General features: G+C 35.0%; 5 protein-coding genes, 2 long non-coding RNA genes and 4 other non-coding genes across 12 annotated transcripts; 2 read left to right on the forward strand and 9 right to left on the reverse strand.

The window, feature by feature from the left end:
* Window positions 1–5,669: 5,669 nt before the first annotated feature.
* Window positions 5,670–7,642, reverse strand: LOC148194901 (uncharacterized). The gene has a single exon (XM_088094880.1). The coding sequence runs from the start codon at window positions 7,368–7,370 to the stop codon at window positions 5,676–5,678; it is 1,695 nt and encodes a 564-aa protein (XP_087951006.1). The 5' UTR covers window positions 7,371–7,642; the 3' UTR covers window positions 5,670–5,675.
* A 1,478-nt stretch (window positions 7,643–9,120) lies between these two features.
* On the forward strand, window positions 9,121–12,194 carry LOC148194902 (uncharacterized). Its single transcript, XR_015781058.1, has 4 exons — window positions 9,121–10,080; window positions 10,642–10,746; window positions 10,832–10,940; window positions 11,973–12,194. It is a non-coding gene; the product is annotated as an uncharacterized LOC148194902 (long non-coding RNA).
* Window positions 12,195–32,144: 19,950 nt separating this feature from the next.
* Window positions 32,145–35,364, forward strand: LOC124819981 (U-box domain-containing protein 11-like). 2 transcript variants are annotated; one of them, XM_088094233.1, is made up of 5 exons: window positions 32,145–32,595; window positions 33,362–33,478; window positions 33,562–33,996; window positions 34,095–35,145; window positions 35,234–35,364. In XM_088094233.1, the coding sequence occupies exons 1-5, from the start codon at window positions 32,263–32,265 to the stop codon at window positions 35,314–35,316; spliced, it is 2,019 nt and encodes a 672-aa protein (XP_087950359.1). In that variant the 5' UTR covers window positions 32,145–32,262; the 3' UTR covers window positions 35,317–35,364. The 2 variants fall into 2 exon arrangements, with proteins under 2 accessions (XP_087950359.1, XP_047147553.1); XM_047291597.2 differs by having other exon boundaries at window positions 32,151–32,595; window positions 34,095–35,364.
* Window positions 35,365–38,127: 2,763 nt separating this feature from the next.
* Window positions 38,128–43,231, reverse strand: LOC148194903 (uncharacterized). The gene is made up of 2 exons (XR_015780740.1): window positions 43,136–43,231; window positions 38,128–38,890 (listed from the first exon to the last, which is right to left on the reverse strand). It is a non-coding gene; the product is annotated as an uncharacterized LOC148194903 (long non-coding RNA).
* LOC124819986 (small nucleolar RNA snoR136) lies at window positions 41,389–41,531 on the reverse strand. Its single transcript, XR_007027308.2, has one exon. It is a non-coding gene; the product is annotated as a small nucleolar RNA snoR136 (small nucleolar RNA).
* On the reverse strand, window positions 41,614–41,698 carry LOC124819984 (small nucleolar RNA SNORD25). The gene has a single exon (XR_007027306.2). It is a non-coding gene; the product is annotated as a small nucleolar RNA SNORD25 (small nucleolar RNA).
* LOC124819985 (small nucleolar RNA snoR31/Z110/Z27) lies at window positions 41,824–41,919 on the reverse strand. Its single transcript, XR_007027307.2, has one exon. It is a non-coding gene; the product is annotated as a small nucleolar RNA snoR31/Z110/Z27 (small nucleolar RNA).
* Window positions 42,855–42,938, reverse strand: LOC148194904 (small nucleolar RNA SNORD25). The gene has a single exon (XR_015781274.1). It is a non-coding gene; the product is annotated as a small nucleolar RNA SNORD25 (small nucleolar RNA).
* A 16,970-nt stretch (window positions 43,232–60,201) lies between the features above and the next one.
* Window positions 60,202–60,690, reverse strand: LOC148194905 (uncharacterized). Its single transcript, XM_088094383.1, has one exon. The coding sequence runs from the start codon at window positions 60,688–60,690 to the stop codon at window positions 60,202–60,204; it is 489 nt and encodes a 162-aa protein (XP_087950509.1).
* Window positions 60,691–61,641: 951 nt separating this feature from the next.
* Window positions 61,642–62,334, reverse strand: LOC148194906 (uncharacterized). Its single transcript, XM_088094384.1, has one exon. It carries the CDS (start codon window positions 62,332–62,334, stop codon window positions 61,642–61,644), a length of 693 nt encoding a protein of 230 aa, XP_087950510.1.
* A 489-nt stretch (window positions 62,335–62,823) lies between these two features.
* Window positions 62,824–65,123, reverse strand: LOC148194907 (uncharacterized). The gene is made up of 3 exons (XM_088094385.1): window positions 64,198–65,123; window positions 63,811–64,081; window positions 62,824–63,447 (listed from the first exon to the last, which is right to left on the reverse strand). Exons 1-3 carry the CDS (start codon window positions 65,121–65,123, stop codon window positions 62,824–62,826), a joined length of 1,821 nt encoding a protein of 606 aa, XP_087950511.1.
* Window positions 65,124–71,932: the final 6,809 nt, after the last annotated feature.

A 71,932-nucleotide genomic window follows, 5' to 3' on the forward strand; every position in this document is an offset into this window, starting at 1 on the left:
CTTATCTATGAAAAACAATTTTAAAACCCCTTGTCCCATTTCTGATCTATTGTCCCGTGAATCTTTGTTAGGAAAACACTTGAAGTATACTATGGCCATCACTGCAAATAATGAACCTCACTCTTATAATGAAGCCAAAAACATGTATGAATGGGTAGAAGCTATGCAAAGAGAAATCAAGACCTTATAGGACAATAATACTTGGTATTTAGCACAATAGCCTCCACGAAAAAACTCCCAATTGGTTGTAGATGGATGTACAAGACTAAATACAAGGCTGATGGCACTATAGAAAGACATAAGGCTCGCCTGGTAGCAAAAGGCTATACCCAACAAGAAGGGATAGACTATTTGGACACCTTCTCCCCTGTTGCCAAGCTCACTACTGTTAGATTACTCATTGCTCTTGCAGTGTCAAATAACTAGTTTCTACATCAACTTGATGTGGACAATGCTTTCCTACATGGGGACCTAAATGAAGAAGTTTACATGGAGCCACCACCTGGTCTTAATGTCCATGAAAATGGTCAGGTTTGCAGGCTTACTAAGTCTCTATATGGACTAAAACAAGCCAGTAGACAATGGTTTGAAAAATTATCCTCTTTTCTCATTTCTACCAACTATACTCAATCTAAGTCTGATCACTCACTTTTTACCAAAAAGACACATACATATTTCAAAGCCCTACTTGTCTATGTAGATGACATCATATTGGCAGGGAATTCCTTGACAGAAATCAACCACATGAAGACTCTTTTGCATAACATATTCCAAATAAAGAATCTGGGAGNCTTCTTGCTCCACTTTCAATGCTCAAACCACTTCCTAGGAGGCTACCAAAGTAGGAGAAGGATTCTGGTACTGGATGCCCCAAACAGTTTGCACATACACTCCAAAACTCAGCAAAATCACACCAAACAGATTAAAAAAATCTGCACCAAATTTCTGCACACTGCACCAGTATAGGCTGCTGTATTGAACACTTTAGATGCCAAAAAAAATAGACACTACAATTTGGAACAGCACACCAATGAAAGGTACACAAAAGGAACTTATCAAGGGCACTAGAATGGATGAAGAAAGCAAGAAAAACACAAGCACAGTCAGAAATTCTTCCAATACAAACTGTTTGATAATTTTCAAAGTGTTTGATAAAATGCCTCACTGACTTTCAGCTTTGTTTTTCAAGACTTTTTTCTGGATTGGTTGGTTCTAACAGCTTTTTAACACTTGATTCTTCTTCTTTTGATCATGTATTTTCATTTTTAAACATTGAACCAGCTTTTTCACAATCCCACAATGTAATTTAACCAGAATTATCAAAACAGTGGCTGGAAAAAAAAACAGAAACTGCACCAGAAAAATGAACTAAAATGGTGGTTTTGGAACCCAAAATGAGTAGCAGTGTTTCAGCAGCTTGGATGAATGTTCAAACAACTTTTATTCATGATATTAAACATGTTTAAACTCTTAAACAGCTGAATTAATGCTTACTACTCAAATTCACTGGTCCACTTCCAATTTTAACTCAAAATTGATGGTTTAAGTATCCAATCTGCATATAACTTCAATTTTGACCAAATGAACAGTATTAGCAACTTTTAATCATCCATTTAGACTTGTTCAAACTGTCCAAACACACAGAAATAGCAGGATTCGAAAATCACCCTTGCTATGGCCAATTTATGCAGCAAAAACCATCAATGAACCAACCAAATTTAGCTTTTCATGGAATCAAAAACTGGACAGCAAAGGCAATGACTCTAAGAAGTGTATAAACACAGATCTAAGCTAGATTTAATATGCTTAGCATGACCAAACTCAGATTAGACCAAATCAAGTGTATTAGCACGGTGAAAAGCTAGAAGTTCAAGCTGAAATGGTGAATGGTTAAGGATTTTGAGCAACCACACTATGCATATTGCATTTTAGTGCTTGTTTTGGTTTGCTATACCTTAAGACACATTCAACAACATTACACAATGTTGTACCAAGCTCCAGAATCAAAAGAAAACCACTGAAACAGTTTTAGAATTTTAGCACCAGATTTGAATTCTGTATCAGAATTCACAATGGAAAACAAAACAGAATTGCATTTTGATGCTTCAGCTTGTATAACCCAGGCTAGATCAAGTCCTCATTGCCTTATTTGGTATATATACAGCTTGTTTAGCACTTGCAAATCAATTAAAACGAAATAATCAGCAGAAAAGAAAACTGAACAGAGACAAAAAACAAATACTGCAACAGTAAATTGCACAAGACTTAAAACAATACAGAATTGAAATGTAAAGCTGGAAATGACCCAAACAAGAAGGTTTCACCGATTAAAATGAAAGGACAATATAACACACAAAGGAAACTAAAATTGAATGACTGGAAAAGCAATACAGAATTGAAAACAACAGCAAAACAGAAACAGAAACAGAAACAGAACAAAACAGAAACAGAAACAGACTGGACTGAAATTAAACAGCAGAATGGAAAGGCACTTAGCTATGGTTTGCGTGGACAACCAGAGCTCTGATACCACTTGATGGAAGCTTATCCATGCTTGAATGACCTGGCCTTGCAGACAAAGCATGCAGCGGATGAAAAACAGTATTGATGCAGTGGATGAAAAAGCAGAGTTGATGCAGTGGCAATTGAGTGAAATTGATTGATGGTTGGTGTATTTGAGTGGACTAAGTATGTGTGGGAACCTCACAGCTCAGAAGGCCTTCCTACAATGGAAGGAAGCTAGAGGAAAGGGAAGAGATAGAGAGAATAAATGACTCAAGAGCAATAGGGCTGGAAATTAAATTCAGCAGCATTTACTAAGCTCAAAAGTAACCCAATACAAAGAAAAGGCCCTCTTATTTATAGGTGAAGAGGAGCCTAAATTCTGTTTGTAATTCCCTCCTAAAATTCAAATTATTCAGATTTTGATCAAGCAAAAACCATGCTTCATTCCAGCTCATCCAGCAAGGTGTGTGCTTCCTTCCAAATCAGCCAACATTCACGTGGAAAATGCTGGTGCATGCCGTAAGCACCTCCTTTGCTTTTTGGCTCCTTTGCTTGGTTCTTTCTTGGATGGCTCAATCATATTCTCCAAGATTTATTAATTCCTACAAAACAAAATATAAGTGCTTTAGTTAAGAGAAGAAGGATTTTTATAAGTAACCTTCCATAGAAGTAAAATGTTAGATGATCCTTCTTCTTCTTGAATCTTCCTAGCCATTGCTCTAGTAAGAGGTCCAATGTGATTTCTTGATGGTTTTCCATCAAATACTGGATGGATTTTAGTGGTTGGGGGTAGCAACAATTTGTAAGCAACCTGGCCAATTCTTTGATTAACAGGGAAAGGACCAAAAAATCTCATACTCAGCTTCTGATTTTTCCGAAGAGCTACAGAGTGTTGTCTATAGGGCTGCAGTTTAACCAAGACCAAGTCACCAATTTGTAATTCCATGAACCTCCTTTTCTTGTCAGCCTGTTTCTTCATGTATTTTTGAGCTTTGTGGAGATTAACTTTCAATTTGTTGATTGTTACATCTCGTTGCAGTAATTGTTCTTGAACTGAAAGAGAATCATGTGGATTAAGGTTGTATTTCACCAAGGCAGGAGGATCTCTTCCATACACGATCTTAAAGGGGGTCATTCCGCAACTATGGTGATAAGAAGTGTTATACCAATACTCAGCCCAAGGCAACAACTTTGCCCAATCTTTAGGAGATTCATAAGTGAAACACCTCAAATACATTTCCAAACATTTGTTTAAGGATTCAGATTGGCCATCGGACTGTGGACGGTATGCAGTGGACATGTTCAAAGAAGTACCACTTAATTTGAATAACTGCTGCCAAAAATGACTCAGAAAAACTTTGTCCCTATCCGAAACAATAGTCCTAGGAATGCCATGTAGTTTTACCACTGATTTAACAAAAATTTCTGCAGCTGATTTACTAAAGTAATCAGCCTTTAAAGGGGAAAAATGGCCATATTTAGATAATCTGTCAACAACTACCAAGATGACCATAAAGCCATTTGAAGAAGGGAGGCCCGTGATGAAATCCATAGCAATGTCTTCCCAAATTTGCTCTGGAATGGGGAGTGGTTGTAACAGACCAACAAGGAGAGTGTGAGACATTTTTGCTTATTGGCAAATCAAGCAATTTTGAACAAACTGTTGTACATCTTTGTTCATACCCTTCCAATAAAATTGAGCTGCAATTCTAGCCAAAGTTCTTGTAAAACCAGCATGCCCTCCCATCAATGAGCTATGAAACTCATGTAAAATCTGTTGGATCAAAGCATGAGATTGAGGAATAACTAAACGACCCTTCCAGAAGAGTAAATTATCATGCACTGAATAATGGGGGTGAGGAGGCTGATTTAACAAACACAAGTCTAGAATACCCTTAAGATGAGGATCCTGAGAAACAGCTTCCCGTAATGCATGCAGAATCTGGAAATTAGGTTGAGACCACGCCATGAAACAAGATCGAGAGAGAGAATATGCAGCAATATTATCTTTCCCCTGCTTATATTCAATGGTAAAATCATATCCGAGCAATTTGTGCAGCCATTTTTGTTGTTCTGGGGTCTAAATAGCTTGCTCCGTTAAGCTTTTTAAGCTCTTTTGATCTGTTCGAATCATAAAATTTATGGCCCAGGAGGTAATGACGGAACTTGGCAATGGCTTCTGTGATAGCAAAAAATTCTCTAGTGTATGTGGATTGTTTTTGCATGGCAGCCGAAAACTTCTTAGAGAAAAATGCAATCGGATGATGCTCTTGGCTGAGAACTGCACCGATTCCCACTCCTGAGGCATCTGTTTCTAAGACAAAAGGTTTCGAAAAATCGAGCATAGCCAAAACAGGGGCTTGGGTGATTGCCAATTTTAATTGCTCAAAAGCTACATAAGTCGACGGTGTCCACTGAAAATTGTCTTTTTTTAATAAATCGGTGAGAGGAGCGGCCACCACTACATAATTTTTTATGAAGCGTCTATAATAGCCTGTAAGGCCAAGGAAGCCTCACAACTGCTTCAAGGTGTTAGGACATGGCCAATCCATCACAACTTGCATCTTGCTTGTATCCATTGCCACTCCTAAGCCGGAAACAATGTGGCCTAAATAGTTCACTTGTTGAAGACCAAAAGAGCATTTAGATAGTTTGGCAAAGAGTTGATGTTGCTCAAGTTTCTGCAAAACAACTTCAAGATGCAGTAAATGAGCAGACCAAGAAGAGTTGTATACTAGAATATCATCAAAAAACACAAGAACAAATTTCCTCAACAAGCCTTGGAAAACGTCATTCATCAAGCTCTGAAATGTGGCAGGGGCATTGGTGAGACCAAATGGCATTACAACCCATTCATAATGACCTTGGTGGGTTCTAAAAGCTGTTTTGAATCTGTCCTCTTCCTTTACCAAAATCTGGTGGTATTCCGAACGCAAGTCCAATTTAGAGAAAAATTACGCTCCATGTAACTCATCGATGAGTTCATCTACGATTGGGATAGGAAAACTATCCTTAATAGTGATAACATTCAATGCCCTATAATCAGTACAAAAACGCCAAGTTCCATCTTTCTTCTTAACCAGAATAATTGGTGATGAAAAAGGACTAGTGCTAGGTACAATAAGTCCTTCCTTCAACATCTCTTGGACCATTATTTCAATCTGGTGTTTCTAGCTGTGGGGATACCTGTATGGCCTCACTTTCACTGGTTCCGATCCTTGTAACAAGGGAATAGAATGGTTCTTTGACCTACTAGGAGGCAGCCCCGAAGGAACAGAAAAAACCACCTTATATTTATTCAATAACAACACCAATTCAGGGTCGACATCGTGGTGTAATTTCAACTGTTGCTCTGGAAAACCGTCTAATTGTTCGAATTGTAATGTAAAAAGCTCAACTATGGCATGTGTATGAGTCATACGTTTGAGATGATGAAACTGAGCTTGTACCGGTAAAGTGTTTTGCTCCTCATGCAATGTGACAAAATGATTGCCTAAATAAAATTTCAGTGTAAGAGTGCTGTAATCTGAAATATGAGGTCCAAGGGTGGCTAACCAAGCAGCTCCCAAAACTAAATCAGCCCCAGTAATAGGTAGTAAATATACTGGCAATGTCAAAAAGTGACCCTGAATTCGGACTTCCAAGTCTTTAACCAATCCTTCAGCAACTAAAGTATTGTCATTGCCAACTAGAACTTTAAAATTGGAGATTGGCTCAATGGGCAGCTTTAAACAATGAGCGATTCTGGGCTGCAGAAAATTATCACTCGAGCCACTGTCAAGTAAAACGTGAACTGTAATGCCATTAATTAAACCTTGGAATTTCATTGTACCCAGTCCAGAAGCTCCTTTTAAAGCATTATAAGATAGGTGGTGTTCTTGTAACAAGTTTAATTCACCTTGTTGCTCTGTATCCGGTGGTTCGGGTGGTAAGTCTGCAGCATCCGCGTCTTGGCATTGTAGAAGCAGGTATTGCTTGTTGGGACATCGATGGTTAGGAGAAAATTTCTCCTCACATGTATAACAGAGCCCTTTTTCCCTTCTCAGTTGCATCTCAGCTGGGGTGATTCGCTTGATATGGGTATTTCGGATGGTGGTGGAAGCTGTAATCGGAGTTGGAAGCAAGGGTGGTAGATTTGTGGATTTAATGGTTTGGTGTATAGGCTGGCTAGTGTTTGCGGTTAGTGTTTTGGCTGTTGTATAAGGTTGATATGGTTTGGCTTTGGTCATGCATTTTTCTTCATACAATTTAGCTAAGGAAACTGAGCGAATCAATGTTGAAGGGGATTGAGCAATTACATCCCTTCGAATATCCGGTTTTAACCCTCCAATAAAACAATCTAACAAGGCTTTAGTGGTGACACCTTGGACACGGTTAGCCAGGGCAGTAAATTTGACATAATATTCCTGCACAAAATTTGTTTGGGTCAACTTAAATAAATTGGATCGAGAACACTCATAGGGAGAAGGACCAAATTCCAATTCTAGCGCACGAGTAAAAGCAACCCAGGAGTGGAAGGTATCTTGACGGTTCATCATTTGAAACCATGGGACTACATCCTTGTCCAGATGTATGGCAACAATCGTTAAACGATGATCATCAGGAGTATTGTAATATGAAAAAAATTGCTCTGCCTTGAATATCCATTGCAAGACATCGGAGCCATCAAAGCGTGGAAAATCCAACTTGACGTTACGCACCTGAAACGGTGGAGCAGGGTTTGCTGTTTTCTGCTGCAGCAAGGCATCAACAGCTAACTCTAAGGTTTCAAATCTTGTGGCGTTTTCCCGGTCTCTGATCTCCAGTACGTCGAGGATGCGTTTGACATCAGCCGTGAGATCTTTGAGGCGAGTATTCTCCGCCATGGGTAATGAAAACACCAATTGTAACAGTACCCAAAATCACCAATGGAACAGTACACAAAATTCACAGTACTGATATAGCAGTAAAGTACTCAAATAATTTTTGCATCAGTAAAAGGAATGAATATTGGAATAAATTTTATTCTAGAAACGGAAAAGTTTAGGAATCATCCTATAGCTGCCATAGGCAATGTCCAGAGAGAGATGCGGTACATCCGAGAAAAGAAATTATGCAGAGAGAAGGCCAAAACAGAATTTCCAACAACGACCTCCCTTTTTCCCTTTCGACCCCCAATATACGACTATGCTTTTCACCAATAGAAATCCTCCAGCCTCGAGTTTGTTATTTTGTTTCTATAACTCTTTCTCACTCCTAACATTGGACCCTTCTGCCCTTTCTTACACCATGCTTCTTGGTAAAATAGTTTTCTAAACAAATGTGTTGGACTTGCTTATATTGGTGGAAGCAGTTTCAGTTGTAAATTTTTCCCTAACAGCTACATAACTTTGATCAGATTTTGGTGTGACTCATGAACCATGATCGGCCCATCAGTGCATCTTCATGAACCAGGAAATTATTAAAATGCTACTGGAAATATAAAATAATTGGGTTACTCTTTCATTCCACCGAATATAGGGGCAGAGTTAGCCATTCCCCCTTTTGTTCTTTTCATTATTCATTGAAAGCATGGACCAAAGTCGATTTCTCGCATCTTGCTGTCAAGTCTGTCTGTTTCCTCTTGGTGTACTAATGGTTCCTTAAAGTTATAAAATAAAGTTGGACCAGACTTTCGCAGTGGTAAATGGTAGATAGTTGAAGATAAGAAATTAAGAATAGGACATGTACATGAATTAGATTTAAGTATGGCTTCTCAATTATCACGTTAAGGTTGTTGTTTTTGTTCCCAAAATGATTGTTTATATGTTGCTTTGTGCTGGTAGGACAACTCTTCTCTTATTCTCATTCATTAACTCTCACGGTGATAAAACCGTGGCCTTTCAATCATTGACTATTACATTAGCTAGATGGAATCTGGTTACCATTCAGAACAACCTTATTCTCCTTGGTTCTTCATCCTTTCTAGATCAAAATTTCAGATTTCTTCCTTTGATGGATAGACCTTTGTTTAGTTGATATAAGGTAGAATTGCTACTCTCTTATATAACACTTTGAATCTAGTTTGGAATCTGAATTATGTGATGAAAACCTCTTGAAATTAGTCTTGGAAACGTGATTGGATCTTAGTTATGTTTAGACGTGAACCTTTGAGTTCATAAGTTCCTCCTTGTTTATGTTGGTGGAGCGAACCGAGGGGAACATGTCCTCCCCCTTCCTAGTCACGTTTATGTGTGTCAAAACTTGATCTATATAGAAAGCAAACTCTCCTGGAATAATAACTCCTTAATCTGATTTGAAATCTGATTGTAGTATTGATAGCTTCTTATTCTGGTTTTGGAAACTAACTTAGGAAAGAAATTCTAATGGACGTGTGAGGGCAGTAGCTTGTATGCAATCAGATTCTGTTTTCGGCTGGATCTATGCTTCAATGGTCGAAAGATAATATTGATTAGGGAATTGAGTTTGGGGAAGAGACACGTTCTAACTTATAATGTAGTCAAGGAACTGCTGAAACGTATTGGAGTAGTGATGAATTATTTCTGAAATTTGTTTGTGCAGAAATTTTATGAGATAAGGTTAGTATATATAATTTAGTGTTAATTGTGTATAATGAAGAAGCACCTTTGTTTATAATATGACTGAGTGTATTTAATTGGATTGGAATTTAAAATGTAGTGAGTGGTTTATGTTTTAAGTCAAAGATGCAGGACGTAAGGAATGATTCCTTGGTTAGTCTTTGATGTGGCTATTAAGTGCAGCATGGTTAACCAAATATCCTGTATTAAGTATTGAAGATTAGATGTCTGTGATGTCGAGTTGGTTAGAGTTTAACTTTGAGAAATAAAGAATTATCACACCCACTTTTGAACAGTGACCAACATGATAGTTAAAATCTAAGGTGTTAAATTGGTGGTTGGTGACTGAAATCAGAAGTGGCCTAGGTAGCAAAATAAGTGCAGACCAAAATTATTGAAATTAAGTTCATTAAAATTTCTTTTGGGCCACATACAATGTCTCAGTTATATTTTAAAGTAGTGAAAACTTATTATATCGTTTTACGTGAAAGACAATTTTGATTGATACATCTTTTATCTTGTTTTTTAAAAAAATTAATAAAATAAAATAAAATAATAATAAAAATAAAAATTACAATAATAATAATAATAATGGTGGATGAATTGCATAGCATTATGTAAAATTTAGACAAATTAAGTTTGGTGAGACTTTCCAGAGTTGGTGTTGTTTTAATGTTTTGTAATTGAATGGATGGAAATTTGATATTTTCACGTGATAGAAGGAGATGGCTTCTTTCATTTTAATTGTTCTTATTGAAATTTTATATCTTATTTGAATTGATTAAACTTGTATATATATATATATATATATATATTTGTTTGAATAACTAAATATGAATACTTTCTTTAGTAAGTATTGGTAAATATTTGTTGGTTGGACTTTTATTATACAAGGAGTAACAAGCATGATATATCTCCAGAGCTTGCTCTACCACGGAGAAAGGTGCAAGCAGGAAACAGAGAGAAGGAAAGGAAAAGTGCAGGAAACAGAGAGAAGGAAAGGAAAACTGCAAAAGAGGTATGAAACTAAACTTTTATTTTTCTGAAAACTTACAACTATTGTTTCCCTAAGGCTATGTTATTGTTTAACATGCGGTATTGGTTTTGTTTAACATAGACTGAGTAAGTAACATACAAATATCTATAGTTTTATAATGATGAGGTGTACTATTTTCATAGGGTTTTGCTATTCATGGTTGTATCATCTGTTTTAATTCCAGTTGTGCTTCTTGATTTTTGTATGATGTTGCCTATGTTATCTTATGTATTGGGTTATATCAAATTGATGGGGAATGACTGAATCTGACATATGCAAGCTATTGGTTCATGTTAGTTTATGGGCAGCAAAAGGAATAGAAAATTAGGATAATTTTTTTTTTTTTTATAAAACCATAAAGTTACATATGGATTTTTTTTATGTAATTACATCTTTAATTATATACGAATTTTATATACGGATATTTTCGTAGATAAGATTTTGAGTCTTATATAGGATTTTGGTTGTATGTAATTTAATTTTTTCTTGTAGCGGATTCACTGTATGCGTAAAATGCTTATGAACATCCACAAATCATTACAGGAAAGAGGTGTCGAGAAAGAGAAAAAGTGATCATGGAACTTCTGCACAAAGAGTTGGAGAAGGAAATGGCAAGAATTCCCTAGGCTAATCCATGCCCTTTTTTTGGTACAGAATTTTGTCGATCAACCTTTTTTGTCTTCGTTTGCTAGTTGCAAAAATTGATGAAGTGTACTGTGAATATCATTTGCAGATCCCACCAAAACCATGATAGTTAGAAAGTTGATTAACTGGTTGAATACCCAAATTTTTATAAAGGTCCAAATTAACTGGTTGAGCACGATACCACGCCTTACGTATCTGTAAGATATTTCATTTGGATTCAACTCAATTTATGCATTGATTGTTCGGATTCTAAAATGCTTTCACGGTAATAGCTCATGGGAAATGCTCTTTTTCTTTGATTTCAGTTTCAATTTTTATATTTGCAGTTTCCATCAACTTTGTTTTCCTTCATTCTCGTGTTGCTTTTTAGTGCTGGTTTGGTATCATTCTAAGAGCAGGAAGCACTTCAACCCCAAGTTTGAAAAATGTTTATTACTGGTTTTTTCTTCTATTTATATTAATATATGTTTTGGTTTTGAAGGTGCTTTGATCATGTTGCATCTTAGTCTCCTCTGTCAAGGTTTACTCTTAAATTCTGTTGTTGCCTTGTTAACGTTAAAAACATAAAAGAAAGATGAATTTTATGCGTGAAAATTTTCCTATAATATTGTAAAGATGTGCAAAAATAGTTATACATAGCCTATTTTAAGAAAAATATAAAATATTTATATAATAAATTATGTTAAATACTCACATTAATCATTTGCAGATTGTTTTGTTCTGTGAAAACAAAATTATATTTTCTAACTTAGCTTTCTCAAATATGGTACACATTCAATAATTTGTATTATTTAGCATAGTTCTACCTTTTCAAGTGATTTAGCTATTTCCAGCCTTAACGGTAGTAGGTTGAAAAAATCATTGATTTATTCATGATGAATTATCCTTTTTCATTATGTGATTAGGTAATTTAGAGTTGATAGGTTTCATTTTGATTGGATGGATAAAAGCATGACAATTAGTAATATTATAGCAGAAACTCTGTTAAAATGTGATTCCTGGGACAACATATTTGGTAGTACTAATGTGTGGTAATGGGCTACCAAGAGTTTCACTTCCCAAATGGCAAGTGTATGATTTATTGCTAATGAATGTCACTTGGTAAAATGGTAGGTGGTGGTTTAAGTTGCTATAAAATGCAAGGATGAAATGATGTTGAAAATATATGATGATTAAGGAAGCAAGTTCATTTTTCAAAATTATTAATTAATTATTATTTTATATTGTAGGTATATAATCAAGGAAGCATATCAAATAATAAAGAACAAGAATGATGATCAAATGAATGAAAATGAAGAACAAGAAAGATATGAAACGAAGAACAAGAATGATAATTATTATTCAGAACATTTTTTTATTTGTTATGTAAAAGAACATGTTTATTTTTAATTTTTAGGATTAAACATATATTATTTTTTAAGTTGAAAATTAATTGTATTTTAAATTTTACAGTTTATTTCATATAATAATAATAATTACTTTTGGTTTTATATTATTCTAGTTTAATATTAAATATATTTTATATTAATCACATTAATCAAATAATTTGAATAATAAAAGAAATTAAATTATTTTTATTACCGACGGTTTTCAAAACCTCAATTACATAAATCAAAAAATACCTGCAGTTTTTTACTAATCCACGCAAGTCTCGTCGGTTTTTCTGAACTCCCGCAAGTACCGGCGGTTTCTGTGAAACCCCCGTAAATAGCAGTAGTTTTTGAAAAACCTTGCAAATAGCGGCAGTTATGAAAAAACCGCCGAAAATTTGTGACGGTGATTTTTCTAGTGATTTTGTCAACCACGAAAAATATATTTACCAGGGATTAAAACCGCCGGTAATGCAGAAAAAAATCCTTGGTAAAATTCCTTATTTTTGTAGTGCGTGTGGGTCTTTCTGCTATCTATTGAAGTATCAAAAAGTATTATTGTTATTATTATTATTATTACTATTATTAATTATTATTATTTTATTATTATTATTATTATTTATTATAATAATAATAAAATAATAATAATAATTATTATTAGGCTAACATAATTCTTCCTATGGCATACAACAAAGTGTTTTCCATAATTAATTGGACCCAACATGGTTGACAATACTATTGATAAAAAATGAGATTTGTGTAACTCATTTCTTCATTTCATAGGTGTAATTTCATTTTATTTTTTGCTTTTGAGTTGACAAAATCTATAACATAGTTGCCTCTAATTTTTCTTGTAGAATTTATTTTCTTTTACAACATTTCTACTTGGAATTTCTATTATAGAATGATTAAGAAGGTTGGAAAAGGAATTCTAATGTAATTTTTGGATTGATGCTATACATAGCCAATTATTGAGTCACATATAATAAATTTACTCTAGTTTTTTTATTGCTTATGCCTTCATACTCTTTAATCATGAATTAAAATCCTCCACACTCCTCATTAAAATAATATTGTAAGGCCCTTTTCTTAGAAGTGGCATCTCCCCACTCGGAACCTTTTTCTTTGTCCACTAAGAGCATTTATCAAGAGTGCAAATCACTTAAAGGGTTATAATAATGAAGCTTATTGAAAAAGAATTGTTGCCTATTTATAAAATTATTAGTTTGTACAACAATTATAAAATTAAAATAAAAAAGCGTTTATTGAAAAGTATAACGTTTAATCTAATTGATTTAATTTTTCAATTAAAAATTTCAAATTATTTATTCACCCATTCATTAATCCTTATTCTAATGGCAGTTAAAATAGTTGCCAAAAGCGGTTTTGTTTTTAAGTGTAAAGTTGTAGTTTTGTGATATAATTGAAGTTTGACTTGACTAAATTTTCATAACCGATCAATTACTATAAAAATTACTATATTGGGAATAAAATAGACAGAAGGAGATCATATGCCTCACTTTTTATTTGATATGTTGGCATTCACATGAACGAAAACACTATAATTGCATTTTGTAAAAAGAAGAATTATAATTATTTAAAAGAACAGTTATTCAACAATCTCTTACTTTAATTTATTGCTTAACAAATGGAGTAGTTTTCATAGCCCAACATTAAAGCTTAAATCCTATTATTAAAACTAAGCACCTGACTGCAATGAGTGGGAACATGGATAGTGTCAAATAACTTATGACGAGTGGAGAATACTGTAATAATGTTAAGGAATAACTTTTAATTGTTTTTTTATTGATTATGGTAAACTAATCCCAACAAACCTTAAAATAAGTTTGACAAAATTGTGATTGATTATTATTATTATTATTATTATATTATTATTATTATTATTATTATTATTATTATTATTATGTGTGAAAATCAGTTAAGGGCATGATAATCATAACATCAGGAATCATAATCTTGTGAATAGATTAAAAAAACTTTGAACAGGTACTTGTGATTATTAATATCGCATTGGTATTGTTTCCATAGCAAGTGATGAAAGTGGGATAACAATATATACACTTAAATATTTAATCAATAAATAAATTGGTAAATTTACAATATTTGTTCATTAATAGAAGTTTTTAACATGTTTAATACATGTTTTTAATATATGAGAAAATCAGTTATATATATATATATATATATATATATATATATTCAAATATCATGTGCCGTGTAAATGAGAAAATGGAAGGTAAAGGAGAGTGATGACACGTAGGTTTGGAAAGAAAACCATGAAGCATACTTGCCAAAAGACAACAAATAAAATTGTACATGTGTGTAGGTTCTTCCAACAACATAATGTTTTGCATGAAGAGTTAAATAAAGTAGTTGCAAAGCAAAATCTAGCACATAGGTAAGTATCACTAAGACATACACATGTGTGATATGCAAGGAGATAGACAAAATAATTGTATATTTGTTCTTTATGAGTAACTTAGCCTCCCAAGCTTGGAGTTTTGTAAAAGTTCGGTAAGGGTTTGTAAAGTGCACTATAACCAACCTCAACTTCTATGAGTAATATGATTTGGAGGGGAGTATGACTAGCAGTGATATGATGTATATGGAATCAAATGAATAATATAATATTTAAGAATACAAAATCATATGCTAACAAGGTTTTTAGTGTGACACATGGAGGTATGGGTTTAGATGAAGTTTAAAATATCCAAAGAGGACTTCTTTTATTCTAAATAATGATGGGAGAAGACAAGACGACATGGTTTGTAGTAGTTATGTACAATTTGGGTTCTAGTTTTTTCGATTTACTCATTCGTTGATAAGTGGTGATGGTAGCCCATGGTTGCGGACGGTGGCTGACGACAAGGTGATAGTGGTGCTAGGGTTTCTGTGAGAGAAAGATTGAAATGAAGAAAATGCTAACGTGGTTCAATCTCGTTGGTCTATATGTGAGTGTGCAAGGATCATAGCATGTGACATCACCTGAGTGGCTTGATTTATTAGTGGTGGATTTCCATGTGGTAGCATCTAAGTCAGTCTGATTTTGTGAGTGATAAGAGGGGTATGGAATAGGAAAATTAGTGCTAATTTTGTGGCCCAATGCTGAAATAGTGTTAAGACAAGACAAACTAATGTATAGCACTTTTGGTTTTAAAGTTTAAACAAATAACATTAAACAAAGTAGTCTTGAATATGCTCGTAGAGTGAAAATAGTCAAAACACTAAAAGATAATTAGGAACACTAGCTTTGAATTAAAAGGTGTCCACACAACAAGTCTAACATATCTAATAACCAACTAGAAAGAAGCGTCTATAGACTAACCCATAGAAAACCACAGTTAGGTCCAACTCAGATATGACAAAAATACCTAAACCAGAAGAACATGATAGGCAAAACATAAGTGCTAGAAAAAAGACTCCTAAATCATTCATCAACATAAAAAAACCTCAGGAAAATACTTAGGAAAACAACTAGGTTAAAAGCTTCAAAACACAATGTTAAACGACTTACAAGTCAAAGCGTCTAAGAAAATTATGCTAAACGCGTAAGCTATACTGTACCCAATGGTAATCAGTTGAACTCTTGATAATTCTAATTTTTACCATTATCTAAGCATCATTTTAGTAGCAAAATCAACTCCTTTCTAGCTTGTAACTTGCTTAATCTTATTCTTTTGTCTTGTTTTCTAAATAAGTATGTTTTGGGCTACATTGATGTAATTTCATCACTAATCCCATTATTTTGTAGCTAAAATAGTGCTTGGAAGAATCTCCAAAATGTAGAGAACTGAATCACCACAGAAGCAAGTAGATCTGCACAAAAATGAGAAAAAGAAGTAGTGCAACAATGTCAAGCCCAAACACCCTGGCTCAAGGGCGTTGGAGCGCCACCTGCACAAACTGCACAAAAGCTTATTTATAGTGTATGCACGCTCGAGCGCCCCTCCTTTCTGGACGCTTGAGCACTACTTTGCTGACATGGCAAATTTGCACTATTTAACTCAAAAACAAAAAGCTTTGGGTCTTTGGTTCTTTGGAGGCGTGATTTCACTACTAGAGCTCATGGAGGCCGCGAGGAGCTGTGGGAACATCTCCTCCTCTTCCTTTGGGTCTCCTCCTTCTTCCATCCACCAATTTTGTAAAGTTTAGGGTTCTCCATGGAAGTGGAAAACCAGATTCATCTTGTTAGGGATTGTTGTAGCCTATGAATTCTTGTGTAATGGATGATTGATTTGTATTTATATATGCCTTTCCTATCAATTGCTAGTATTCTGGTTTCCAATCTTAAAGCTTGCATGTAATAGGAATGTTCATGACATGATTTTGGGGTTTCATGGGTTATGGGAACGTAAGATGGAACCTAGAACTAAAACAAGAGTCCTTGTGTTTCATTGATTCTAGGGATGGAAGATGATTCACATGTTGTCTTAAGATCCTAGCTCTTTAATGTGAGTTTTCTTGTTAGATTTTCCAAGGGATTGGAGTTTAATAGGGAAAACCTAGGCTCTTTCACCTAAAGGATTAGGGCTAGAGTGTTTTTGTGGATTGACTTTAGTAAATTGATAGAGAGGAGATGAAATTGGGTAGGCATAAGAGTGAAATAGGTGAATCATATAACCTTAGAAATGTCATTTCATAACATTTCTAGTCTTTTCCATTTCTAAGTGTCTTCAATACCAAAGTCCAACCTTATAATTATTTGTGAATTTATCTTGAATGATTTGGTACGCTTGCCAATGAGTTAACAACTATCAAGAAACAAAAAGGTGTCGAGACAATGTCCTTAAACAAAGATAAAAAAACTTATAAAAGAAGAAACATGCTAAACGTTCAAGCTCTAAAAAGGCATTATTCCAAAAAGCGTTTACAATAGACTAGACGGTACTATGAGCTAAAATCTTTACTTCGTCCAACGATGAAATTCTTACTTAACGAATGATATCCTAAGGAAAAGCTTAAATGATAAATGTTAAACGTAGAAAATGAAAAAACACTTTGTTGTTCTGAACAAGAATTAAATGTCATTAAATGCTCAATGTTAAATGACAACGAAAAGTAATAAGGGATAAATCATCTATGCTACACACTACATGCATCCACTTGCTCTATCTGAAATATATTAGAAGTGACGTTAGTAACAAAGAAGACATTCACGAAATGTTCTCGCCTTTGGAATCGTGACTGAAAAACAGTAAAATTTTAACTAAGAAAAAGCCTGTTACAAGGTAAATAATATCAAACACACTCTTGGTAAAACAGTACAAAACATAAGAACCTTGTTAAAAACGTTAAGGTAAACAGAAAATAGGACATACTTGTTGTATAGACATTTGTTCTACTTTGTGCAAGATAACTACTACAGGCTTTTTCATCTACCCTATCTTATGAGACTCAAAATGAACGTTAGAAAAAATAATGATTTGTTCATCAAAAGTTGTGCCATATGAGAGGTCAAATAGGCTTTTGATAAAGTTTTGAAAAACATGTTTACTCTGATAAAAAGAATTCATCTTATGACAGACACCTACATCAAGACAAGTTTCATCAAATGGTCATATTATCAAGACAAACATTGTCTAAACGGCTATATCACCAAATGTGTATAAATAAAAGAATAAAAAAAGAAGAAGGTGATGATGAAGAAGAAAAAGAATATAAGGATATAACATCATTCAAATTGAGCAAAAGAATCTTTTTGAGCTATTAGAGTCAAATCCCTCTACATAAGAGTAAACACAAAGAGAAGAGCTCAAGAAAAGAAATACTCTCAAGTTTCATCAGAATATAGGCTTACTTTTGTAAGAAGAAAAAAGAGAGAGTGAGAGAGTGAAACACTGAGAAGTTCTCTCAAGCTTTCTTGTAATATTTGCTTACTTTTGTAAGAGGAGAGAAACGAGAATAGAGAGAAACAATAAGCAAGTCTACAAACTGTATTGTATTTAACATATATCCTCTTCATAGAGTAATAGTCTAAACGACTTTAATTTTTTTTAATCGAAATCTATATATTTGTGAAAATTGTAAAAATATCACTGTATCTTTTTATACTTCGGTTTTATGAAAATCGAAACGTAATATACGCGTTAGAAGGTTATTTTTACTAGTGTTATAAATATTCAAAAGAAATGTAAAAAATAAAATAGTATATATTTTTCTCTTAAACTAAAATTATCTCAAGAAAGAAAATTTTTTATTTACTTTTTTTTTATAGGTACTCATGAAGGAATTTATATTTAAACAAAGAGGGACCAACATTATTACTTGTGACTATTTACAAAGAAAAAAACAAATATTTAGGACAAATACATGGGTGACACATGTTAAAAAATCAAAGCAGTATCATTTCAAAACTCATTTAATTATAAATAAATAAATGATGGCTTTTTCAACTAACACAAAGTCCTCGTATCTCACCTCGAGTGTATCCCATCGCCTGCACCATAGCAAACACCTACATTTGTCAATATAAAATGAAATGAATACAAATTATGTGGTATCTTGAATATTAAAGAGTATCCATACTTTTTATTTTAATTAATAAAATATTTTTTTTCTTTTAAATTGTACCAGGTAACTATGATTTAATTTTAATAATATTGAAAATAGCAAAGTTAAGGCTTGTCTGATCATAACCAATATAAAACATAAAAAGGTAAAAATATAAATGAAATAAAAAAAGAATAACTAAGAAATCATTCAGCTACTTAAAAAAACATAACAGGATTTTAAAAACTAAATCATATAATCAATTTTTATGCTATTTATAAAGAAGATACTATGGTACTTCTCGTAAATGTTCAAATATATTAAATCTTCAAAATAATTGTACCTCTAAAATTTAAATATCCTTTTGATAGATGAATTTATGATTAAAAATGATCTCGTTAGATGTATAATTCACGTTATGTTAAAATGGTTACAAGTTTTTGTAGGATATGATTATTCTTTTAAGTTTATATAATAAAAATTAAATTAAATGAATAATAATACGTCTTTTAAAAAAATCATAAATAGATGTATAATCTTTTATTCATCATTTATTATAAAATCTTATATCTTTAAACTATACATTTTCTCTATGTTTATTAAGTTTATGCGTTGATTGTGTATTCTTTTTATGATTAGATCTCATATTTAAGAAATAAATGAGAAAGATATTACAACAATTAGAACTTTGAATAGATTAAGTTTTCTAATTTCATAGCTCAGTTTTTTTTTTCTTTTCTTTTTCTATTGAATGCGATTAGATTCATGCTTTAAGGGTGGAATCAACTCTCAAGAACAGAAACTTCACTTATATTAAATTGGTGTAAAACTTAGATTCTAGATTTTTTTTTACAATGTTAAAGTTTAGAAGTTGGTCCAAAAGTTCCTAAACTAAGTTTTTCTTAACTATTAAGTTCCCTATAGATAAGATGAGTTAATGATTTACCTTTATTTTAATAAATTTAATTTAGATAAGTTGGAATAATATCAAGTGTTGCATGGTTTGTTTAAGATATTAAAATATTGGAATCGTGTTAAATATTATATAATCTCTTTTCTGTTTTTTTCTATTTTAGGCTTGGCATTTTGTTTAGGTTTGTATATATTCTTTCGTTGCTCTTTTTCGTGCAAGAGTAATAAGAAAACACTATTTCATGCAAATATTTTACATTCTTTCTTTTTCTTTCCTTTCCTTGTGCAAACAAAATAAAAGTGTGTCCTCACACTAGTTATTGTAAATTTCTTCCACTTATGGGATATCATAAAATTTAATATGGTTTCAAAGTAGGTCAATCTCACTCTATTACGTCAATTGCATTTTAATTTTGTTTTCTTTTATCTTTTTTCTCGTTTATTGTTTTATTATGTTTTCTTGCCTTTTTTTGTCATGGCATCAAATGTTGTCGGCATTATTGATGTCTCACAAAACCCTTCGAGCTCGTTCTACTACACTAGAAGAGAAACCCAAAATGGTTTTGGTCCTAACTCTTCTTTATGGAGGAAACTATCATTCTTAGTATAGAGAGATGAAGTGTGCCTTTCTGTCCAAAAACAAGTTGAAGTTAGTTGGTGGAGGAATTGTGCAACTTGCAAGAAATGATAATGTCTTTGATGCTTTGGAGTGTTGTAATGTCATGGTTAATTCTTGGATCACTTGTGTTCCCTCTCCACTAATAACGCAAAACACAATTTACATTGACAATAGTAGAGACCTATGGGAAGATCTAAAGGAATGCTTCTCTAAAGGTGATCATTTCAAGGTATTGGATCTTTAATAAGAGACCTATTCCATCAAGCAAGGTGAAAGGGCAGTGTCAACTTTTTACAACAATATGAAGATTCTATGTGGGAAGAATTAGAGTCATTAAGACCTATCCCATCTTGCACATGCAAATCCAGGTGTAGCTGCAATCTTATACCTATCTTCACACAAAATCAAAATTCTAATAATGTTATGTCTTTCTTGAATGGGTTGGACGACATTTTCTTAGTCGTTAAAACACAATTCCTTCTTATGGAACCTCTACCCAACATTAATCGCATGTTTTCTTTGGTTCTACAGCAAGAACAACATATGAATGGATGAAATTGTTGTTTATGTATATGCAACACCTAAATTACACTAGCAAGTATAATGGGTTGTTGTAGCACAACAAGGGTTGTATCCATAGGGATTTGGCAAAAAATATAATGTTTTAACTATCTTGATCTTTATAAAACAGAAATCGTTTTTGTGATGTCTTGAAAACAGATTTGTATGTATGAAAACATCATAAAATTTGTTGAAAAACAATTTGGATTACTAGATGAGTGACTTTTAGATGATTGAACTGTGTTGGATTCAATTTCGCCATTTTTCCCTCTCTTGCATCAGATCTATCATTAGATATAGAAATGCAAATGATCAAGTCCTAGGAGTATGCTTAGGTATAACTCTAGGTCCATTCCTAGCACCTACAACTTAGGATCTCCACCTTTTAGTATGATCCCTCAGTGACTGCTTGAACGGATTACATGCATTAAGATCAAGACTCTACCTCCCATTGCAACCCTAGATCTCCTAGCATCTAGAAGCCCACAGGATAACTAATTGGACCACAACTTAAGATACCACTGAATCTTAAGCCAATAAAGTAAGAAGAGTGATTAGTTCATCCAACATTAAGTATAAATCAATTAACAAACTTTAAATCAAAAGTAAACATTCATAAATGAAAGATAATACCAAATACAAGAGTTCAAAGCAGTTATATCTCACTGCAACACATAGGAGATTTAACTCTTCATAAATGATAGAAAAAAGTTACAATAAGGAAGAAACTTCATCTTCTAATCCTCTAAAGATATTTTATTAAGTATAGAGGAAGTAAGTGGGGAGACTCTCTAGAGTCTCTCTCTAAGTCTCTTTAAAGGTCTTATAAAAAAGTCACAAAAAGTTCTCCTTAAAATTGATCTTAAAGTCTACTTTTTATAGACACTAGCAACATGGCTCAAAGCAGTGGTTCATGGCTCAAACATGAGGATTCCTTCCTGGGTGGGTTTTCTCCAAGGCTTAAGCTATGTGCTCCTAGGTTGGAGCCTTCTTGAGATTACTTCATGATGAAAGATTTTCCATGGCTAGAGCCTTAGGTTAGGGCTTGAGGAAACCTTCCATGTTGGGTTTTCTCTTTGTGGCTCAAGCCCTAATTTATGTTGTAGCTGTGTTGGGTCAGATTTTTTGAAAATTGCTTGAATTTCTTTGTTTTTCTTCTGAATTCAACTTTGTCTCTTTAATTTCTTCTATACTTGCAAACCAAGTAAAAATTCGGTGATTAACATGGATTTTACATAGATTTATAACAAGATAATTTAACATTGAAATTAACTAATATTGGGCACTCATTATGAACTTAAGTGATGAAAATATTTATCTTAATAATTTTAGACAACAAGAAATCAAAGACCAAGGCTATGGAAAACAATGGACTTTTTGCTACAAGATGAATCACACGACTGAAGAATACTACTCCATGTAAAACCTCTTTTAGGATGCCACTTATATTTCACAAAACATCCATAACTTTAAGAAAAACAACCTTTGATACCATTACTAAATAGTGAACTTAAACAAACTTAATCATAAACTAAGTTACAACCATCCAAAAATAATACTTTATTCCAATTCCAAAACTTAAAATGTTGCTTGAAAATAAAATTTAAAACAACATATTCTAAATACATTCAAAAACTCAAATGACTTTCCACCATATCTCTTTGCTCTAGACATCTCCAACATCATCTATAACAACATCTGCTCTCATATAACAAAACGAGTTATACAATCATCTCACAAACACAAACAAGCAAGGGTGAACTAATAAAAATACATAATAATACACAATATTCATGCAATCCATGAATCAAACCGTATTCATGCAAAACACCAAGTCATATTACCACCAAGTAATACCAAACAATTTGTCATTCTCTCATAAGCTACCATTACCCTGCCTATTTCCATAAGCCTTACAAGTCACAACTCTACTTTGTTAACATAAAGTTGAAGAGAAGAAGTTTTAATGATGTCTCAAAGTAAAGTCTCAAGTTCTCTTGTTGCAAGAAGATCTTCATGAAGACTTGTCTTGTGTTAAAGCTTTTGTAATTTAATATATTTATATATAGGATGTGGTTTATCTTTGATTTTATGTATTGTTTGCCTTAGGTTGCGTTAAAGTTTGTTTTGAATCAGAAAACCTCATTTTATACTCAAGATAATCAATTATAAACTTGTAATAATCGATTATCAATAATCAATTATGACTTGCCATAATCGATTGTCACGAGCAATTATGAGAATTTTTAAGCAAGTTTTTGACCGTTGTGCATTCATTAAATGCATAATCGATTACCATAAGTGGATAATCGATTATCACACATTAATTAGTTGGCAACAGAATTTTGGGGGTATCCTTGAGTGAGATCTCTATAAATTGGATTAGGACTCTCATTTTAAAATATGAAATACATTGTATTCAAAATTATTATCTGTTGTGTGTTGTGATAAGTTTTCTAGGGTTTGTGTAACCCTTGTTCTTATGGCTTTGAGAACTTGGTGTTGGCATAGAGCGAGAACTTTCATGGGAGTTGTGATTGAGTGTTGTTGATGTTGCTGAGTTAAAGCCTATCATCCTTTGTGAAGATTCAAAGGAGGTGCTCATCCTTCGTGAAACATTCGGAGGAGGTGTTCATCCCTTGTGAGTTTCAAGCGAAGTGAGTTTTATCTCTTGAGGTAACAAGAGAGGTGTTCTAACCTTAAATTATGTAATTTTCTTTGTGATTGTAACAATTTATTGGTTTGTGATAGTGAAACATTAATTCTCGTTTGAGATTAGCAAGTGGACGTAGAATCTGTGTGATCCGAAATAGTATAAAAATCACCTGTGCAATTTTCTCTCTTCCTTACTCTTTTATTTGTTTAAATTGTTAGTAAGGAATTTATATTTTATGATAAAATTATTAAAGGTATTATTTGCGATAAGAAACCAATTCACCCCCTTCTTGGTTTGTTGTACACGGTAATCATTCCGTTGCACCACTTTGATAATTGGTATCAGAGGTTGCTTTGATAGTAATTCAAAATGATGGGGCAACATCAAACCTTTGCTGAGGATGACTTTATCAATAGACCTTCATTGATTATTGGAGTAAAGTATGCTTTTTGGAAAGTGAGAATACAAATTTTTATGAAATCTATTGATAGTGAGATTTGGAAAACTATCACAAATGGTCCTTTTGTTCCTATTATATTTATTAACAATTTTCAAGAATCCAAATCACGAGAATAATGAAATGTTGATGATAGAAGAAGATTCCAACAGGACGTAAGGGCTCGTAACATAATATCACCTACTTTAATTGTTGATGAATTTTACACGATCTCAACTTGTAAGATTACTCAAGATATGTGGGAGATGTTGAGAGTCACCCATGAAGGAACTGATGATGTTAGGAGAGTCAGAAGAAATACTCTAATCTAAGAGTATGAGATATTCCACATGAAGCAGGGAGAAACTATTGTAGATGTTTAGAATTGCTTCACACATATAGTGAATCATCTCATTGGGTTAGGTAAGTCCTTTGATGATGATGAATTAAATATAAAAATTCTAAAATATTTGGAAAGAACTTAGCAACCAAAGGTGACTACCATTAGTGAGTCACAAAATCTCAACATCATGTCAATGACTACATTGTTTGGTAAGTTGAAAGAACATGAATTGGATCTCGGGAGATTGAACGAGGATGAAGAGAAAGGAAAGAAAAAGACTCTGGCGTTCAAATCTGAGATTGATAAAAGCAAAATTAAAAATGTTCCTAAATATAATTATAATTTATCATGATTATGATTATAAAAATAAAATCAAGTATGTTCCTAATTATAATAAAAAATATTATTATGATTATTACTATAAAATTAAAAATAAAAATAAATATAAAAGAACCCGTAAAATTTAGGTAGAGCAAGGAAGTAATTATAGGAAACCAAATGTTGCTACATATTTTTATTGCATGAAAAAGGGTCATACATCAAATAAATGTAAAATGAAACATCATGGTGTTCCTTGTGAAGAGTTTACTTAAGTTATAAAATAATTTAAATATTTGCCTAACTAATCCAAAGGACCCAATGGTTGGGTACCTAAACAGATAAGTTTTAAATCTAGGAAGTCCATGTGGTACCTTGATAATTGTTGTTGACAGTGAATAAGAAGAAATTTTCAAACTTTCGAAAGAAATAACAAGGCTATGTCATATATGGTGACAATAACAAGTGAAAGATCCTTGGAGTAGAAGACATAGGAAGTGCAAATACATCGATGATAAAGGATGTATTGCTTGTAGAAGGTTTGAAGCACAATCTTCTTAGTATTAGTCAATTAGTGATAAAGGTTTCAAGGTAGCATTCAAACCCAATTATTTCACTATCCATGAAAAAGATTCTTTTGAAATTGCTTTGAAAGGTATTACACATGCTAATATTTATTTAATTGATTTGGAAAATGTTTCAAAAAAAATATTTCATATTTAGTAGTAAAAGAAGAAAATCCATGGTTGTGGAATAAGAGAGCTGCTCATATTCATATGCAACAATTGAATAGACTCATATCTAAAGACTTAGTAATCGGTCTATCAAAACTCAATTTTGTTAAAGACACATGTCAAAAAGGTAAACAAATTAAATAATCTTTCAATTCGAAAAATATTGCTTCAAGTGAAAAACCCTTAGAACTCTTGCACATGGATTTTTTTGGTCCTTCAAGGATAAAAAGTTTTGAGGGAAATTATTATGCTTTAGTTATTGTTGATGTCTATTCAAGATATACATGGACATTCTTTATTACTTTAAAAAGTGAAACTTTCAAAGTTTTCAAAAAGTTTGAAAACAAGTTCAAAATGAAAAGGATTTGAAAATTAAATCTATTCGTAGTGATCATGGAGGGGAATTTCAAAATGAATCGTTTGAAAATTTTTGTGAAGAATTGGTGTTTAATTTCCTCTTAGTTGATTAATATGTGCGGTGTAGAGTTAATTAAATATATGCATTACATTTGCTTAATTCGTTTTTATGAAAACCTAATTAATCTTCGCTTATATGGTTAATTCATGTTGGATTAGGGGCGAGAGTAGTGCGTAATTGTTGTTAATCCAGGATTGGAAGCATTGCAATTGAACTAGTGACCAACCTGTTTTTAATTTGTGTTAATTGTTTAGTTAATTTTAGTTCACACATTCTGCTAAACCTCCCCCCACCCACTGCGTGTTTGATCTTATGACAAAACCAAAAGTTGGTCCTTGAGAGACGACTTAGAAGTCACTCCTTAGTCACTACATTTCTAATTGCACATCAATTTGATTTCGGTATGATCTCGATCAGTTACAAAAAAAGGGAAGAAAAAATAGAGAAAGAGATAAGAAAGAAGAAAGAAAATAGAGCAAAAGTGGAAGAAGAAAGGAAAAGAAAAAAGAACGAAAGAGGAAGAAAAGAAATAGAGAGGGAAAAGAGCGAAAGAAGAAGAAGAAAAGAGAAAGAAATATATTGACTCAACTTGTTTTGTTTTTTTGCCTAGGGAATTTTTGTTTATCAAAGAGCAATGGCGTAAAGAGTGGGAAGAAAAAATGATGATATTACTTAGGGAAGACTTACTCATCAAGGACCAATGACACCAACAATGAAAAGAAAAAAGTATGACCGAGAAGGACAACGTAAGCTTGAAAACATATGCACATGAGTTATTTTGATTATCCATCCCCAACAAACTTATGGCTTATGGGTAAGGACGAAAGCTTATAAATATACACACAAGAGTTAGTTTGTTTTTCAATCCCCAACAAACTTATGGGCAGTCAAAGTTATACTTGTAGTTTGGTTGTTTGTCTGGACAATATTCTTTTGAATTTTTGTGAGTATAACATCCTTACTTTAAAATTGTTTGATGTTTGTTGTAGATGGGTATTTGACCTTGGAAGGAGACCTTAAATGTAAGATCCGAGAAAATAGGGGTTTTAAAAATAAAGTAGTTTTGAAATTTTTGATTTTTGGTTTGGAAATTAGTGTTCTTGATTGTATATTTTTGTTAGAACATAATTGTTATGTTATTTCTTTTTTTTATATTTTTGTCTAGGGGCAAAAGAGTCTTTTACCTTTATTTAATTAGTGAAGAAATTAATTAAGGGGGTGTACAAAGGAAAAGCATGCAAATTAAATAATATGGATATTTAATAAAAGGATATTATGTAAATCTTTTAGAAGATTTAGTTGTTATTTTAAAAATTAGTTAAATGAAAATAGGAGATGTAATCTTGGTGGGTTTAAAGATTAAAAGAGATATTATTATTAGAGAAAATCATTATTAGATATGGTTAGATATTTTAAAAGATTTGGTGGTTGATGATATTGTAAAAAGTAGTTATAAGAGAATAAGAGAGAAAATCTTAGTGGTTTTAGAGATAAACTGAGATATTTTATTAAAACTAAAAAGATAAAGATAGAATAGAAGAAGATAAAAAGGAGAAGAGTAAAAAGGGGTTTGCATTTTGTTTCCCTAAAATAAAAAAATGAAAATTAGAAAGATAAGGGAGAGAAAAGACGTTTTCTAAGAGAAAATAGAGCCGAGAATGGGGCATCGAAAGGGGAAGGACCATGGGTGACGTTTTAAAGCTTTCTTGGTGATCTTGAAAACAAAGATCATACGAGACCAGGTAGGGGAGTTAACTTGGATTTCTTTCTAATGAATGGTTGTTGTTTTGACTTTGTATGATCATTGTTTAATTCATTTGAATGTTGGTGGTCATGTACATGTTAGCATGTGAGTTAACTTGGGTTGTATTTCATGAACCAGGGTGTTGTGTTGATTTTCGTTTCTTCCTCTTATTTTTGGTATTATGTTTGAATGATTCATGAATGTTGTCGTGTCGTTACTCACTGTTTTGGTCCTTGAATGCAGGGGTGGAGATTTTGAAGTATAGTGTTACTCATTGTGGAGAGGGCATGGGTTCGTGTATCATGGGAGAATTAATGTGTGAGTAAGGTTGTTGGACAATATGATTTGAGTATGGATAACTCTTTCGACTGTGCGATGTGGGAAAGAAAGTCTTTTCATCCCTGCGATGTGGGAAAGGAGTTCTCTTCGGCCGTGTGATGCGAGAAGAGGATGATTCAGGTACTGATGACTCTTTTGGTCGTGTGATGCTTGAAAAAGTTCTCTTTTGGCCATGTGATGCAAGAAAAAGGTTCTCTTTTGTCGTGTCATACTGGAAGAGGTGTCGTGTGACTCATAATGAATTGGTTATGATGATTAGGAGGTGTGGTAGTGTGGGGGAAATAAACCACTAAGTTGTGATGATGATAGGTGACCGTATTTAAGTTGTTAGTGTGTTGTTGATGTGTTATTGTGATGAATGTTTAACATTTGTTAGTTATATAACTATTTTATTATGATTGATCCTTAGTTAGCTCACTTCTATGATTGTGGTTGTGAGCAGATGATCATGCATATAATTCGGATGCGGTATAACACAACGAATGAATTAGGAAATTTATGGTTTTATTTTAAATAAAATGTTTTATTGGGAATTTTATTTTGTTATCAATTGGAATTATGGTTTAGTTTTGGTTAATTTTAAAGACTTATTGAATTTGGATTTCCGCAATGATAATATGTTTTAAAATTTTTAAATTTTTGCTCGTAACCGTGACATTCCAAAAATTAGGGTGTTACATTCAACCCTTTGAAAATAAGAGATTTGCCTCTTCTTGGATCAAAATCTCATTTTAGTAGAATTTCTATTTTGGATTATTTTAGATTTGTGTCTTTTATTTGTGCTTGTGTCTATGTGTAGGATCTTTTAGAATTGATGGCCAAATTCTCTCCAAGCAGGAGAGGATGATAAGAGTTTAATAAGGTCTAAAGGAATAATAATTCAAGAGAAGAATCTTTTACAAGTAATCGCCCACTTCATGGAAGGAGAATGACAAATTTAATGAGAGAGCTACTTCTATCACTACCGCTTATAAGAAGGTAAGTGAGGTAAGAAATTTCATGGTTTAACTAATTTTTATACAAGATTTGTCAAAGATTTTAGCACTATTGAATCCTTTTAAATGAAATTGCTAAAAAAGATGTAAGGTTTAAATGAAAAAAAAAATAAGAAGGTTTTGATAATCTCAAATATAAACTTACATGTACTCATGTTAGCTTTACCAAATTTTGAAAAATCTTTTAAAATAAAGTGTGATGCTTCTGTGGGTATAAGAGATGTGAGAGTAGTTGCTCAAATGATAATCATACTCTCTCAAATCAAAACTTAATATTTGAATAAGAGATATATCAAAGAAATTATCTTTCTTTTGAAACTCTTATCTTTTAGCAAATGAAGAGTTAGAAACTTAAGGCCATTTTTGGAATCTATGATTTAATATGAGAATTTTTTTTAAACAATGTGTAGTATGCTTGAATGATAAAAATTGATGAAACTCTTTTTTATCAACACGTTGTTCAAACGTTTGATTGTTTTAAAAAAAGGCTAAGTTAATTATATTTCTTTTAAAGTGTTTATCACTAAGAATTGATATGAAATATGAGTAAGTGTATTCATAACTTAAATATAGAATTTGAAGAGTTACTTAAAGCCATGTAATGCATGTTTTAAGATGTAGTTATGAATGAATAATATATATAAAGTATTTTCATTAGTGGTATTGTAAATGTTATTAACCCCACGATTTTTTTTGGATTATTCGATTATAAAAACGTCTAAATGGTTGATAGTTGTCTTAGTAAGACGACAATATGATGGCTTTACAGGTTGGCAAAAGACCTTGCATCCTCACCCTTTTTCTTTCCTGCATTATTTCTAATGCTTCTGTTCCAGCTAGCAACCAAAATCATCTTAATACAGCAAAATATCACAACAAAAACATAACAGATAACTTAGCTAACAGTTAAAACCCCTTCTTTTGTAAATTAATTAAAACATAATTCATTTTTCCTTTAAACTCTTAAATACCTTCACAGTTAATATTAATAACCATCATATTGCTCCATTAGTTTGCTAAGTATTTGATAATTACAAGCTCAACTGCAAAAGAAAAAAATAAAGAAAATTATAAATCACAAGGCTCTCTTGTTACGTTTGTTAAATATAGATATTTTATGGCCTAATAACAGTGAGTGCGGGTAGAAAAAGTAATGAGTAGCTATTATAGAAAATGGAAAGAAATAAACGGTAGTGGATTTTTTATATGCAAAGGAAAAAGAACTGAAGAGAGAGAAGCTAGATGGTTCAGCAAATAATAAAAAAACGGTTAGTTTATGACGTTTAAAGCAAAAGATGAGATAATATTAAAAAATAATAAATCTTTATTTTTTAATAATTAATAAATGTTTAGTTTCTTTGTTTTTTCTTTGAAGAAAAATTCAGACAGACCTGTGCTCCACGTTGCTCTCACGCGGCTCCGCCGCTGCCTACGTTCATAATTTATGACTATTGCTACTTTGGTTAATCTTTATATTCAACAATTATTTAATCCTATTTAAAAGTTATATAGCAAAAGCACTTATATATACAACTTTTAAATCAATAATTATAAACATTTTTTTATTGCATAAATAATATATAGTTGAGTATAATGTAATAAAATCGTTTATATTGACACTTTAAATAAAATCCTTCATTATATTTCAACAAACAAATGGGATTGTGTACTGTTTTTGTTAATACTAACCAATGGAAAAAGAAATTAAAAATTAGTTATTATAATAAATATTTTTCAACTATTTTGAATTTACTTTATTTTAATGAAATGGTTTGATTTACATTTTTGATTGAAAAGGAAGTTATATCTTGATATAATGTTATATTTAGAATTAATAAGCTGTATAAGGGCTGGTTATAGAAGGTTGTTTTACAGTTTGATTTTGTTATATTTACATTTAGTAAAATATGATAGTAATTTTATATTGTATTTTTAATTACGATATTGTATAATCTATTTAGGAAAATGAGAACATTTTAAACTTTTAAAAAGAATCTAAAATATATATTTTAATTGATAGAATTTTCATTATAAAGTATTAACTATTTTTTTAAATGACAATTTTATAATAATAATATCATAAAAAGAATAAAAGTTAGTTAAGTTTTGAGTCTATTTGCAACTTTTAATTATTTGCAACTTTTTAATTATGTCTCTAATGAATTTTTATACTATATTCAGTAATTAATAAAATTATATTTTTCAATTAAAACACTATTTTTAAATTTATTTTTTTAATTAAATAATTTGAAGGTTATTCTGTTCCAATTAATAATCATATGACATTTACAAGAAAAAATTAAATATAAATATATAATTGAAAAATATAATTTTATTGAATAATTAGATATTGGAACTCAATTCAACTTCACACTTATCAAATGCTAAAATCTTAATTAAATGAAAAAACAATTCAAATAATGATGCAATACTGAAAACTTAATTAAATGAAAAAACACTTCAAATAACGATGCAATACTAAAAACTTAATTAAATGAAAAAACAATTCAAATCATGATGGAAAGTATTTGTTGGATTCAAAATTTATATTAAATTAAAAAATTGAACTAAAATAATCTAATCAAAGCCAAACGTGAACATTTCATGGGTACAATTTGTAAATTTATTTTACTTAATAATATTTATACTTCCCTGAATTATTAATTTAAGTTGTAATATATAAATTAGAAAAAGGTTTTAAAATATAAACTCAATTTAATCTAATTATATAATAAATATATTGTTAATCTAATAATTATATCGTAAAAACCAAATTTGTAATCACCCTGAATATACTTTTATCGGGACAAATATAATATATTACACATATGAATAAATATGATATAATTATGACATTTTATATTATTGATGATTATTGTTCTTATTAATGTTATAAGTATTGGCAATATTTTTGTTCTACTTTTCGAAACATGGACAATATTTTTTTATGAAACAATGAGATAAAAGGTAAATTAAATCCAATCTAATTAATTTTAATTGAATTATGGTAAAATTAGACCTGCAATGCCAAATTTAATTAAAATAAAATATAATCTAAAATAGTGAAAGATTACAGCACATATATAAAATCCGGTTAGAAATCCCAAGACATCTAAATATAATATATATTTTAGGAAAAATAGTGGTTAGTTGCATTACAATTCATAATATTCCAAACCCAACTGTATCCTCTTGTTCATTTCTCTCTCTTTCATTATCATTCTTCTCAATTTCAATTCCTCCGAGATTCTCGCTTTGCCCAGTTAAGGCGTCACGTTAACCCTCTCCAGAATGAATCAACCAATTAATTTTTAATTCTTATTAACTACCAAAAAACTAAATTAACTATTTCATTTTTCATTTTCCTCAGCAACTGCAATAAAAATATATTATATCATATAATTTAATTAATTTAGAAAACCCAATGAAACACATTATTACAGCGTTTTGCAGCGTTTCTACGTGTCCATACTTGATAAGTTTCCTCACACACCTTATTAGACTATCTCTGACTCACTTTCCTCAAAACACAAGACAACCTTAACCTTAACCTTTGCAGCGACAATGGCCGGCGAACTCGCCGGTGACCACACGCCAGAACTCCTCTGTCTGGTCCACGACATCGCCGGAATGTGCGTCGGCTCCTCCTCCGCCGCACCCATTGCCACCGACGCCATGTTCCGCAAGGACTGTACCGATCTAGTTCGCCGGATCTCCCTCCTCACCCACTTGTTCGAGGAGATTAGAGAACTCAACAACAACAATGTTGTCGCTTCCGCTTCCTCGTCTTCTTCCTCCTCTTCCGCCGCATCTTGGTCCTCTGATCTTGTCTTCGCTCTTCAGTCTGCAAGAAGTTTGCTTTCCGTGGCCAGAAACTTCCGTTCCAATTGCTCCTCTGTGAGTTTCTTGATCTATTTCAACGCTAACTCGTTGGGGATTTCGAAACTTAAGCTCCTACTTCGTATTCTTCGGTTTTTCAGTAATTTAGATCTGTAGCTCTCTGGCTAAAATTCCCAAACTTTTTGTTCTTTTTTGCATTCCTTTCAGTGACCGTAACGGGCACCGGACAAAGTTTTTTCTTGGGAGATTTCTCTTTAATTTTGTGTTGGTTATAAAGTTCAATTATTACTTGTGAGAGTAGATATTTCAGAAAATTGTTACTTCAACTTTTTTTTGTTGAGTGGGTGTAATGCGTGCAATCAAACTGTTAGCTATTGTTATGTTTCAGTGGAGAAAGTAAAATACCTCCCCTGTATGTTACTCAGGGCTTTATGTTCTTTGTGTTATTTACGAAGAGGGTCGGTTTTGTAGAAGAGACCATTCTCCCACAGCTTGGGGAATCAAGGTTTGAATCTTTTACGAGAGAGACTCGCATTTGGGGATAAACTGTGTCTAAAACAGGATATTTGTAGAAAAAAACAATTGTCCACTGTGTTGTTTTCATTAAATGGTAGTGTTCCTCTTTTTGGCATTCTGGGTGTTGTTCTTCTTGTCTTTGGTAAATTCGTGTGTCCTTACGATGTGTTCTTTACACAGAGAGATAATTTTGCACTTGTTCAATTGTTTAAGTCGGAATCTTATGGGGGTTGGATTTATGTGGGCATGTCTATGTATATAATGATGTCTGTGTACTTCTCTGAAATTTGATGTATCTTGATTTAAGGATGGAGCTGCAAAGACCATTGTCTTCCAATTTCAGTGTGTGACGTGGAAATTGGAGAAACTGTTGAGTGATTTGCCGTATGACAATTTGGACATCTCAGAGGAAGTCAAAGAACAGGTAGACTTTGGATGAATGGGTTGGGTTTTAATTTGATATACTGTTTGTTTGAGTTAAATCGCTGATATTATCTGCTTTTCTAGGTGGATTTGGTAAGAACGCAATTGAAACGAGCCTCAGAAAAATATGGGTTTATGATTTCAAAGATGCCATCTCATGAATTATCCAAGCCGCTGACTGAAGAAATTAGTCAGGTTCTTTCCAAATCCGTGGGTGGATTATACAAACAACATAGCTGTCCTGAAAATTTATCAGAACTAGACAGCATTTCTAAAAGCAATGGAGAGAATAATTGCAGCACAAATCGGCTTGGATCTCTCTTGGAAAGAGCAAGGAGCATCCCTGCATCTTCTGAAGTTCTCTTTTTGAATGAATCTGATCCTGAAAGTCAAGAAGTTTCTGAGACAAAAAGTCTACCTGAGGTTAAAAGGCCTGAAGCAATTGTGATTCCTGAAGATTTTCTTTGCCCTATATCCTTGGAACTAATGAGGGATCCTGTTATTGTGGCGACGGGTCAGGTAAATTCATCTCATGAGATCAGATGTTGCATCAACAAAAGAAATATTCCTGCAAATTTTTCTGGTCTTCTAAATTTCCTGCTTCCTTTATTCTGCAGACGTATGAGAGATCTTATATACAGAGATGGATAGATTGTGGTAATACAACGTGTCCGAAAACTCAGCAGAAGCTCCAACATTTGACACTCACACCAAATTATGTTTTAAGGAGCCTTATTTCTCAGTGGTGTATAGAGCACAACATCGAGCAGCCAACAGGACTAACTAATGGGAAAATAAAGAAGAGTGACGGGTCATTCAGAGACGTTACGGGTGACATAGCAGCAATTGAAGCTCTGATGCGGAAGCTCTCCAGCCGGTCTGTTGAGGAGCGTAGAGCGGCTGTTACTGAAATTCGATCGCTATCCAAACGAAGTACTGACAATAGGATACTAATTGCTGAAGCTGGAGCCATTCCAGTTCTAGTCAACCTTCTAACATCAGAAGATGTATTGACGCAAGACAATGCTGTTACTTCAATTTTAAACCTTTCCATTTATGAAAATAACAAAGGACTTATAATGCTTGCTGGTGCCATTCCATCCATTGTCCAAGTCCTCCGTGCTGGAACCATGGAAGCAAGAGAAAATGCAGCAGCAACCCTCTTCAGCTTGTCACTTGCAGATGAGAACAAAATTATAATTGGCGCTTCGGGAGCCATACCCGCTTTGGTAGAATTGCTCCAAAACGGGAGTCCTAGAGGAAAGAAGGATGCTGCAACAGCATTATTCAATTTATGCATTTACCAAGGAAACAAGGGCAGGGCCATTCGGGCAGGGATCATCACAGCATTGTTGAAAATGCTTACAGATTCAAGCAAATCAATGGTTGATGAAGCCCTAACAATAATGTCAGTTCTTGCCAGCCACCAAGAGGCAAAAATTGCTATAGTAAAAGCCAGCACTATACCAGTTTTGATAGATCTTTTGAGGACCGGATTGCCTCGCAATAAAGAGAATGCAGCTGCTATTCTTCTCGCCTTGTGCAAGAGGGATGCCGACAATCTTGCTTGTATAAGTAGACTTGGTGCCGTCATACCTCTCTCTGAACTTGCTCGAACTGGTACAGAGAGGGCCAAACGGAAGGCTACTTCATTACTGGAGCATCTTCGTAAGTTGCAGCAACTTTAAATGGTGTAGTTCTGCATTGAACTTCAAGTTTGTTCTCTCATTATTTGACATAATTTTCCACACTGCAGTTTGCAAACTGATCATACGAGGTGAAGTAAGAAAGACAGCCTCCTTGATTCAGTTATTCTTTTCTTGGTTTCTTCTTTTTTAACCCCTGTATGAGCGTGTAAAGAAATCAATTGATATATTGTTTACACAAGTTCCTGTTTTCATCTTTTCTAGCTTGTTGCCCTGTTGAAATAGTCAACTGTAGCCCTTGTTCTACCGACTACAAACTTAAATTAGACCGTGCCAGAATCAAGGCACTCTTTGAATCTCAATAAATGTACTCAGATTTAACATCAAATTTTTTCAGATAGAAAAGTCATCATGTCTTTTCTTTTTTCTTCAGTTTTTCCTAATCAAATCATAAAAGTAGAAGATGGAAAGAAAAAGAGAAGTTTATACGAATATATTCATTCAGAGAATCTGTGACTAATATTTGTTTTTGGATATGTTCCTTCCTTGAAGGGCATGAGCTCAGTCTGAACCAACATTTGTAGTATGCTTCTTTCTGTGCAATCAGAGTTAACTCAGGATCATTGAGATTAGCTGAGGAATTGAAAAGGAATCTTCCTTGAATAAATGGACACTAGATTCAGGATGAGGTCAATGTGAGAGATCTGGCCTAGAATATCTGGCTCATTTACTTCAAGTAGAAGTCATCTTTGAATCAAACAGCAAGGAAGCAACTGGATCCAATTTATAAGGAAAAGTCCACAAAATAGCAAATCACCCAAGATATGCAGACACCTCCGCGTGTATTCAAATCAATTTTTAAATTACTCCCTAAAATTTCATCTGAATACGGATCACTCGATTTAATTTCCTATTTTGACATCTAACTATGTTTTAAATAATATTACTTTACTTTTGAAGAAAAATACATGAAAAAATTAAAATAAAAATTGTAAAAGTGATAACTAAATTTATCCTTTTATTATAAGAACTAAAAAAGCTATAGTTAATTTTTTTTTAGATTGATAAGATGTATTATTGGAGTTATTGATGAAAAAAATAATTGTTACACTATTTCATTGGCAATTTGTCTTGATTTTGCCGACAAGTGGTTAAGCTGCAAGATCGGATCCCTTCCCTCTTCTATGGTGTCCCAGTCCTTTTAATCTGCTTCTTGTTTTCCCCCTCTTCGTAAAAGGTTCTTTTCATATCTTTTATTAGCTACTTCAGATATGCATAATCATACCACATGTTTCACTTTCATTGACCTTTGTTCTTTCTTTTTCCACATTAGCTATTAGTATTCCGAGATTTTACTTTAAAATAATCTAACTTGTTGATGTTTGGTGTAAAATGACTTTCAATATTTTTAAACACATTTTCAATTAATAGAATGCTAAAAAGTGAAGGATAATTACATAGCTTTAATTAAAACAATAGACCCCTGATATGCAAAAGTAAAATTTCCAGAAAAATGATAAAAACAAAACTTGAAGCACCTAAATCTAATTATTTTAAGAAACATCTACATTAACACTTCCTGAGCTATGGTACAACTTTAATATTAGGTGTCCAAGTGAGATGTTATTTGCCACATTTAATCTTTGTGATCATGGATGTGTGTATGGGTATGTGCGTGTGATCGTGTGGTTGTGTGTGGAAGTGTGTAGGTGAGTGCATACGTATAGGTGTGGGTGTGGGTGTAGGTGTAGGTGTGTGTGTCTCTGCTTGTACTCTTACGTCTAACTTTATCTTCAGTATAATCAGCATCGCAACAATCTTTCAGTTTGAAGTTTTCGCTTCCCTTGTAGCATATATCGAGATTGCCTATTCCTTTGGGATATCGACAAAATTTTATACACGCTTGAACAATTGAATACAACCAAGGTTATGTGTTTCTAATCTACCACATACATGGTCTAACTCACCCCAACACAAAGAGGTCAAATTTCGTGGCTAAAGGAAAAATAAAACTAAAAACAACACTACAACATAAGTGGACACCATAAGCAAAATAAGTGGGTAGCAACCTACATAATTATGTACCGTTTCAAAAGAATTCAATAAAACATTTGGATGTTGTTCATGAAAAATAATCAATGACCAACAAATGATTCCTACACATACCATTTGGCTTATTTGAATAGAAAGTGCCTTAACAGCCTCATTTTATTGACACATAAATTGTGAAATCATACAACAAAGATAAGTAGGGAGCAGTGTACGAAAAATTGACTATCTATGTTGGATGTTTTTCACACTTACATTAACATGACAGAATTTGAATAGATGAACAAGATTTGCACATCTTCAAACCAATTTTCATTTAAAACTCATACAATTGATAACAAAAGAAATTCGCACAACAAATTACAATTAATGTATTGCCAAATTTTACAAAATCACTTATAGTTACAAATGTTATCACTAAACTTTAAAACAGTGTGTAAAAAAAATTTAACAAATTCATGTTCTTCTACTAAAGTGTACAAAGATATCAACTTTTTGTATATATTTCATTTCCTTTTACTCCCATAATTGGGAAATAGGGTTCTAATATCACAACTCTTGAACCGTATTCATAGTTCAATCTTCATTTGCATATACATATTGTTTTGCTCTATATAAACCTCCTCTTCAACCAATGTGTTGTCGTGCTGATGTTCAATTGACATGGCATCACCACAACACAAGTTGTCTGTTATAGGAAATTCATGCTCATTAACACTTCCACTAACATCTTTCTCCTCATTAATCATGACTTTATCTTTAGTACTTTCATTAACCCTTTCTTATTCTTGTACAACACGAATGCGATGTTCCTTGTGTCTTTTATTTTGTTTCTTAAATCCAACACCATATTTCTCAAATGCTACTTTGACATTAGGATAACACAACTCTTCTTTGGACATACCAACACAACCTAAAAAGTAATTATTAAGGGAATATAATTATATAAAATAAATACAACAACAAGAAAATAACTACTCACTGCAACCTTTTCCAAAGCACTCCTGATAAAAGTGTCACCTACTTTTACATTAATCCAATTCTACAATCACAAAAATTTAGTTATCCAGGAATTGTACTTTTGGTTGAAAGTTACAAAATGATCACAAAACCATAAATTTCAAGATCACAAAATTATCGCAAATCCACCACGGGATACATTGTTTACCTGGGTGATTCAAAATTGCTACTAATCAGGTTTTTCACGAAAGAACCAAACATATCGAGATAGATTGTCACCTCATTCGCGAAAAAGTCCAACAAGGCTCTATCAAGCTTCTCCCCATCCATACCACTTGCTTGCTGATATCTTAACGAAGGTCCTTCCTCCTTCCATCTTCCATGCCATCAATTCCAAGCTTGACACTCTGAACATCTATGCCAATCTTGAGGAAGGCTGTCAGAACACTTCTAAAAGCACCGTTTAACACTGCTTCTTTTCCACGTGCACCACACCGCTTCTGTTTTTGTTCTATTTTTCTTTCCTTCCTTTCTATTTTCCTTCTCTGTTTCTTCTCTCTCCCTATATAATCCTTCTTTGTATTGTACAATATTATTCATTCAAATAATACAAAAAGGGCTTTTATTGTTCTCTTTCTCTTTTCCTTCCCACACTCTTTTCTAGGTTGCTTCTCTTCTCTTTCCATAATGCATTTGCTGATATGCAGATCTGATTCCATACACTTCCACGATGCACAGAGGCTTTCGTTGCTGTTCTTCTATGAAACCATTCAAAATATAGGAAAAATCAACAACTTTCAAAATAACTCAAAAAAAATCATTTTCTTGATAACTTTGTCGCTTGAAGTCTCTTCTTGATTATCTATATCATTTATTCTCATATAACAACATGAGTTATATAATCATCACACAAACACAAGCAACCAAGGGTGAACTAACAGAATAAACATCAAAATATCAATACAACATTCATATCTCAGTCATTAAGTCCTTACTACAATCTCATCACAACAAACAATATCAACACATACTAAGACTATAACATGCAATACAATGTCAAATCATATTCTCCCTTGAAAGCGAATCATGATCAACTCATTAAATTTACACCACCTGTCATTTAAAGGCAACCAGTGTTATTACTAACAATCTCTATAAACATATGCCAACTTCAATGCTTCATCGTACCATTCCTGTTTATCAAAACAGATCAATTCGAGTGGTCTTCCACCATAGCTTCAGACCTATCTCCTCTGCTCCTTAAGGCTTATGAGTAAAACTTCAATATGCTCCCATCAGCACTAAACTCAATATGACTTGGAAAGCTATGGATGAAACATTTATCCCTTTCTACCCCCTCAAAAGAAAAAAGGGTAGCACTCGAATCTCAATCTCTTATACTACTCCATCATGGATGAAAAAACTCATCTCTTCGACAACCTCTTAAAGACGAAGAGATTCTCCTTTTTCACCGCCTCTTAAAGATGAAGAGATTCATCTTTCTACCCACTCACAAAGGAAAATTATCAACACATATTAAGAAAGTATAAAAAGAAGTCATACCCAAAGACATAAACACCATTCTATCTCATAGTGGGTTCAGTATCGTGACACTCTCGTTAAGCTAAACAACAATCACGAAAACAATTGCCACACATTTTGTAACTACATACAAAGCACTTCCTGCATAATAACATTATCAAGATATTAAAAACTACATATCACAAAAATACAAGGTCAACTAAAACGCATGATAAGTCAACTATACACTAACCACACCTCCTCTTTTCAAGATACATCTATCAAAAATGATGACAAATCATTCATCTCCCAAAGTGGACCCTAAAGTACTTGAAAACACTAAATAGGAGTTGAATAGTACTAATGGAAAACTTTTCGCAACCTTTCTGATTTAGCACGTTATCGAACTCTGAAATTTTCTTTTAAAAGCTTAAAATATAAATAAACGATAACTTTTTAACATATTATTCATAATATGTCATGTAGTGTTTTGTAAGAACTTCTCTTGTGAAAAATAAATGATTAACTAAGAAGATTCGTGTGTTTGTTTTGGAAGAACTTCTCTTGTGAAAAATAAATGTTTAGCTAAGAAGATTCTTGTATTTAGACATAAAGCACAACTTCAAGTTTTTGTAAGAGAATGTTTAGATAAGAAATAATTGCTTTTATATTTATTCGCTCCAACTAAGATATCAAGTCTCTTTCACACGATTAACTACTCTTAATTTTTAAGTATTAGCTCTAGTACTCAACAACCTTAGTCAAAAGTTCCTATGAGTATTCACACCATTTGAGAAGTATTTGCTTCATAGTGGTAAATATTTTAATTTTCTTCAAAATTACAATCAACTATTTTACTCTTCTCACCTCTTTTTCTCTTCTATTTAAAGCTTCATGAATATAATATTCCTAAACTTCCTGTGTGCTTCCTCCTATATATTACTTCACTAATCAACCTCTCGAAAGCAAAGGGTTTCCAATAGTCCAAAACACCATTATATTTATGCTACTTATAACAAAAATTTTATTTAATATAATTAATCTCGTTGAACTATCAAGCTTGTCTAGCCAATCAAGCATCTCGAACATGGAAGATCACCCTGATCGATCGGCGTATGGTTGGCCAAATGTGTCGTTGAATTGCCTACTTTCTTCCCTTTAAAACTAATTAGGAGAGTTATTCTCACAAAAAAATGGCTATAAAGGAGGTAGAGCAACCCATGGAACCGAGAGTAACGTAAGAATAATAGTATACAATTTTGAATTTAAAATTCAAAATTTCATGTTAAAATTTTCTACATTCAATTATAGATGTGTAAAATAATACTTTTCACCCAGTTTTAGGAGTAAGCAAACAAAGACATAACCTACCTACAGAGTAATGACAAAAGTGGTCAAAAGTACCAAGCTGACTCATTCATTGGCATATATGGTAGAGTTTACTTAACCCAAATATTCATTTTTTTCTCAAGTCTGGCAAGTGTCTGAGAACCCATTGCTAAAAGAGTGATGTTATTTTAACTTAAAATTGTTATAGAAAATGATGGGGTAAATGAATGTGTTATTATATACGATATTCTAAATTCAAATTCCTTGTGAGATATATAATCTCCTAAGTATGAGAAAACACAATTAGATACACCTCAAATCAAAAGCTCTAGCAAATACGAAAATCGTTTCATTTCATCGTAAACACTTGAAATCTCTATCCCTCACTTTCTGAGGGCAAAGAAGGGGATTTTGTTCCCCGACGTCCAATTGCAGCATCAAAATTGCTACATTGGATAGCGAGGGGAACACACATCTTGTCTTCAGTTAAAGATTGCCAAACACATTGGATAACGTGGAAGCAAAGGTCTCTAAGAAAGCTGAAGACTTTCAAATAATATACCCTAATTGAAAAGAAAAACAACTAATGTACAAAACAAAATTATCGAATCGAAATCTAGGAGAAACACTAGTTAACTCAGTCCCTTAGATGTTCAATTAATATTTGCGATCATACCCGCAAATCATTACAGGTCTGTAGGCTCATCAGAGTTAACAATAGCATCATAGACACACGAGTGGCCAGAAAACAGAAATCAATAACAGAAATACTATAAATTTAGAAGAAAATTTCACTGATCTCAATGGTTCAAATAGATCTTTTATTCAAATAAGAACGAAGTACATCATCAGCATGGAAAATGCATTCTCATCCACAGCAGTAATTTGCTGTGTAGGAAGGTGTCCTAAGATTTTTCCAAATTCATCACATGATGTAACAAAACACAAATAAAGCTATCTACAAGGACACTAACAATAAGCAAATTCCCATAGCGTCAACATATGAGCACACAAGGATCAAATATATCTGAAACAAAAGTATAGGCCAATATGCCATATAAACAAAAACGTAGACCTGAGATTATTGTCCAGGGTAAACAAAAGTGTAGGCATAAGACTACGATGAAAGGAACCCAAAGTGTAGCCCAAAAACTAAGAGGCAAGGTAACAAAACTGTAGTCGTAAGACCAGTTGCAAAATAACAAAGAACTAAAAGAAAGAGAACAGTGGCTAAAATTTCCAGCAAACCAACCAGACACAATTTTTCAAGACAATGTTGCTCCCTATAATTTTCCATGAAAAAGTGAGCATATTTTCTCAAAGGCGGATCCATGTACAACCATAATCATAGATATTGGCATACAATAAATCTCAATTCCCTCATAACAACTCTTGGATTAAATAATATGCTTAAATCTAATCTACCAAAAGTTTCATGCTTTACATCTAAACACCGAGCTTAAAAGCAATACAGAAATGAAATAACAAAATGAATTTACAAACTTTTCGAATTTCAATTCAAAACAACAACATCAACGCCACCTTGTACTTTAGAGTTGAAAAATATAAAAACAAGTTGCCAGCCGAAAATACAAAAAATTAGTTCTGCGACACCCAAATGAATGCAACACCGAAATTTAAAGATTGCATAGCGAATGTTAACACACATAAGCTTTAATTAAACAACAAAAAAGCTTTGAAACAAGTGCAAACCAAAGTCTTAAAGAAAATGCATGCATTTCAACTATTAATGCCCAATCGAAACACCAAAATAATGATCAATAAACATAAGAAACCTATCACATTGAGTTTAGGTTGCGTAAACTCTAAACAAATGTAAAAACATCAAACAGAAATCTTAGAGAAAAATTAGACAACTCAGTCCCTTAGATGTTCAGTTATGTTTGCGATCATAGCCGCAAATCATTACAGGTCTGTAGGCTCATCACAGTTGAAAATAACAACTCGTGTTATCCAATCAACGAAAAAATGCAGACCCAGAATAAAAAACTAATACTTCGGTATAAAATTGAATTTAGCTGCTCAGTGTGCTCCCAAAACCAATGGATTGTGGAAAAGATATTAAAGAACAACACAAATAACTATTGCTTCAAGGGAACGAGTCAAATGAGAACGGAAGTAATCTCACCGACCAGATAAAGAAGCCTATGATGATTTGGGGTTGTAAAAGTTGAAAAGAGGCAAAGGAATGCGAAACCCTAATTTCATATACAGCGGTTAGGAATAAGAGGCAGAACACAGAACAGGGTAAAAGTATGGTTTATATAGCAGTTTGGTAGGCAATTTTAAAGGACTAAGTTACACTTTGGATGCGTTTTTAGATGTTTCATAGTTAAATATTATTTTAATATATGTTTAAATTTTTTTTATAAAATACTATTAGTTCAAATAACTATTTTTCAATAAATATAAAAATAAATAGATATTATATTAATTATAAATATATTTTATTTTTAAAATATAATTCTTTTCCATATTTAAAATTAAATAAATTCCATAATTTTAAACCTGTAATAATAACTTTCAAGTTTTATCAACAATTTGTATAGAAAATGCTTGATAATTACTTAAACGATAATTAATAATATAAGAAACTACTACTTTTAAGTTAAAATAATTTATATTTATAATACACTATTTAAAATAATTAGCATGTGTTTCCATAAAGTTGATTTTAATTAAATTAATGTGTTAGAAGCTTTAGAATAATATAATTAATTTTTAGTTATATATGATGTTGTTCTTTAACTTGTAAAGTTTTTAAACATTTTATTTTATAAAAAAATATGCAAATTAATTAGTAGAGAATTACTTTTTCATCCATCTCTATATTTATGTTTGAAGCAAAATATATTAATAAATACATTAAATATTTTTTTATTTGTTAAAAGTTAAGTACTAGGATTACAAACATCAGCTTTATTTTTTATTAAACTATTATGCAATAGTAAGTTACAATTGTTAATAAATCTACCAAATTTTTTTCATATTTTTTAATTACTAAATAAAGACAGAAAACCCGGACTGTAAGAATATTCAGATTTTAAGAAATTCTTATGATATATTTATGTAGAAATAATTTAAGTTGATAATATATAAATTAAACTTTACAAAGTGGAAGCATATGTATTTAGTGTTGTAATATAACAATCCTAATATAATAATATATGGTTGATGACATCATTAACTCAAAATATATAAGATGGTTATCTTCTGAGAAATAATAGATAAAGGAAAAAAAAATACTTTCATGTTATTGTCTTGTTGTCTTGTACATACTTTTTTATTGGTAACTTTTACATTATTATTATTATTATTATTATTATTATTATTATTATTATTAACTCATCATCGATATTTAAAAAAATCTAGGTTTAATAGGTTCGGAGGTCCTTATGTTTGCGGGTTCGTTTCACTTGGGTCCTCCAATTTTAGAAGTGATCAATTAGGTCCCTAATTTAACAAAATTGAGTCAATAATACCCTTTCCGTTAAATGCTATGGAATCTGAATGCAAATTAAACAGGTGGCATGCTTGAGGCATCATTTTATTTAGAAGTGGCAGAGTTTGAGCTTAATACGTGACAATTTCTGCAATTTTTAATTTGCATTCAGATTTCCTTGCATTTAACGGAAAGGGTATTATTGACTCAATTTTGTTAAATTAGGGACCTAATTGATCACTTTTAAAATTGGAGGACCCAAATGAAACGAATATAGGGACTCCGAACCTATTAAACCAAAAATCTATTATCAATATCATCTCAGTTAAAATGGTATTATCCTGAACTTTGGTTTAAAAAACATTAAATTAAAGTTGTCACATGATTTAATTTAAAAATATACTTTAATACGAATTTTTTCATTAAAGTCTTGTCAAAATGATACACCCTATTTATATCCGTAATTATTTTTAAATCTACCTATTTTGATACTATTTAAAAAAATTGCATACAAATATTTCTTTTGTTACAAAATGATACGTCTAATATTATCTCAATAAATAATATTTTAAGTTTGACTTAACAATTAATTTATATAATAAAATTTATTTTATATTTTACATTACTTTTAGTATATGTGAAGTATTCAACAGTTTTATTTTAGATGTAAAAAAAAACTTTTGATGACATGTAACACTTTTTTACTCTTTTTTTAAATATTGTTTAATTTTCTATTAAAACAATCATCATGTTCAAGTTTTCAATTAACAAAGATCGTAATTTGAACCTATGGCACAAATCTAAGATTAGGAATAAAAAAATATGATGAAGGAAGAAATATTGTAGCTTTAAATATGGGGAAATCCTATATTCCAGAACAATTAGTTAATATAAATATGAATTGGTTTTTCCTTCTTCTTTTTTATCCAAATCTTATCATTTATTTGCTATCTTTTTCACCCGGTGCCATAGTTGTTTTGTGTATCTTTTCTAAAGAGAGTGAATTACCAAATATGTAGCTTATTCATTGATATTTTAATTTCTTTCGTTAGAGGCTTAATATTTTATATAGTAAGAACAATGTATTAAAAATTAAAAGAGTTTGCTTACTATTTTCAATGACCCAATAGTCTAGTATTAAATGGTTTGTTGTATTGTCAACATTAATCTCCATATACTTTCAATCATGTAAATATATAAAGTAGAATAATAAGTAATGATATACTTAACTATAAAAATAAATATAAACAATATTTATGATTTTTTAAAAGTTCGTGAAATATTGAGAGTGTTTGGATGATGAATTTAAAAAGCATGATTTTTCATTAAAAATTAAAATATTTTATGACAAAATAACTAGTTTGAATACACTATCTTAAAAGAATTTTAAAAAATTGTATGAAATGTTTTAAGATGAATAAGTTACCCAAAAAAATATATAAAAAAAATACTTTGTGGTTTTAATAAAAAAAAACTTTGATTACAAATAAATATGCAACTATCCTTTCATTTCCCATCTCATTATCTTTTTGAGTTTGTGAACACAACTATTTTTTTTTCATGCAAACCTAAATATACACGAAACAAATTTAATTGAGTTGAAGGAAGGTTAACTCTCAAATAAAAAAATGTGATTAAGAAATTCTTATAGGTATGTAACTTGACAAAGTCAACAATACAACTAATGCTTTTCAACATAATATGAGTTCTTTTCATGTTGGATATTTAATATGAAAATTTAATACTTAATATAAATGGTTTTCAAACTTATAACAACTTAAATATATATACTTGTTTGTTATTTGAAAATATAAGAGTTATTTTCTATAAATAAGTTATGATTAATTTAGGTAACATCTCATTTAAATACCATAAGTACTATTAAGAAACTATCACAAGATCAATACAATAAAACAGTTCAATTCAAAGAAATATATAAATGATATCCATACACTTATCCAAAAATAATTATAAGTCTAACTTTTATATATGCAACACCAAAAGAGAAAAATGAAAAGAATATTTACAAAAGGGACTTTCAAAATAAAAACTAGAATAGTTAACTTGTAAAGACTGCGAAAAGTCAGATTCTGGAGTAGACAAGTGGCAGCAGATAATGGGATTAAGTCATTAGTAATAAAATAATGGTAATATAAAGCTTGGACTCAAGACCATTTTCATTATCTGAGAAAAGCTTTATCACTCTTCAGAGCCCTAGTTCCTATTCTCTGCCTTCTCTCTACCAAATCTCTTCTTTGAATCATTCGATTTCCGATCAGATGGTGTCCAAGCATCCACAACGTAGAAACCTTCAAAACCAACTGCGGGTCTTAGTCGGGTAAGCGGCTCTATCCAGTTCTTCTTTGTTCTTGAACTGGAACATGCAACCTTTGCTGGTTGCATGCGTCTTGTGTTTTCCCTTTTTTGTTCTCTGCTAAATTTTGAGCTCTAAGAGTTGTTTCCATCACCATTTCGGTGGTTAAGGCACTGTTTAGGTTCTTCATCGAGTAGGGTACTGTGGAAGCGGTGTTGTGAGCTAGGCTGTTCAACTCCAAGGTAAGGGGAGTTAGAATACTTCTTTATAATTAGTTGTATGTATGTGTATATACTGAGTTTTTGTATTGTTATGTTGTTGGTATTGTGTTTTGGTTTGGGTTGATTTAGTTGCATGTGTTGTACTATATGACTGTGGAATTGGAGTGTGATGGTTGTAAATTGTTTTGAATATATCTAATTGTTATAATTAATCATGTTGAAGTGCTTGGGGTGAGAAATCTGTTGTAACATTGATTAGGTAGAAGCTTAGTGTTCTAATAGGGTTTTATGTCATTTTGAGAGGAAGTGAGGTAGTGATTTTGGGCATTTGAGGTCTAGAGTGTTTTTGGGTTGTTGAGGGCATACTTAACCAGTGTATTGTGACTTGTTTGAGTCACCAAAGTGGTCCAAATAGGTGCAAAGTATCAAAATTGGGTTGGGGTTCCTCAAGTTGTGGAAATTGTTGTTGATGTGTAAACTTTGGGTTGGAATCACTTTATAATTGTAGTAGGAAGGTTTAGGAACATCTAGACAAGTTTAATTAAGTATAAAACACGAATTAGGGGTGTTAGAAGTTGGGGAAAATGACTAAAAATGGCAAAGAGTGTGTGAATTGCATAATTCTGCAGAATTTGCGTTCTATAGATTATGCAGACTCGCTGAGCGAATTGTTTCGCAAAGCGAGTCACCTTAGCGAGATGCTCTCTATCAGGGCATTCGCACATCGAGTTGGTGCGCTATGCGAATGGCTAGAGAGGGTTTCTCTCTGTTTGGTAATTCGCATAGCGAATCTGGGCATTATGCGACTAGTGGTTGCCTGGGAAAATGCTAGTTTAATTCGAATAGCGAATTTGGGGCGTTATGCGACAGTTTAGGGTCTGATAATGTGTAGCAGAATTTTCAGTTTAGCATAGTGCACAAACTTGGTGCGTTGTGCGAATGGACTTTAGCTGAGCGCACAGGCTTAGTGCGCTAAGCGAATGTGAGTGAGTAAAATCCACTGTTTTTGTTATTCGCACAACGAGTTTGGTGCGTTGAGCGACTTGCCCAGAACCTGTTTTTATTCTTTTTATTCCTATTTTCTGATAACCTTGAACTATGTTTTGATTATTAGAATGGTGTAGAAGTATCTATGATAGTGTATGATCAGTGAGGTTATATGTTTGGATTCAATGCAATAGTATTATGGTATTTGGTTGTTCATGTCTTGAGTTAAGTTTCAAAGTGACAGTATGGTTGATGGACGTAATTCCATATATCTCAAAGGGAGGTTACATGGTGGTGCCCTATGTTATGGACGTAATTCCATGAACCTCATAGGGAGGTTACATGGTGGTGCCTTATGTTGTGATCCATAGTCAATTCTCTTGTTGAGATTCAAGTATGTTTAGAATGATTTGCATGAAAGCTCAGTCTTTAGGGTTATCCTGAAACTACAATGGTCAATCATTCTCAAGTAGAGAGGATTGAACCATGTCGTGAGTAGTAGCAGGAGGTCATAGTCTTGGGTGCTTCCAATATGGCCCAAGGTGAGTGATAACGTACTAACCTCGTGAGTGTGGTAGGGTGAAACCGATTGGCAATGGTTTTACAAAGCAGTAGAGGCCACCATGAGTGCATAACCCGTCATAGCTCGACAATCATTCTAACTTCTGGACGATAAAGTCTAGGTCATAACATGTTAGGATGTTATGACACTAGTTTATCTTGATTTAAATAATTACGTGAATGTGTTATGTTATAACATGACTTTTGTATATCTAGCTCACCCTTCTGCTTGTGTTTGTCTTTTGTTTGTGTGTGTTTTTTGTTGCAATGATCATCCATTTGGATGTGAGCAGAGGTAAATGAGGTGCTTCTAGAGCAGGCCTTGGAGGGAGATGACATCGCTGCTTAGCCTAGTTAGGATCCATAGGCTTCTGTTTATTTTGAAATACTCTATTGTGTTAAAGTTTTAAATTACCACCATTTTGGGATGACTGTAACCTTAAGACTTTATCTACAAGTCTTCTTCTAACTGTTCTATTATATTAAAATGTGGACTACTAGATTATATAGTTCTATATAATCTGGGACGTTACATAACTACTCTACTAGACTAAAAATATGCGCCTTTGCCACCTAAAGCCTGCTCCATGGATACGTCATCATCCTCTGCTCATACCAACTAGGTGATCATTATAAAAGAAACCATCATACACAAACAACAACAAAAAACACACAAATGGTAAACTAATGTTCGGTGTCTTACTCCATAATGAAGCATCTAGACTAGGACCTCTTGCTCCTCTCACTACATGCATCACTCCTCTCTAATTGAGAATTAATGATCATTAGAGTATCAATACGACTCCGAAGATTGGGCTTCCTACATTCATACACAATACTTGAAACAACCACTTAAAATTTCTCCTTAGAAACTCTTATTCAATCATACTATGATACATATCTTAACATTAGTCATAAACCTTCATAGCATTTCATAAAATATATTAAACATGTCTTAAAGTATCACTATAATCATTATTCACAAAGACATAGAAGAGAAGAATCAAAAACTCATTAAAAGAACATGACGCCCAATGTCAAACTTGTAGGGGCAAGTGACGCTTAGTGCAAAAAGATATCGCTCAACGCTAGAAGTCAGAGAGCTCACTAACTTTGTAGCATTCAACGTCCAAACTCACTACTCCTGACTTTATGGCGCTCAATACCCAAAAATGGCGCTCAGCGTCTTGTTACCCAGGAACTTTCGGTTTTGGCAACCCTAGGCGTCACACGGGACCTCTTAGTGTCATACCAGATTACAACAACTATGTTTTTTGGTATGGGTGTACCTATGACTCATCCAATAGACCAAAATAGGTCCTTAAACACTAGAACTGATGTTAAAACATTTTTATAGATGAAAAGAAGTATTGCTTTGCTCATTAGACCAGAAACTAGGTGCATTAAACCAATTTAACTACTCACAAATGTCTAAACTAAATTCTACCCTTTCTAGTGATAATCTCGTTGGGCAAGCTATCTGGTCGTGGGGTAAGTGTGCATTTAGAAATTACTCACTGACCGAGATTAACAGAGCCTAATTCTATTTTCATGTTTTCTTCTAGTATGTTTAATGTGTGATTTTGTCAATGTCAAAATGATGGAACTGATGTGTATGTATAATGATGTTTATTTTTAATTAAGATAATGATTATGGTTGTGGACATGTATGATGATGGTGTTAAGAGAATTTCAAGGAGAAATTATCTATGGTGATGATCTTAGTGTATGCATTGACATATGAGGGGTCAGAAAGGAGTTATCATCATGAACTTTAATAACTATTCACACTAAAATGTAGTATAATGAGTTATGTGGTGAGAGTCGCATGTTGTCCTGGCCACTTTGTTATTGTACTAGGCACAAAAGAGACTAATCTTGTATCTGGTAGGATGATAAACCATTTGTTTATGACTCTATAAAGCATAAATACCACTACAAGTGCACGTTTACATTGAAGTCATATGTCAAAGGCATGTATTCAGATAATTGAGTATAGTGTCAACTTGTTTTGTATGAATATATATATATATATATATATATATATATATATATAATTTATTACATTTTTATACATGCTTAGTTTATAATTGATGTAATATAAATATTTTTGTGAAAACTCATTTTGCACTTTAGCTTATGATAACAGTTGAAAATACTGTTATTTGTGATTCAATTTTGATATTAAATCAACCCTTTTTTGACTTAGAAGGTTGCTTGAACTCGTGTTTTTAGTTTAGTTTTGTGAATAAGTGAGTAGAAGGTATACTTGATGATTTTATCACTAAATTCCCTTTATTTTGTAGCTAATAATGTGCCTGGAAGAATATCCAACAATGTATAGAGTTGAATCAACCATAAAAGCAAGCAAAACAGCAAAAAAAGTGAATTTTGGAATGCTACCTCCAGAGCTGAGCGCCCTTGAGGGGGCCTGAGCATAGAATCCAGTCCCGCACCACGGCTGGGCACCCTTCCAGGGGCGTTGAGCGCCAGTTTTCTCGCAGTTTCGCCCGGGCGCCCTAAATGAGGGCACTGAGTGCCAGCGTGTTGGGCTTGGACCCGTTTTCTGTTATTTTTTTATCTATTTAAGGACTTGGACGTCCTAGGGATTGTATCTCTTGATGGCTTGAGCACATAAACACATTTTTCGCTCCTTGGAGGCATATTTGGGGATGTGGGAGCTCTCCTCTTCAGTTTCTAGGGTTTTTCTATCTCCTTCATTCCATTGTACACCTAGTTTCTTCATGACGATGAAGAACTAATCTTATTTATTATTGGGGAAGATGTAACCTTTAAACTCTCATGTATTTGAATTGATTCCAATTTATTTATGGTTCTTTCATTAATTGTTAGGGTTATTCTTCTTTGCTTTAGGCTTGTTATGTTTAACTCATTCATGACATGATTATTGGTTTTTGTGATATGGACACATACTGACGAAACCTAGATCTGGAGAATTTCTCCCAAAAGCAGTATTGCTCAGGGATGGGGGTATGAGTTTTGGTCATCTTAAGGTTATAATCGTAATGCAGAATTAATTATTAGGAATGCAAGGGATTGTGGTCTAATAATTAAGGATAGGCTTTCTTCACCGAGGGCTCGGGTTTTAAGTAATTTAGAAAGTGATGTTAACAATTAATGAAGAAGATGAATTCATATATGCATGAGAGTGATTAGGTTGAAATCTATATTGGTTAGAACAACCGGTATCTTTGAGTCACGCAGCGAAATAAAAAATTACGGAAAGCGTGTTCGGTCAAATTAAAAATGGTTCCTTTAATTTTCTCTCAAACGTTTTATCAATCAGTTGATGAGCAGAAAATATAAAGAGTGCAGGGAGTAGAAAAATCACACAAATGATTTTTATCCTGGTTCGAATCAAAAGATTCTATGTTCAGTCGTTAATCACTATGAAGAGTGATTAACCTTTTCACTAAAAACAGTTTTACAGTTACAATATAGTGATTGAAAATAACAGTAAAAAAAATCTTGCTTCGACAAACGAACTGGAAGGAAATAGCTCTGCCAACTTGAAGAGAATCGCTCCGACCTTTGACACACAAAGTGCGAGCTTCTCCTTTTCACCAGACTTGACAATAACAATGAACTGGCACTTGAGAACTTCCTCATATAGCACTGTATTCTCAGTTACACAAAGTTCTATATAGCCTACTGGTCAGAAACTGAAAAGATACATTACAACTGCTAGTGATAATCAATTATTGTAAGTGATAATCGATTATCTCCTAGACTTGGAATAGTTTGAGACTTTTAACTCTTCAATCTCTCGGCTCAAGTTCTTCACTTTCTTCCACCATTCGGTTTGAGCCCTCACGACCTTCTCCCATTCAGCTTCTTTCTTCTTCTTTCCACCGTTCGGTTTGAGCCCTCATGGCCTTCTACCGTTTGGTCTATGTTTCAACTTGTGTTAGGCCTTCAAATGCGTCCGGCTCAAGTCATTATCACCTTTTGCCGTTCGGCTTGGTTCTTCACTGCCTTTCATTGCTCGATCTGAACTGTTTGGTCTCGGCATGTCTTATGTGCTCTCGATCATGCCCTCCACTGCTCATTCTTGGTCATAACTTTACTGCTCGGTCCTATGTTCTCGGTCATGACCGCTCGTGTCCTGACAGCTTGGTCTTGGTCATGAAGTCTACCGCTCGGTGCTTACCGATCGGTTATGACTTCTGCTGTTCGATGGTTACTACTTAGTCATTACTGCCCGTGTCCTGATTGCTTGGCCTTGGTCATGCCTTTTACCGTTCGGTCCTTATCGCTCGGTCTTGACTGACTTTAGTTGTCCAGAAATGCTTTTAAACTTAATACTACAAGGGTCTTTTTATTCTTCACTTTTGCATCATCAAAAGCATTATCTTTTAAGACACCAATGCTCCTCATTTGTAACAATATCCCCCTTTTTGGTGATGATAAAAAATTTCTAAGTTTAAAAGCATTGTTGAATATCTCCACAAACTTTAAACTTACAAACAAGTTAGTAGTAACTGCACTAGAAGAGTTTCTCACCCTTTTTTATCATAAGCAAAAAGTAAGTATGCTCCCCCTCAAAATGTTCTCCCCCTTAATAAAATAATGTATGCACTAAATGAGAACATGAAAGGATTTATTTATTTGGGAAAATGTATGACAGTAGAAGAAAATATAACCAAAGTAGTACACTAATTGAAAACAAGCAAGAAGCCTAATCTAGAAATCTGGAGTGGGTGGTCTTTTCGGAGGATGAAGATTGAAGCGATTTTCAATGTTGCCAAAACGAGTGTCAAAATCATCAAATTTCTCAATCACATATTCCTCATGAGTTTGCTGCATTTCAATGAGTTCATCAAAACATGCTTGATGAGCTAAACTCATGTCCTCCAATTGCTTAGACAAATTTACAAAGTATTCTTCCAGTGAGAGAGAGGAGGATGAAGGCATGGTAGAAGGTCCAACTTCAGATGAAGTAGCAGCTCCTACTGGTTCTGCCATATGGGCATCCATATCTTCATCTTCAACATTCTGAGGGTCATCATCCTTGTGAATGATCACACGCCCACGGGAGACAAAGCCCATTTGACGAAACGTTGTCTCCCCAATTTCAGTGCCAATTGCTTGGATGGCTTGGGTGAGCTCTCCTTCTATATGAACTCGTTTGTATTCAATAATCCTAGAGATGAGAAGAGCGTAGGAAAGATGATAGGTGTCACAAACCGGAATCGCGACGGGACGACGATCCAAAAAAGAAACGGGTTTTGAAAAGAGATTTTGGAGTCGCCACCATAGTTTATTCTGGAAAACTACGGAAAAACCATAAAATAATAAGGCATGGTCTACAAGAACCAGATTCTGGGTTCGGGAGTCGATTACATGTAGGGGAGGTGTTAGCACCCTACAACTGCCTTGCCCTAAGGCAGTACCTTTAACTAAATGCGCGAATATGATGTGGTTTTCAAAATGTTTAACTATCCCCTAAAATAAAATTCTAAATAAACAAAATATATTTTTTAGTTTTTTGGGCCCGACAAGGATTGACCTTGCTCCTACGTATTCTCATTCAAAATGAGAAATCAGGGTTACGTAGTTCTTTTAGAAACTGCTTGAAAAGTTTGTTTGAGGAATTGTTTGAGAAATTTGTTTGAGAAAATGATTATGGATAAATTTGGATTTTTGGGGAAGTGAACGATGCGAGGTCTTTGGCACAAGGACGATGCGTGCGATCACACATATGCCTAAACCTTTAAAACATTTTTACTATTTTTTAGAAGAGAAGAAGAAAAGGTTCTAATACAAGGACGATGCGTGCGATCACACATGTGTCTAAACCTTTAAAATATTTTTATTATTATTTTTTAGAAGAGAAGAAGAAAAGGTTCTAACACAAGGACGATGCGTGCGATCACACATGTGTTTAAACCTTTAAAGTATTTTATTATTATTTTTTAGAAGAGAAGTAGAAAAGGTTCTAACACAAGGACGATGTGTGCGATCACACATGTGTTTAACCCTTTAAAACATTTTTATTATTATTTTTTAGAAGAGAAGTAGAAAATGTTCTAACACAAGGACGATGCGTGCGATCACACATGTGTTTAAACCTTTAAAACATTATTATTATTATTTTTTAGAAGAGAAGTAGAAAAGGTTCTAACACAAGGACGATGCGTGCGATCACACATGTGTTTAAACCTTTAAAACATTTATTATTAAATTTTTTGAGAAGAGAAGAAGAAAAGGTTCTAACACAAGGACGATGCGTGCGATCACACATGTGTTTAAACCTTTAAAATATTGTTATTATTATTTATAAAAGTGCATTTAAAAAAATAGATAAATATTTAAAATGGGAACAAAAGAGAGAGAAAAAAAATAAAAAAAAAGAAAATAAAAGGATAAATAAATAAATAATGAAAATAAAGTATAAAGTAAAAGGATAAAATAAAAGTAAAATACTAGGTAAATGAAATAAAATAAAATAAAAAAAAAGGTGTGGAGGTGCCAAATAAGAAAAAGGGGTCTTTAAACAAAAGAAGCAAAACTGGGCCAAAGCCTAGGCGGGGAGGGGTGCGAAAATGAGAATAAGGGGGCGTAGGAGGAAATTTGTTTTTTTGTTTTTTAGGAACAGAACGGGTCTTAGCCCAAGGCAAGGAATGGACGCGGAATGTGGGCCCAGGCTCAATTTTTTCTTTGTTTTTCTCGTTTGAAAAAATAGAGTGGGCTTAAGCCCGAACGAAATGGGGGTGTGAGTGGAGTTGCAAGTGGTGTCTAAACCAATTTTATTTCCAATAATGGACTGGGCTTAAACCCAAGCAGAGAGGAGTGTGAAAAGGAAAGCAGGGGTGCAAGGAAGAACATATCATTTTTGTTTTAGGGTTTGGCCCAATTGTTTTGTTCAGAAATCCTAGGGGTTTCAGCATTTTCCCCTTCATCCCTAACACTATACTCGTTCTCCTCTCCAAAGACCCAAGGTCTCTTCCCCCTCCCGGAGGTTCGCTGCCAATCCCAGCCAGAAACGGCCTCCACGCCACCGCCTTCCACCAGTTTCGTCATCGCTGGCAACCAACACCGTCACCGCCCCGCCCCCCCCCCCCCCCCCCCCCCCCCCCCCCCGCCCCCCCCTCTTTCTCTTCTCGTGAGCGGGAAAAAACAGACCTAGGACCTGATTCCGACGAGACCAAACGCTACCGGTGCACTCACGCCTTCTTCTCCGAACCGACCGCCATGGATCACGGCCCAGGACGTCGCACACGCCGCCGATCGTCACCAGGATCGAGGCGGCCACGACGCAAAGCTCCTTCTCTCTCCGCGTGGCGACAGCCGTCCGCCGAGCTAACGCCGCTGCTCCCGGTTTTATCTTTCAGGTTCTTTGGGAAGACGAAGATATGAAGAGAAACTTCAGAATCCGTTTAGTCCGTCCCCTAGTGATTCCTGATGGTTCTCACATGAATAATATGTGAAGCGTGTGTACCGGACCCGGGGAATGTTGCTCCTAGGATCATTTTCTCCTTGATTGATTTTTTTTCTTATGAGGATTTGTATGAAAACATCTATGCTGCTTCTGTTTTTCTTTTTATTACATGTTTTTTGGGTGCTAAATATTTTCTATTAATACTTGATGAGTCTCACAGGTATCGAAACCACATTTAGAACGCAGTTTGATCAAAAGACAATGCCACAAAGAAAAACCAACACGATTATGAATATTGATCAAGCATCAGACAAGCATAAAGGAGGCACATACAAGAGCAAGACCAAAGAGTTTAGGCAGATGAAGACTTACCTTTGCCACTTCCAAGAAAACGTTTTCTTTCAGTTTTAGTCTCCCTTGCTCTCTCCTCCAGGAATGTTCGTCCTCTTAGTTGTCTCCTGCTTTGCTTGGTATTGTGTGCTTTTTGGTGAAGACCCGGAAGTCCGGAGCTAGTGGTTGGGATATGGTGGTGAGCTCTCCTGTTCTGTGATGGTGAGGTGTTTTGTGATAGCCTTGAGAAGCTTCTCCTTTGGGTTCGGTTCCCCTCCCTTTTTGCTCTCTTCGATTTTTATGTTCAGTTTCACTGGGCACCAAAGTTCACAATGAGATCCAGGCAATTGTTTCTCTTCCTCTTTTTTTTTTGACCCGAGGTTTTCTCACCCTCTAAGTGATGGTGGTCCGTGATCCTTCTCCAATGTGATTATCCTCTTTTTCAAAACAAAGCCCCCTCCTCTCTGCTGTACCCCCTGGGATCTCCTCTGGCGCCAGATTTCCTTTGTCTCTTTTTTTCATGTTTTCATGTTTCATTTTGCAGTTGGCTTGATGCCCGTTCAAAACTTTTTTCTCTTCCATGTATGTCTGTTGTTGCCGCTTAAGAATTTCAGCAAGAAAAACAAGTAACTTTTCCACGCTGCCACCACGCAAACACTTTTAAGCATTGACTACAACTGCAACTGATGGCTTCAGGATAGCTTCAGGAAGAGGGAAAGAGTTGACCTTGGGATTTTACTTTTCCCTTTTCTTTTTCTTTCACTTCTCTTTTTTTTTATATAAAAAGGTAATCTTTTCTTGAATAAAAAATAAAAAAAATAAAAATAAAAAATGAAAATAAAACAAATAAAAGGAAAAAACGACAAAATAAAATAAAATGTAAAAGTAAATACATAAAAGTAAACTTAACGGAAAAAAAATAAATAAATAAAAGTAAACTTAACGAAAAAAGAAAAAAAAATAAAAGTAAACTTAAAAGAAAAAAAAAATAAAATGAAATAACATAAAGCAAAATGGAATAAAATAAAATAAAGGTAAATCAGAAATAAGATAAAATAAACAAAATAAAAAAACCAATAAAATGAAGTAAAAGTAAAAATAAAATAAAATAAAATATAAACAGGAGAGGAAATAAATAAAACGAAATAAAGTAAAAAAAAGGATAACAATAATAAGAGGAAAACGGAACAAAAATCATTTTTGAGACTTTGTATTAAATTTATCTTTGCCCGTTTATTTTATCTTATTACCCCTTCTCAACTCTATATATATTTTTTAACTACCGGACGAAATTGGGTATTAAACAGCTGCCCCTCTTTACTTAAATTTTACTGGATAATATGACAAAACGAAGTTTTTATATTATTAGAATAAAAGATAAGTAAAGATAGAAATACTAATTTCGTCTGGGTTTCAAAGAGAAAAAAGGGAGAATAACGTCCAATCCGAGCATATAATGACCAAATTCAGGGAGGAGATTACAACGCAGCAAAAAGTTTGGCCAATGCCCAAAGAGAGGTGATTCACCAAACAAAAACTTGGATTCGACCATTGCCAAGCAGAGGGCCGTTAGAAAAAACTAAAATCTGGACTTGACCATTGCCTTGCAGAGGGCCAATATCGCAAAAGAAAACTTAAATTCGACCATTGCTAAGCAGAGGGCCGTTAGGAAAACTAAAATCTGGACTTGACCATTGCCTTGCAGAGGGTCAATATCGCAAAACAACAACCTGAATTTGACCATTGCCTTGCAGAGGGCCAATATCGCAGAAGAAAACTAAAATTCGACCATTGCCAAGCAGAGGGCCGTTAGGAAAACTAAAATCTGGACTTGACCATTGCCTTGCAGAGGGCCAATATCGCAGAACAACAACCTGGATTTGACCATTGCCTTGCAGAGGGCCAATATCGTAGAAGAAGATTTAAATTTGACCATTGCCAAGCAGAGGGTCGTTCAAACCTGGATTCAGCACCCTCGAAGAGTTAGTAGAAACCGAGCAAAACATAAGGGTTTTCAAACAATTCCCTGCTTCCTTTGAGATGCATGATGTAATGTCATGAGGATGCATGAATGCACAAACACATAGACATTTGTTTTGTTCTTTTCATTTGTTCTCGCTTTTTCTTTTCTTTCCCTCTTTCCATTTTTTGAAAATTCCATGTTTGGAATTTGTTATCAACATCGTCGCCGAGCTTGATGTACATTCAAAACGCATTCTTTGAAAATAAGGTCCAGAGGCAATGAGTCTTTTAATGAAGAGGGAAATAGTGAAACCATGAGTTCAAATTCTCTTTATTGCTTTTTGTAACCCCAAACTAGCTTGAACCCGAGACAGTGTGGGACAGGGATATGACAAGTAGATGGCTGAATGATTATCTGTGAGCAACATTAACATCTGAGTTCACCTCATATAGGGAGGTGTTGTTAATATTTAAGTGTGTGAGGCTCACAAGATTGCCCCAACTTTTGTTGCACATAGTAGGTACGATTTGGAAAAGTGGAAAGGTTTGGGTAGGGAGGATTGCCCCAATCCGACGATACCTTTCTTGACAAAATGATTGATGGGGAGACTTTACAGCATGTTTTTTCATTCTTCATCTTTGATTTTTTCTTATTTTTTTCTTCTTCCTCCTTTTTTTTTTAGCGATTGTGTCACTCACCACATCATTTCCTTCTAGAGTTAAGTTCACGAGAAAGATCAGGACAAATAGTCTTCAGTCAGTGTGGACTTTTATTGGCTTGTACCGTGGCTAAAAGGCAAAGGATTATGAAAGAAATGGATAGTGAAGGCCCAGATAAACGTTAAAGGTTCAATTATTTTAACAAGAATCATCCACAAGGTGTCAAGTCGACGAGCCTCCGGGAGTTTGAAACTCTGGGTATCCTTTTATCATTATTTTTGCTTTTGTTTTGTTTTGTTTTTGTTTTTTTGTTTTTTTTTATCCTTACTTTCTTTTCCCATTTGGTAATTCGTGTCGTTGCCCCCTATTGTGGTCCTTTTTTTTTTAGGCTTCCCTTTTTTTTTCAGAAAATTTTCTAATTGACTTTGGATGCTCTTGATGTACCTTTCGGACTGACATCGATATGCCAATGACTCTTGTATAGGGTGATGAAGAAAAACAGTTATAACTTACGGCTCAAAGGGGGTGCAATTGGATAAATTTCTTTTATCATTTGGGTGGAGAAAAATGGCCACACGTCATTCTGAAGCTTACTCGCCTTATTTCCCACGACTTTAACGCTGAAACAAAACTCCGTAGCGATTGACACACCGACTTCATTTCCTTTCGTTTTTTTTTCTTTTTTTGTCTTGTTTAGCTTAGACTGCCCTTTCAGGTTTTCAATCTAACATACATTCTTTTTTTTTTACGCTCCTCGATCAATGTATCATCAGACAGAGGCACTATGATGAAAACTGCCCCGACATGACAATCCTTTTTTCTTTGAGGGAAATGAAAGGGTTAGGGGTTCAAGCAATATGAATGCAGATGCTTTCGTAAAAAAGAACACAAGTTATCCTCAACATAACCAATCAAGAAAAGACTCTGCACAAGTATTTTTCAAAACTTTGTTTGTTTTTGGCTTTTGAAAGTACCACGCCCTCGACGACTTTATTGACAACGAATTCGACATGTGTCTTTCCTTTTCGCCTTTTTCTTCTTATTTTTCTTCACGACACCCTTCAGGGACGAGTTTGTGCTCGATGGATATACCCGTGATGCTTTAATTATCACTTTCCCTTTTCCTTACTTTACTTTAAAACCCAGTGTGACATGAATCGTGTCGAAAGAAAAAGCGTAAAAGTTGAATAATGGATAAAATCGTATGGTATTTATTGAATGAAGTAACACAGTATACAACATAATTCAAAAACAGTGCTAATATCCCTTAGTGGCATCCCCTATCGCGGAATCATCATGCGTAAAACTTTTTTACCGCATCAAAAATTAACCGGTAAAGGTAACTCCTCTCCATCCATCCTTGTGAGAATTAGTGCCCCTCCAGAAAATGCCTTTTTTACTACAAATGGCCCTTCATAATTTGGGGTCCACTTGCCTCTGTGATCCTTTTGTATAGGCAAAATCTTCTTTAACACCAGTTCGCCTTCATGGAACTCCCTTGGGCGCACCTTTTTGTCGAAAGCCTTTTTCATTCTTCTTTGGTACAATTGTTCGTGGCACGCCGCTGTCAGTCTCTTTTCTTCGATAAGATTGAGCTGGTCAAACCGAGTTCGAACCCACTCAGCTTCCTCCAATTGGGTTTCCATTAAAACTCGTAGAGATGGGATTTCCACCTCGAATGGAAGTACCGCTTCCATCCCATACACAAGCGATAAAGGTGTTGCCCCAGTTGATGTTCGTACTGATGTACGATATCCATGTAAAGCAAAAGGAAGCATCTCGTGCCAATCTTTATAGGTGACCACCATCTTTTGTACAATCTTCTTGATGTTCTTATTAGCAGCCTCTACTGCCCCATTCATCTTTGGACGATAAGGGGAAGAATTAAGATGATGAATTTTGAACTCCTCACATAACTCCGCCATCATCTAGTTGTTCAGGTTGGTGGCATTATCAGTGATAATCTTGTTAGGAAGCCCATACCTACAGACCAATTCTCTTTTTATGAATCTGGTTACCACCTTTCTAGTCACATTGGCATAAGAAGCGGCCTCAACCCACTTGGTGAAGTAATCGATCGCGACTAGTATGAAACGGTGTCCATTCGCCGCTTTTGGCTCTATAGCTCCAATAACATCTATCCCCCACATCGAAAATGGCCACGGTGCAGACAACACGTTCAAGGTCGTGGGCGGCACATTGATATTGTCTACATACATTTGACATTTCTCGCACTTCCTCACGTGTGTACAACAATCATTTTCCATGGTCAACCAGAAGTAACCAGCTCTCAAGATCTTCCTGGCCATTGAGTGCCCATTCATGTGTGTGCCAAATGTACCTTCGTGCACTTCTTTCAATATCAATTCGGCTTCCTTTGCATCCACACATCTGAGGAGAACCATGTCATGATTTCTCTTGTAAAATATCCCCATTTAAAATAAAGCTGCCAGCCAACCTCCTTAACGATCTTTTATCGTTTTCAGATGCCTTCTCAGGATATTCTCGGGTCTTAAGATAGTGCTTGATATCAAAATACCAAGGTTTACCATCCACCTCCTCCTCGATGAAGTGACAATATGCTGGCTCTGCATGGCTCTTCATTTCAATCATTGGTAATTCTGCATCTTGGTCAACTTCAAACATTGATGACAAAGTAGCCAATGCGTCTGCTAATTGATTATCTTCTCGCGGTATGTGGTTAAATGTGATGGCATCGAAATACTCCATTAATCCTCTGATGTAAGCTTGGTAAGGAATTAATTTGCATCTCTAGTTTCCCACTCTCCCTTCAACTGGTGGATGACTAAAGCTGAATCTCCATACACATCCAGAATTTTTACTTTGGACTCTATTGCCGCCCGAATACCCATAGCGCAGGCCTCGTATTCTGCAATGTTATTTGTGCAATTAAAACATAACCTTGCTGTCATAGGTATGTACTGATGCTCTGGAGAGATGAGAACTGCCCCTATGCCATGCCCCATCACATTCGAGGCTCCATCGAATAATAATGTCCACGTTTCTTCGTCTCGGTTTTTTCTGCCTTCTTCGAATAGAGCCATGATATCTTCATCGGGAAATTCGGGCTGCATTGGCTGATAATCGCTGATGGGTTGATGAGCCAGGTATTCTGCTAACGCACTCCCCTTGACGGATTTCTGAGTAACATACACGATGTCATATTCTGACAATAGCATCTGCCACCGAGCTATCCTTCTAGTAAGAGCAGGCTTTTCAAAAATGAACTTGATAGGGTCCACCTTGGATATCAACCAGGTTGAGTGACTCAGCATGTATTGCCTTAAGCGATGGGCAGCCCACGCCAATGCACAACAAGTTCGTTCTAACGACGAATATCTTTGTTCGCAGTCTGTGAATTTCTTGCTCAAGTAGTATATAGCGTGCTCTCTCTTCCCAGCTTCATCGTGCTGGCCCAACACACAACCCATTGACTTATCCAACACAGTCAAATACAAAATGAGCGGTCTTCCTGGTTCAGGTGGACGTAATACGGGAGGGTCTTGCAGGTATCGTTTGACTTTTTCAAAAGCGGCTTGACAATCCTCATTCCAAACTACAGCCTGATTCTTTCGTAACAACTTGAACATTGGTTCACACGTAGCGGTTAATTGGGCGATGAATCTAGCAATGTAGTTCAGTCTACCCAGAAAACCTCGAACCTCCTTTTCTGTTCTAGGCGCAGGCATTTCTATTATCGCCGTGCCTTGTCAGGATCCACTTCTATCCCCTTTTGGCTAACCACAAAACCCAACAATTTCCCATATTTCACTCCAAACGTGCATTTGGCTGGGTTTAACCTGAGTTTATACTTTCTCAATCTCTCAAATAATTTCTTCAAGTTGAGAATGTGTTCTTCTTCCGATTCGGACTTTGCAATCATGTCATCCACATAAACTTCGATTTCCTTGTGCATCATGTCATGAAAAAGTGCCACCATCGCCCTCTGATATGTTGCCCCGACATTCTTGAGCCCAATAACAAAAGGTTCCCCACAACGTGATAAAGGTTGTCTTTTCCATATCTTCTGGCGCCATCTTGATCTGATTATATCCTGAGAAACCATCCATGAATGAAAATAGCGAAAACTTGGCTGTATTATCGACTAGAGTATCGATGTGCGGTAGTGGGAAATTGTCTTTTGGACTTGCACGATTCAAATCGCGATAGTCAACACACATCCGAACTTTACCATCTTTCTTGGGTACTGGTACGACATTCGCCACCCATTGCGGGTATTTCGCCACAGCCAAGAAACCTGCGTCAAATTGTTTCTGCACCTCTTCCTTGATTTTCAAAGACATCTCCGGCTTCATTCTTCTTAGTTTCTGTTTGATCGGGAGGCATTCCGGCTTAAGAGGGAGTTTATGCTGCACGATATCGGTATCCAAACCGGGCATATCATTGTACGACCAAGCAAACACGTCCTTAAATTCCTTCAATAGGACTCGCAACCTTTCTCTCACTTCCTCTTTCATGGTGGTGCCGATCTTTACTTCTTTTATCTCGTCCTCCTCACCCAAGTTGAGTATTTCGACATCTTCCTGATAGGGTTTTATTTCTTAGACTCTTGCTCCACTAATCTCATTAGTTCCGGAGAGGGTTCCGAACCATCTTCATAATCATCTTCCGTATCATCGACAGGGTGCTCCAGATTAGGGATATCGACATTGTTATTTTCAAAACATTCATTGTCATATCTGCATTATTTAAGTTTTCGAAAAAAGAATAAATAAACAAAAAAACGATGGAGAGGCTAAATGATGATAGAAACGAGAACAAACACGATTCAAATATCACACTGAAAGCAAAATAAAAGCGTCAACCCGTAAGTCATGAATCCTAAAGCTCCGGGTAAAGCAATAGGATCAATTAATATATTACATTTCATTCGAATTAAACATCACGGGTAAGTCCACAATCTTCCAATTGCTGAGCCGCGCATCTGGGGAGCAAGCCCACACGAAGTTTGAGCTTTCAGATCCAGCTTCCTCTTCCACGACCGCTATATGGCTAGTGTTCACCCATCCAGCACTGCGAAAACTCTCCTTGATATCACAAATGTGAATCTTCCTCGTCCTTGGTTCTCGTCTCTCCATCCGAGCCAGACTGCGCTCCCTCTTTTCCTCAATCAGCCTCTTCTTATCCTCCTTGCTGGGCTTGTACCCCAGGCCGTACCTGTTTTTGTTCTCGACCACCTCCAATGGGAATGTTCGCCCCTACCCGTACTTATAGCCTTCTTTCAGCATAACCTTGGCCGCCATGATAGAGGCGCATGACAGATATGGGTTTACTGGAAATGGTTCCACATAGGTGTTTCCCACGATCTCCAATGATTGAAAGCTATCTCGAGAGCTTCCTCGGCTGCTTCTATATAGCGGGCGGAGGATGGCCCACTCACAAGGAGATCCTCCTCTCCAGAAACTATCACCAGCTTATCTCCCATGACATATTTCAGTTTCTGGTGCAGTGTGGAAGGTACAACTCCCGCAGAATGGATCCATGGGCGACCCAATAGACAACTATAGGCTGGGAGGATATCCATGACCTGGAAGGTTATTTGAAAGACACATGGGCCAACCTGGACCGGCAACTCTATTTCGCCCATGACTTCCCTCTTGCTACCGTCAAACGCTCTCACAATCATAGAACTTGGCTTCATATGCATTCCGTCACAAGGTAGCCTCTCTAATGTCGTTTTGGGCATGACATTCAGGGAGGATCCGTTGTCCACCAACACGCGTGCTACGACGTGGTCCAAGCATTTCACGGAGACATGGAGAGCCTTGTTATGCCCTCTCCCCTCAGCAGGCATTTCCTCATCGGTGAAGGTGAGGTAATTATTAGCAGTGATGTTGCTAACAATGCCCTCGAATTTGTTCAGGGAAATACCTTGTTCTACATGGGCCTCGCTCAGTATCTTCATCAGCAGTTTTCTATGGGAGGTTGAGTGCATGAGCAATTCTAACAGAGAGATCCGGGCTGGCATACGATTCAATTGTTCCACCACTTTATATTCACTTTGTTGTATGAATTTCAAAAACTCACAAGCCTCTTCGTCGGATATTTCTTTCTCGTCCTCCTTGTCGGGGGTCTCTTCTGCCTGCACCCGTTTCCCCTTTAAGAGCTCCTTAGCTTTCGCGGCCACCGGTGCTTCATTATTGCTAGTTCCTTCTCTCATCAGGTTTGGTGGCGTGAAGATTCGACCACTCCTTGTCATTCCGCCGATGCCTGATATATTTTCAATAACTGGATCCTGGCGAGGAATTGACTTTCAACACATTGTCCTTCATCGACGCGTGTGTTCCATACCTCCAAGGAACAACTTTCTCGCTCTTGTAAGGAAAAGGAACTGGTGTATGGATGACGACGGACGATCTTCCTTAAATAACTGGTGCAGGGGTGGTCCGAGTGAAACGAATTACCAACGGCTCTGGCAGGGTTACATCAGACTCCACAGTTTGTGCAAACACCTCTTCATCCTTATCCTCGTAGCACACTTGCATCAAATTCCTATCAAGCAGATCTTGCAGAAACTCTTCGAATTCAACACATTCATCGATAGAGTGTTCAGCGCATGGATGGAGTCCACATGCTCTTCCCAAATCATAATCACCGTTTAAAAATCCCAACTTCAATAATTCCTTGAAAATAAACCTTCTGGAACTTCGGATTTTACTTGCATCCCTTATCAGTTCATCTTTAACCTCAATGGCATTTGTCGAGGCACTCCCATGTCCGGATAACGGATTATCATCAATGCTAGGTTTATCTTCTTGAAATTTCAGCCACCCAGCATCGATTAGGGCCTGTACTTTATGTTTGAAGGCCATACATCTCTCAGTTGAGTGACCCACTCCTCCCCCATGATAACTACACTTGGCATCGGCATCATAACCCCTAGGGTACGGAGGTTGCATAGGCATCATCGGACATATAGCAACCAGACCCCTTTTGACGAGGTGGGGTAATAATTCAGTGTAAGTCGTAGGGATGGGGGTGAAGTGAACAAAGTTTCTTTCTTGGGTTTTTCTCGGGTAAGTGCCTTGACCCGCATTAGGATTTGGATTCGCGCCTGTCCCAGTCCTCCAGGCGTTGTTTGTGATTGGTTGCGCCTGATAAAATCCTTGTTGTTGTTGAGGTCTAATTGGATGAGCAAAAGCTGCATTGGCTGCATATGGAGGTTGGCCCAGGTGTGGTCTATAATTGTGAATAGGAGCTTGACCTCTCCATGCAGGCATTGCCGATGTCGCATGCACATCTCCTTCTTTCTTCTTTCCTGGATTGAAGCTGGGCTTTTTAGAGTTTGCTACCGCAGACGGGCCACCGGCAATCTTCCCATTCTTCAACCCAATCTCTATTCTTTCGCCTATTATGACGATATCGGCGAAATTGGAGGACACGTTCCCGACCATGTGTTCATAAAACGGTGGTTGGAGCGTGTTCACGAACATTGCCACCATTTCTTTGTCGTACAGAGGCGGCTCAACCTGCGCGCTAGCTCTCTCCATCGTTGAGCATATTCCTTGAAAGTTTCATTATCTTTCTTTGCCATGTTTTGCAGTTGCAACCTGTCGGGTGCGACATGCATATTGTACTTATACTGCTTCACGAAGGCGTCAGCTAGGTCCACCCAACAACGTATGCGAGACGGCTCTAAGTGGGTATACCAGTTCAATGCTACCCCAGCCAAACTATCTTGGAAGAAATGGATAAGCAATTTGTCATCATAGGCATACGCGGCCATCTTTCTACAGTACATCGTCAAATGGCTTTTAGGGCATGTATTACCCTTGTACTTCTCAAACTCCGGCGCCTTAAACTTGTGTGGTATTTTTATCCCGGGGACCAAGCTTAATCTCGCGACGTCCGAATCCATAGCTTTCGACTCCTTCTATGGCCTCAGCCTTTCTTCCAGAATTTCCAGCTTATTCTTAGCTCCGATGAAACTATCGATCCCCCCAATCACCGTGGTGTGTGGCAGCCCCGGCTGAAGAGTCCTCCTTAGCGACTACGGTCACCCGCGTTCCTTCAACTGCGGTCGTCTCATTCATAGCTACACCTGTCGGGTGCCGAAACTGAGACAGGACCCTGAGTACCGATGGCGGCACATTGATGGTTGTGGGAAAAGAGAAAGACGTATGCTCCGCTTCCGAGTAATCTCCCATGGGGGGCGTATACCCCGGGGGCAAGCCATACATCGGGAACGGAATCGATGGGCTCAAGGCATTAACATTGGGGGATAAGGGGGGCGTTCCCCTCGATCCGCGCTGACGATGACTCTCCCGCAATCTTCAGCGATTCTAGAGCAGCAAGGATTGGCCGATCTGGTCTTTCAGCTGGCTGATATCGGCCTTGATGGATTCTGAGACTCCTCCCAGCTTTCCATGATTCTTGAATTGGCTCGAGTCCTGTAGGGATGTCGTGGAAAATTGGCCGTTGTTTTCCTCACTTGTACTGTTTTATTATTTTGATTAATTTTAAATTAGATGAGAACGAAATAAAGAAAACATGATGCATGTTGGTAATAGGTGGAAATCACTGGGTCGCGACAACATTACCGATGGAAATCAACACAAGTTGGTACCAAACAAACATTCCATATCTTTCATTAAAAGTACTCAGTTCAATACATCGCCTACAGAAACAAAATACAAGGATTTCAAAATACATCATTCTCGAGATCGAGCGATAAAGGATTTCATCTCGCCCACCAACCATTTACAATGATTAATAAAATGTTTTATCTCTTCGGCGGGCTATAAAAGTGAGTACTTGCTTCGGCGTCCAACACCATCTTGGGGATGTTTCAATTGCTTCATTTGCCAAAGCTGCCAATTGGGAGAAACTTTCCTTCCAATGTCTCACAGCCACTTCTTGCTCGCGATGTGATCTTCCATTCGCTTCATCAAGGCCTGATGTCTCTCTTCAAACTCCATCGACCTCCATCGCTCCTCTTGCGCCTCGATATAATCCTCCATTTGTTTTATCATGGCTCGATGCCCTTTTTCTGCTTCTGCTAGCTTCCAACGCTCTTGGTTCATATCCGCCTCAAACGACGTGGCCATTTCTTTCATCTGATGCCCCGTTTTTTCACCTGAATCTGCGCTTCCCTTAGTCTTTTCAAGGCTTCCCGCTTATCTCTTTTGGCCTCTTCGTAGAGGTGTTTCCATTGTTTTCCCTCTTCCAACGCCACGTTCTTCTCCTTCACTCTCATAGCTAGCTCTTTGTTTGCGGCCGCAAGGTCTTGCTTCACTCGGAATGTATAATCTCTTTCGGCCTTCTGGCTTCTAACAATTTCTTCATAGGCCTGTGATCCTTCCTCTTTAGCATTCCTCATATCAACAAAATCATTGCGCGCGATTTGTAATTCTTTTTCCAACCTAGCATTCCTCTCTCTCAGTTTTTTCATCTCCACCTTCAACTGCTTCACCTCTTCGCTCTCTAGGTCTTGGGATCGCCCTTCATTAGCTGGCTGATCACTGATTGGCTTGAAAGGCAGTTTGATTTCCTTTACCCTTTTTAGGATCCATGATGATAATTAACCTTGTCGTATGCTACTCCTAACCTTAGATCCTTTTCAGCTCGCACAACACTTTCCCAAGCGCTTCTAACTTTCCTCAACATTTCAGTGCAATGCCCATCCTCATAGTAGATGAAAAATGCCGTGAGATAGTCCGGTGAAGGTGCCCCTTTCATGGGATGCCCGAATTGTCTTTGAACCAAAAGAGGGTTGTAATTGATGCAATATCGGGCCCCTATGAGAGGTACATTGGGAAAGCGGCCACAATGTTGGATAGGCTGTTTAATCCCAAGCCAAGGAAGACGCCAATTTATTTTTCCTCCATTCAAGCTAGAAAGAAATGGGCCCACTCATTTCCTCCTTTGTTCGTAAGCCCTTGGCGTGACAGATCTTCCGAAGGACGCTTGACATTGACTGCGCCTTTAAACAAACGTGCAGTCATCCAAGCGTACAGTGCCGACACACAACAAAGGATTTTCTTCCCCTTCCTTTCGTGACAGAAACTCATGGTCCCATAAACATCAGCAAGGACTGCCGTCACAGGATTCTCCGATCTCGTCTTTCTCGCCACGAAGACATCTATTGCGGTATAATCCACAAAGTCTTCTATTTTGGGGAATAAAACAATGCCGTACACGGTGAGAGCTAGCACATCCATAAAAGTCTCCCACTCTTCCTTATCTGCCAGATGCTGCAGGTACTGTTCCAGATACCCCTGTGTCAGCCCACGCACTTGATGTCTCGTTACCAACCTATCTTCGAGCTCCTTGGGCTGTAATTTCATTATGGCAGCAACAGTGGAGATAGAGGCGTGATGCTCTAAATGTTGATACAGCATGGTACCCTCCAGCGGTAAACCAAGGATATGCTCAAACTCTTCTATAGTCGGTGCTAGTTGGAAGTCTTGAAAGGTGAAGCATCTTAGCGGGGAGTCATAATACTGTGCTAGGGCTGTGATAGCAGGCAACTGTACCGCCACTTCCATTAGGCCCAACAGGTTTCCATACTTATTCTTGAAAGTTTCTCTTTTTATAGTCTTTAGTCGTTTACCTAAGCCTATCAGCCCTGTCAAATTCCCCCCATGAATCCTCAGGCGAGGTTTCTTTCTTAAAATGATAGAATCAGTCTTTTGCGTAGCACCAGATCTTGTATCAACTTCCATCTTGTAGGAGATCAAGTGAACACCTGTGATTTCCCCTAAAACCAACACGTCACCAAATGATGTATGAACATGATGCATGATAACATAATGAAGCAAAACATGACCAACAACACAAATGCATGCGTAGCATGAAAATGCAATGTCATTATTTTCAAAAAAGAACAAACAGGGTGAGGGTTAGAGGAATACACATTTCTCCCTTTGTGCCCTAATAAAGGTTCAGCGCTTCAGATTGAAGGTCAAGTATATGCAACCTCACAGGGATGGCTACCTGAACCTAAAGGTCGATGGTCACTAGAGCTATGGCCCCCTTCATAGTATCTCCACAACAGTCGAGTAATCAACTAGATGCGAAGACACAAGTGAAGAGAACAAACTCTAGCTGAGGTTCTCACGATAGCCAAACAGGAAGTATGTCCCAAATGGCACCGCTACACAACCCCTCTATTTCTAAGTTACACTCAGACCCGGGTATAGGGCCCCACTCATGATATGCATAAAGTGTGTGTGTGTGTGAAGGGAGAGCGTAATGCATACCCAAACCCTCACCTACCAAACAACTAGAAAAATCCCAGGCAGATATAGACATGTTCTCTACCTAGGGTTCAATATAGAAAAATCAAAACAATTCACATGCAATTACTTCAAATATCAAACATAGATAAAAAAAGAAAGGAAGAAAAACATAAAGCAAAACCACATCGAACTCGCGCATCTAATTAAATGGCTTGACTCTCTAACATCCCCAGTGGAGTCGTCATCTTTCGCAACCGGAATCGCGACGGGACGACGATCCAAAAAAGAAACGGGTTTTGAAAAGAGATTTTGGAGTCGCCATCATAGTTTATTCTGGAAAACTACGGAAAAACCATAAAATAATAAGGCATGGTCTACAAGAACCAGATTCTGGGTTCGGGAGTCGAATACATGTAGGGGAGGTGTTAGCACCCTACAACGCCTGCCCTAAGGCAGTACCTTTAACTAAATGCGCGAATATGATGTGGTTTTCAAAATGTTTAACTATCCCCTAAAATAAAATTCTAAATAAACAAAATATATTTTTTAGTTTTTTGGGCCCGACAAGGATTGACCTTGCTCCTACGTATTCTCATTCAAAATGAGAAATCAGGGTTACGTAGTTCTTTTAGAAATTGCTTGAAAAGTTTGTTTGAGGAATTGTTTGAGAAATTTGTTTGAGAAAATGATTATGGATAAATTTGGATTTTTGGGGAAGTGAACGAGGAGAGGTTTTTGGCACAAGGACGATGCGTGCGATCACACATATGCCTAAACCTTTAAAACATTTTTACTATTTTTTAGAAGAGAAGAAGAAAAGGTTCTAACACAAGGACGATGCGTGCGATCACACATGTGTCTAAACCTTTAAAATATTTTTATTATTATTTTTAGAAGAGAAGAAGAAAAGGTTCTAACACAAGGACGATGCGTGCGATCACACATGTGTTTAAACCTTTAAAGTATTTTTATTATTATTTTTTAGAAGAGAAGTAGAAAAGGTTCTAACACAAGGACGATGCGTGCGATCACACATGTGTTTAAACCTTTAAAACATTTTTATTATTATTTTTTAGAAGAGAAGTAGAAAAGGTTCTAACACAAGGACGATGCGTGCGATCACACATATGTTTAAACCTTCAAAACATTTTTATTATTATTTTTTAGAAGAGAAGTAGAAAAGGTTCTAACACAAGGACGATGCGTGCGATCACACATGTGTTTAAACCTTTAAAACATTTATTATTAAATTTTTTGAGAAGAGAAGAAGAAAAGGTTCTAACACAAGGACGATGCGTGCGATCACACATGTGTTTAAACCTTTAAAATATTCTTATTATTATTTATAAAAGTGCATTTAAAAAAATAGATAAATATTTAAAATGGGAACAAAACAGAGAGAAAAAAAAATAAAATAAAATAAAAGGATAAATAAATAAATAATGAAAATAAAGTATAAAGTAAAAGGATAAAATAAAAGTAAAATACTAGGTAAATGAAATAAAATAAAATAAAATAAAAGGTGTGGAGGTGCCAAATAAGAAAAAGGGGTCTTTAAACAAAAGAAGCAAAACTGGGCCAAAGCCCAAGCGGGGAGGGGTGCGAAAATGAGAATAAGGCGGCGCAGGAGGAAATTTGTTTTTTTGTTTTTTAGGAACAGAACGGGTCTTAGCCCAAGGCAAGGAATGGACGCAGGGGTGTGAAGGTGAGAAGTGGAGGGTGCGCGGAATGTGTGCCCAGGCTCAATTTTTTCTTTGTTTTTCTTGTTTGCAGAAATAGAGTGGGCTTAAGCCCGAACGAAATGGGGGTGTGAGTGGAGTTGCAAGTG

Source organism: Vigna umbellata, chromosome 7, assembly GCF_029865625.1.
Source record: "Vigna umbellata cultivar VRB3 chromosome 7, Vumbellata_1.0, whole genome shotgun sequence".
NCBI classification, from domain to species: Eukaryota; Viridiplantae; Streptophyta; class Magnoliopsida; order Fabales; family Fabaceae; genus Vigna; species Vigna umbellata.

Bases quoted from the DNA above. Each gene is read 5' to 3' on its own strand.
- LOC148194901 (XM_088094880.1), bottom strand. From the start codon at position 7,370: ATGGCGGAGAATACTCGCCTCAAAGATCTCACGGCTGATGTCAAACGC.
- LOC124819981 (XM_088094233.1), top strand. From the start codon at position 32,263: ATGGCCGGCGAACTCGCCGGTGACCACACGCCAGAACTCCTCTGTCTG. The intron at 33,479-33,561 runs GTAGACTTTGGA...CTGCTTTTCTAG, and splicing joins CAGAGGAAGTCAAAGAACAG to GTGGATTTGGTAAGAACGCA. The intron at 35,146-35,233 runs GTAAGTTGCAGC...TCCACACTGCAG, and splicing joins TTCATTACTGGAGCATCTTC to TTTGCAAACTGATCATACGA.
- LOC148194905 (XM_088094383.1), bottom strand. From the start codon at position 60,690: ATGGTGGTCACCTATAAAGATTGGCACGAGATGCTTCCTTTTGCTTTA.
- LOC148194906 (XM_088094384.1), bottom strand. From the start codon at position 62,334: ATGGGTTGTGTGTTGGGCCAGCACGATGAAGCTGGGAAGAGAGAGCAC.
- LOC148194907 (XM_088094385.1), bottom strand. From the start codon at position 65,123: ATGACAAGGAGTGGTCGAATCTTCACGCCACCAAACCTGATGAGAGAA. The intron at 64,082-64,197 runs GTAAACCCATAT...GAACAAAAACAG, and splicing joins CCTATGTGGAACCATTTCCA to GTACGGCCTGGGGTACAAGC. The intron at 63,448-63,810 runs GTGATGTTTAAT...AAACCCTATCAG, and splicing joins GGAAGATTGTGGACTTACCC to GAAGATGTCGAAATACTCAA.